A 72,089-nucleotide genomic window follows, 5' to 3' on the forward strand; every position below is an offset into this window, starting at 1 on the left:
TATATGAACTAAACTGTACATTAAGATCAGCCATCAGTATGAATGATGGATACAAATTCAAGCCAGACATCAATGGGTTTTCTGTGTTTGTTTTCACATCTTTCAAGCATCCAATAGCCAGACTGGGCTCCAAGTGCCAGCAGCACTGTCAAGGTGGATGCAGTCAGGGAACCTCACTGGGCTGCAACTGATGTCTTAGGGTGTGGGGAGTGGAAGGAGACAGGCTGTGGCCACACAAACTGGAGCTACTGTTGCAGGCAATGTTTGTCAAACTGTCTGTAGAAACTGAAAAAAGTCAGACTAAAAAAAAACTTTATAGGCAAAAAGACAAACCTTGAGGCCATAACAAACTATATGTGGGTGGAGGACAGAATGATGGCCACTGTAAAATTAGAAAATGAGACATCAGGAAGGCACTTTGAAGTACCTAAATCCATCATCCTTCTAAGCAGTGCTGAAGCACATGCTATAGGAATTGGGTGCTTAACAATAAGCGTATGCTTCAGTTTTGAGTTCTGAGGAGGAATAGATTTTTAAACACAGGTTTTAAAAAGAGGAATTAATGTTGTGGCAAACTTGCCTTTCTAATTACCAAGACAAACTGTTTAGCTCATCAACTGTAAAGCTGATTTACACCAAAAGTATCTAATTCATTTTGTTCCTCTTGAGATTAATTGTGATAAATCTCTTCCAAATGTGCTAAATAATATAATGAAATGAAACATATTCTTTGTGCCTAATCGGATGGTTTCTTGCATCCTAATGGAAAATTGGTGGAGTGTTATAGTAGGCAGAAATGACTCAAATACACTTTTTAAGAAGTAATAACAAACAGGTAAAGAAAGACCACAGGGACTCCACTAGGCCAGTTTCTCTTTGATTTCCTCATTTTAATTCACCTATTTTCTTCACACTATTCCCTTTGCTCTCTTCTCTAAAGAAGTAATGGAGATGTCTTTTGAAGATTCTGATGACTCTTGAAATTATATTTTTGTTGTAATTTATTTCATGTGTGTATTCTTCCAGAGGAAATAGCTATACTTTTAAAATGGGAGAGGAGACTTTTTAGAGATCTCTATGGCAAAAGAAAGGTGTGTGTATATCTTCACCAGAGAAGCAGAGAGAGTATGAGGAGAGGAAATTTTGACAGTGCTTTTTATTTGACATTTTTATTTGCCATATGTATAAAATATTCTTCTTTTCAGGGAAGGAAAGAGGATAGACTGTGATGATCAGCCTCATTAGTTAGTGACTTGGATAATGGAACAGGGAAGTAAGTGCACATCCCACCCAAGTGCATTACCATCTAGCTTCAGTTTTGATATCACAACTTTACACATGCACAAATTAAACAGGATTTCATTTCTCTTGGAAGTTCAGTGAAGTAAATATATTCAAATATGCCCTTTCTGAGATGTTCTGTAGACCTTACTACCTTTCTCATTTAGTCTGACTTTAGAGTTTCTCCAGGTGCTCTTAGTTTTTCTAATGTGCCCTGTTCTTCTTAGCATCTCCTTCTACCTATTATCCATTGAATGTTCAGTATTCACAGTACTCTGTTGCTGGCCTTGGAAACCAAACTCAGGTCTTCAGTTGTCTCTAGTGGGAACTACCTCTTATTCATGTCTGGTCTGCATGGCAGACTAGCAACAGACCTTTCCTCTTCTATCAAGAAGAGAGGATGTCTGTCTAAAAAAAAATAATACAGATATGTCACGCTTCCAAAGGTTGGAAATTGGCATTTAAAAATAAAGTGTCCATGTTTAACAGTGAAGGTAATAGCAGAACAAGTTGAATGGCATAGTAGTTAGCAGTCATAAATAGTTATATGATGCAGACATGAAGCCAACCAAAAATTCAAAAATCATTGTCTGGAACCCAGAACAGAAAGAACATTAGCATGAGATGGTGAAAGACAATCCAGAATTCAGGAGAATGAAGTCTTCCAGTGGAGCATAAGAAAAAGATAGTAAAACAAGAAAACAAGGTGCCAATACAGAATTACATATTATGATTTTTTCAGTCTTTCATTGCAGTTTTCAAAGCAGTATCATGAATGCTGATCACATGTGAACACCAAATCCATTTTATCTTCTTTGAAAGTTCTGAGGGTTTAAATCTAAGAACACAAACCCGTCCAATTTAAGAGCCAGAAAAAAAAAGGGGGGGGGAGGGGGGGGGGAAATGGCTGGAGGAAGAAACACAAAAGATTAAAGAGATTGATACTTCTTTTCATTCACTTTCTTCTATATGATAAATTGAATTTCTTTGAGTAACTTGGCACTTCTGCAGATCTTTATTTAATGTCAGGCAGGGGAGAGGCAGTAGGTGTGGGTAAGAGAGGTGAGTCATACCTTGCTCAAGAGCAAACCTGCTGTGCTGTTCATAATGCACTGAATTAAGCTCACAAATATGAAAAAGTTTCTTTCTCTCTTGTTCCTACACCTTTTCATTCTCTGGTCTGACAGACACCCAAATTCATCACAGTTCATTAGTATTCATTTGTACCATTGATAATTAACTTCAATGATAGTCTAATCCTGAAAAATGATAAGTTATTCCTCCTTTTTACATAAATACAGTAAAAGTTTATTGCATTTATGTATGGTTATCTGGTACGGAGGAAAGAACTCTTCTATGCAGTAAACTGGGAACTTTGCCACCTCTTCCAGAAGTGGTTCAGGCTGGCTGCAACATATGTTGTAACAGCCTCCAGATTTAAAGATGTAAAGGCTATCATCCAGCTTTTCTCTACTAGAACATCCTTTTCTGATAATTTGAATAAAAATCAGATTGTTGGGGGTTAAAGTCAGGGGAGCATGTAACAGTGCAATGCTCTGTTATTTTAAGCCTGGAAGTCTTTGATATCTGAAGACATTGCAATCTGTTATATGGAAAACAGGATTTCATAATCATAGAATCACAGAATGGTTTGGGTTGGAAGAAACCCAAAAACCCATGCAATTCCACCCTCCTGACATGGTGGGATGGGGGGGCACACCTCCCACCAGACCAGGTTGCACAAAGCCCCATCCAACCTGGCCTTGAACTCTTACAGTGATCAGATATCAAAAAATTCTTTGGGCAACCTATTCCAGTTCCTTGTCATCCTCACAGTAAAGAATCTCTTCAACTTTTGATATTTGAGGGGAAAAAAAAAATAAAACAAACAAAAAAAAAAAAAAAACCACCTGTAACAAACTTATAGGAGGGGTCTGATTTGTTTTCCCTGTTTAACTGTTTAACTGTAGTGATTTTAAAGCAGATTCAAATGTGATTTATATGTTTCAAAGAGAAGTTACTTAAGCAGAAGGGAAGAGAACATTAGTGGCAATAATGAAGAACCTTTCTCTTTTGAGAGAGAGCTGGTAGGCCCTTGTGAGTATGAGCCATCATTCATATCAGAAACAAAAGTTGCAGTCTGGGATGGGGGGGGGGGGGGATCACCAGACCTTAAGTTTCACTTTCTTCCATATTTATTTATTTTCTCTATGAGCCAGTTGTCCAAGCAGAACATGACAGTTAATTACACCACTCTGTTTCCCTCTGACAAACAAAGCACAAGTAATGCCAGCAGGGATTAAACTGTTTGCTTTTGGTTTACAAGGAATTAAAGAGTGTACGCAGTAAATTTTCCAGTAAAGGTCTTTCCTAAAGCTGTAGACTGGGGAAATAATATTAGCAGCTAACATAGTGGATGCAGAGCTCAGTTCAACAACCTTTAAATAAAAGGCCAACATGTTTTTCCCTCCAGATGGGCTTTACTCAAGGTGTGTCTACCTGGGCTTTGGCAGGCAGATATGAGCACACATGTGCTACCCATGCATCCTGCCAGTCAAACACATGCATGTCCACTCTGACAGTCCCAGGTGGATTCATTTTACAGGTCCTGTGCTGCACTAACCACAGCTTACGTATTTTCCAGGTCAGAGCCTCTTTATACCTGCCAGGCTCCAAGTGCAAGCAAGACTGTGCTCAAATTGCAGTGGGTCTGTGACTTCAGTTCTGAACTGAGGATGTTTCAGTGATGGACATGCTCCCCTGCAAGTCTGTCACTTGCTTGTCTTGATTGAATTCCCTGCTGTCCAAATACTCTTTTCTAGTTATTTGTAACAAGACCTGTTATGTTCAGAAGACCTAGGTCTCTGTGAGGAGGCTGAGTAGGCACTAATGGGGCAGATTATTGACCTGTCTGCAGCTGATTCAAATCTGTCAGACACCGTTGACCAAAGGAAGTGCTGTGGATCCATCTGATGATGTCTGACTGAGTATCTAATCTAAACTCTTATTAAATAAATCAGACTGATAGGAAGTTAGTTCCCTGTGTTGGCTGTCTTGCAAGCAACTGTGCTCCAGTCTATCAGTGCAATGCTCAGGCTGTCTTAGACATGGGAAACCACTGCCCAGACCTTGTGACAGTTTTAGGAAGCAGACCCCAGGTCTAACCAAGCCTCGATGCTGAGAGCCTCTCCATCCAAGCATAGCAGGTTCAGCTCAAGCACAAGACTGCTCTAAACACACTCCAGTGGCTTTTTCTCTTGCCCTCTTGCAGAAAGTGTATCAGCCCTCTGAGGGCACCCCAGCAGGAACAGCCCAAGAGAAGTGGGGAGCAGAGATTCTGGGTGGAACGTAGCCAGTTACAAAAAGCTTTAGCTTTTTGTGGAAAACAGAATTGGTGGCCAAAAAAAATTACATGTTGAATTAAAATCCAGAAAGGATCCACAAATGAAGAAATCTAACTTCAGACTTGTTGCTAACTGTTATCAAGAACTTGAAATCATTAAGAAGAAAACAAAACCAACAAACAAACAAACAAAAACATAGAGGGAAAAAAATCCAGAGCATGGTTTTTTAAGGTTCAGAGACTGGAAAAGCAGCACCAGATTGAAAGGAAAAGACACTGCAGGTGTAACATTTAATGGAGTGTTAATTATGCAGTGGCTGAAAATAAGTAGGCAGCACAGAGGTTGTTTTTAGGTGAGTGGTTGATTGCAAGTGTTAAGATCTACAATTAACATTAAAAATGATCTGAGCTCACTTCTCTGTGCTGCAGTTCGTATTAGGACCTGGATGGACTCCTCTGTGCAAAATGTTATTAGACACATAGGAGGATAGGAAACTATGGGCTGTATTTTCTAGTGATCTACCTACTAGTATCTCTAGTGTTTAAGTGAACCACCCGTTGATCTCAAATCCTCCTTTATATTCTACATGAACTGAACTTCACTTTAACAGCAAACTGAATAGCCTTCAAGGTGAAGGCTAAGAGATTTATAGCACTTTAATTATTAATATTGGTTCCCTCTCCTAATCAAGATCAATAGGTGGGAAAGTCTTGTTAGTGTTAGAGCAGAGCTTTGATTGTTATGTATATTATTCTACAGACTTTGAGACTCACACCAGAAGATAACAACAGAGTATATTTTACCTCAAATTGTGATACAGGCTTAGAGCTGAACAAACTGTATCACATTAAGCCTTTATGCTTGCAAAATATTAACAGACTTCATCTACAGAAATGTTCATTAATCCCAATTATTCAATAAATACATCTTGCAAATGCTGAAAATCCATGGATTGTTTAAAAGTTCCATTTTGTGACTCTTTTCCTGAATGGCTATTATAATTCTTTGTTTGTAGGTTATGGTTTGCTGCCTAAAATCATCTGTAAATCTGGCCATCTTTAAACTCCATAGGGCTTTGATATTTTTATTTTTTATTTTTTAATTTCCATCACATCCACATCTATAGTGGGATTTGCATAGATGTTCTTTACTGTGTGCCTGTGATACTGTGATGAAAAAAAAAAATCCTTGGTAGGAGTATTTTAACAGAGCAAAAATGCACAGAAATTACAGTTACAAAGACCGTATTAGTTGATACATTAGTTAAAACAATAAGTACCATCAAAGCAAATCCCTTAGTTGGATTTGAAGAGATATCTCTTTATACACTGTTTTTATCACATTTGTACCATGATTTTGTCTCTTACAGAATTTAACATTAATTCTGGAGTCAAATGAGAGAAGAAAGCAGCATAAGGTACAAGCAGTTTTTGTTTCTTGGACTGCCCTGTTAATTTGGAAATACAGCTATATCAAAATAATATACAAATGTGGCACAAACATGCATGAATAGCATGCTACAAAGTGTTTCATTTTGTTTTGTTTTTCTACATCTATCTTGTTTATATTCAGGCATGTCTGGTTTAGGTTCCTCTGTACCACTGTACCAAGTCTTTCTGTTATGTTTAGATAGATATATGCATACATATATATATATATATATATGTACACATACATAGAAGTTATTGTATAGTTATATAGTTATATAGTTATAGTTATATAGTTATATAGTTATATATATAGTTATATAGTTATTGTATACATTTACAATAAATAATTTTGTTATTAAGGGGATGATCCTTCCAGAAAAGTGCTAATCTTCATTTTTGAAGTTGTTCCTTTAAACAAGAAATATTAGTTTATTTGGTGTAAGGGGATTAAATTTTGAAGCCTTAAATTTGTGTTATTCATTAGTTGTGCTGTTACTGTTTAAAGATACTGAAGTATAATGCAGCCATCATTTGTATTCTACAAGATATTTGTATATATTTGTGTTTCCATCCAGAAGGAAATGCAAGATTACCTGTCTCAACCTCATAGCAAAACTACTTTAGGTATCTGCTTTTTGGATGGGGCTTTGGGCAGCCTCATCTACTGAGCGATGTCTCTGTCTCCATGACAGGGAGGTTGCACTAGATGAGCTCTAAAGGTCCCTTCCAAACCAAACTATTTTGTGATTCCATGATTCTTTGTATTATTGCTGTGAGAATATGTTTCTGTTTGCCCGATTTTCTGTTTTCCAATCTGCTAAGATATCAGCATGTTCAGGATGTTAATGCTGAATATCATTTGTGAAACATCATCCTGTAAGCACACACACACACAAAATAAATAAATAAAATAAAATAAAATAAAATAAAATAAAATAAAATAAAATAAAATAAAATAAAATAAAATAAAACTATCAACTGTTTGCACTTGGCTAGACCTGTCCCTTCCCCACAGATTAAGTGAAGCTGATAAAACAGAGTGGAAAAAACACAGCCTACTGAAAAGGTCAAAAACTTAATAACAGATTTCTATAATTCACAAGAGTCATGAGACATTAAGAGTTACTTCCTCATTCATGTAACAAAGATTGTGTCAAGAAAATAAAATGATACTATATTTATCTGTTCTCATGAGAGTGTTCATCAAAAGATGAGAAAGTGGCTTTCAAGAAGATCATTCATCTACTGCTATGAAGGCATTGTAGCTGCACAATCCACCACAGAAGTGGCAGGTTGCTGCACTTCTGAAAACAGAGCATCAAAACACATCAAAAACCCTAAAGGATTAAAAGGAATGTTGCATACTTCTTTAGCAGTCAGAGCTGTGTAAAGTATCAGAGAAACCCAGAATCTGTAATCCATCTCTGCCTTGGGAGGGGGTGTCACAAATTAGGATGAGAGGTAACAGGTACAAAAAAACAGACTTTCTTCAGGCCATGCAGGTGGCTTGGCATGGCAGATGGTGCTTTTGTCACTGATGCTGCTGCCATGCTACTGGTTTATATTAGAACTCCCAGTGAAGTGTTAAGCAGACCTCAAAATGAGGTAATAAAAACCTTTAAAGAGAAGGCAGTTTGAGAGGGTATGGAACCATGGTTTCTTGGCCATAACTACACTGCCTCAGGTAGAAAAGAAACTTCTAGCCTTTAAATCACTGACCTACACTCATCTGAACTTGCTGTGTAACTCCCACACCACACACTCTCTGAACTTTCCAGCACTTTTCAGGTACTTTCCATTTCTGGTGGTACCTTTCTGCCTCAGCCACTGGAGACAAATTAAAAATCTCAGTTGAGAGATGACAGTACATTTTTTCAGGTTCAGAGCCCAAAGCATGTTCTATTTGCCTGCCCAATCATAGAGGTGACTCTGTCAGGATTTGTGTATGGCCCAAGCAATAACAGAAATGCTTTCAAAAAAAATCTGTCCGCTATTAAACTTTCTTGGTATATAAAAGTTTTGGGAAACTGCATAACTAATTATCCCACTCCCCATAATCAAATCCTATGGAATATTGACTATTAGAGTATCAAAAAAATTCAACAGTGTGAAAAAGTACTCATTGCTTATTTGTTTAAACCCTTCTTTTAATTTCAACTCTGAGATCTTCTGTAATTTGGTTGTGACTCTGCCAGGCGGACCTGAACTTTCTGTAAGCCTGTAACCGCTTAGAACTGGCAGGCTGGTTTGCTTCCTTCAGCGATGCTCTTCACTGTTTCCTTCAGGGTGTGAATCTGATGTATAAAGAGGATCTAGACACTTCACAGCTCAGAGCAAACATTTTCACTAATAACCTTCCAATTAGTTTATTGACTTAATTCTAATGGCAGTAAGGTTCACATGATCAAATTAACTTTATTAACCCTTCTCTGTAAATATTGCTGGGCCCTTCTAGGCAAAGGAATCCTCTGTGTGTTTTTAATATGCATTCAAATAGTCTTTGCATGGACAGTTGTGTTATTTCGCTACTTTTTTTTCTGATATATAAGTTTGTGTCATTTTTTTCCAATGTACAATAACCTTTTTAATTGGTAATGCATAGTCCATAAAGCAAAAGTTATTTGATTTGTGAAAAAGAGAATCTATCATGGCTTTTTTAATTGCTCCTTTGTTATTTATGTCTTGGAACATTATCCATTTATCATTTGTGAGCTATTAATACTGAATTTGTATCCATTGAAATCCTGAGCTGAAAAAAAAAAACAAACAAACAAACAAAGGAAATTTGAAATAATTACTTTCTGTTGGAAAACGTCCAAAAACAAGGCAATAGTATGGCATATATGTGTATATATATATGTATAATTATGTATGTTCCTAAACTACTATGGTTAAAACATTTTTATTTAAGCTTTCAGGTTATGATTTGATCATAAAATTTGCTTTACAAACTTGAACTGAAACAAGATTTTCAACAAATTTTTTTTCCTCTTTTTTTTCTTTTCAAAAACAATCATTTTTATTTACAGGTTATTTCAACATTTCAGAATTGTTCCCCTTTTCCAAATGAAAGAAACACTTATTTTGATGTTTCTCATAAAATGGGATATATATATATTTATAACAAACAGTTTCAATGATCTGGAATAAAAATTAAACATTTACTCGAATGATTTTTAATTTAACTGCTTTGTCCAGAGGTCTTTTATTATTTCCACAGGTCAATAATCCACAAACTGCAATGCAAAAGGCTTCCCTCTAGGATTTTAAACCTGCATGCATTTCATCATAAAACTCTTCCAAGACTAAATATTTCTCTGTGTCTGCCATGGTAGTCAACTGTGTTGACAGGAAGTTTCTCAAAGAGGATAATGAAAGATTAATATTACAAGTGGGAGTCAAAATTGCAGCTTTAGAATATTCCTTGGCAGCCTATAAGATACAAAGACTAACAAGTAGCAACAAAAACATGTCTTCTTGTTGATGTGCTGGTACTAAGGCGTAGTTGCTGATAGTTTTCTTTCATATTAGTCTCTACATGATTTCAGTGATGGGTAGATATCCACTGCATGAGAGATCTATGTTCCATTTCGAATAACATTTCTAAAGAGAAGGTAATCATATATATACTATAAACTAGTGGTGACTCATAGCATACCACTGTTTGGCCCATATAATGGTAGAATATTTAACATCCAAAACACATGCATGTTTACCTCCATGAAAATGAGGAAGCAAAGAAGGTGTGATGAAATATAAGTAATAAACAAACGTAAAGAAATACACTAATAGCATTTCTAAATGCAAAACTGAAGGGCAATTGCTGCATAAGTTGATTTGTGGGGAGTTATTTTACTCTTCTTTTACTTTGTTCTGCTAAGATTGGATGAAAAAAAGAAAGAACGATCTGAAAGATAACAGTTGACAAAAGAAGCTGACAGATACAGAGATTTCAGCCATGTACCCATTTCAGACTCTTTTTTAAAAAACGTATTAAAAGACGTCAAACAAAACCTACACAGATAATTCAAAAAGCCTGAAAACTAACATAATTTGAAATTTCTCACTGGAAGGCCATTTCCATCTAAGACTTAATCCTACACTGTTAAAATTACTGCCCTCAAATTAAAATGAGGTATGCCCTACATTAAATATATTTTAGAATGTAACCTCAGTTACAGAGCGGATGTACCTAACACTGTGTAAATAGCTTTTTTTTCTTTTTTTTTTTTTTTTTAAGAACTAGAATTCAGTATGTTCTATCACATGAATAACAGGCAAAAATATTTAGCTGTGACAATTAACAATACCTTTTACCAAGCTATTCATCCTCAAAGCAAGTTAAGTAATTAGTCCTTATAAGCAGAGCTAGCTGAAGGACATGTAAATAAATTTTCTAAAAAGGCACAATCTCTTTCCATGAAATGCTTGCTGATATATCCTAATTCAGGGAAAGGATATGTTATTCACAAGTATAGTGGAAATTGTATTCATTCTTAATGAAGTCTGACTCACAAGATGGAATTATTTTTTTCTTGCAGGCAGCAAGTAGCAATCTCCACTGACTTAGTTGATCTTTGGAAAACATCCTTAATTGTTGGTTTAGTTTCCAAGTGTTTGAAGTGTAACTAGTATTTGACTAGTTCATTCATATTTGAAAACTGTTATTATTTAAACTTGAAAAATGAAGAAATAAAGAATGAAAGTATTGACAGCTTGCCCAAATTTTCACAGGAATATGATGTTTGGTCCTGCAACTATGATTGCTCCAGCCGTCAGCTCAGTTAACATAAAGTAATTTTTGTCATTATAAAATAATTTAGATTTTTTTTTTTTGCCATATTGATATTTCTTACTCTGGTGTTTCACTTTCTTTGAAATTATGAGAGTTATGTTAAATTAGGAAGTGTTTGGTTCTGAACCTCCATGAGTGTAAATCTGTTGCCTAATTGATTGTGACCACTTTACATCTTTTCCAAGATGATTTTCTTTGTCTACATGAGGTGATAACAGATGCTTAAAGGTTATTAATATGTTAGCAAACATGATTTAAATCCTTTTTGTTCCTGTAGTCTGTTTAAGAAGAGCAGTAGGATCAATAAAGACAGTTGTCTTTTAGTATTGTTACTTACCCGATACAGTTCTTCTTTCAGATCTGTGCCAGGAACTAAGGATGCATTTCACTTGCATTTCACAAACAAGAGAAATGTTTCCAACTTACTGTTTATTCATCCAAAAGAGGGCTTCAATAAAGAATGCTGGTAAGTAACAAAAGTTAAAAATTAGAAACAAAAATTATTTCTCAAAGAATACTTTGAGAGTAATAAAATATCTGGAAATACATTTAAAAATAATTTCCCTTGTATATATATTATATTATTATATATAGCATATATTATATGTTTATTATATTATATTATATTATATTATATTATATTATATTTATTATATTATACATATTATTCTACTTCCCCGTATATTATTCTACTTTGTCTAGTCATTTCCAACTCTTTGTTCACCCACCAAACCTAGGCCAATCTAGTGGTGTGCACAACATCCCCAGAAGGCAACTTTAGTCCTTGTGTTCCCACATTGTACTTCGCTTTTATGGGGTGGAAGGTGAGCAGATACCAACTGCTGTCCCAAAGCATGAGCTGGAAGCGGGGGTTGTTCACATTTGGAAAAGGTAATTTGCTGCAGCAGATACAGAAGTGTGGGGTGTTCAGGGCCTCTGTCTTGTCTCCAGGTGTTTCCTTTGCTAACTCTGTCCTTTGTAAGACTGGAGACAACTCCATCATTAATATTGTCTGTTCTAGGAAGCTTGCATTTTTGGTTTCTGTAAGTAGATCCTTTCTTCACCTTGAAGTTTTTTTTTCTCCTTCTGCTTCCTGAACCTAGCTATACAGCAGCAGCAAGCCTGAAGAACATATTGCTGCTGTTCTTGAAAGCTGCAGAGAGTAAGGAGCATGGGAAGACCCTCTGCAGATATTGGTTTGTCACATTTTATTAGATCTGGTTCCTGAAGAGAAAGCCATATTAAAAAAGTGTGGACTGGATTTTACTCTCAAACATAATAATGCTCCTAGTACAAAAGGCCAGTTGTAGATTGGTTTCATTTGTTTTATATCAAAAAACAGCTATGCTTGAATTCAGCTTCTGAGAAAAAAAATAATTTGGACAAAAGTGTGTATCTAGCATAGAAAAATGCAAGCACAACTAAAGTCACAGGGAATTGGCCTCTACTGTAGTTCTTCTTTCCAAGAACTTACTTCACAGTGTCTACTAAAATAAACAACAACAACAACAACAACAACAAAAAAAGGAAGAAAAAAAAGCAGGGATAGATGGGTGCTCCAGTGTACCTTTGCACTTCCTTACACCATTTTTAAGAGTAAAGGATTTTTTTTTAAATGTCTGCTCTTCAGCCAGATCTGTGCTAAGACAATTAATGCAAAGTCTCCCTGCCCCACCTCTACACCCCAAATTTACCCCTTTGAGCCCATGAATTCCAAACTGAAGGCAGGTTAAGTGTGGTCATAGGGGGGACCATATAATCCAAATTCATGCCAATTGTACAGTCTTTGGGAGGGTAATCACTCTCTTGATCAGTGTTTATATAGTTTAGTAGGCTCATAGGTGCTACTGTGGTACAAACTGGGAAAGAGAGGGACATGGGGATCACTGTGTTAGCTGTCACATACTTCTTATTTCTGAGGAGAACTGCAAGGAAAATGACAATTGCCCAAGCTTGCATTAGAGGATTAAGCCAGTGGTGGTTACTGATTTCTACTACTTGTGGATATGGCCAAGCCACTTGGTTCTACTCTAAAGGACATTGTAACTATTGGCAATTTTTTCATGTCAAAATTTCACGTCAAAATGTGATGTTATTCAAAAAAAAAAAAAAAGTGTTAAAAACTGACTGTTAAAAACTGAAAAACATTGTGAGATTTTTTTTTAATTATTTATTTTTTTAAAAAGGTCTGGAAATATTTTTGAAAGATTCGCAAACCCTTTTTCTCAGTTGTGGTCTCTGCTGACCAGCCACACAATAACATCTGGCTACAGACCACCCTCTGATCATTAATTCAGATATAAATTAGACCCATAGCCTATATTGTCAAGGTGTCCCTGTTCTCTAACAGAGCCAAAAGAGCAAATTTAGTGTGATCTCCCCTTTGGGAGGCTTAGCAGATTGCCCCATTGGATTCTTTTAAATGAGTTTTAGCTATGAGACTTCATTATTGTTTGAAAATAACTTGCAAGAGAAGCAGACTTCCTGAAGAAAAAATCATAGATATGCAATTATAATGCAAGTTAATCCTTTCCTTATCATAAAAAATAAAGTGTTTTTGTGAAACAATGTATCCATGTTCAGAAAGCTATTGTGTTTACTAGATGGAAAAATAAATAAATAAATAAAAATTCTCCTGGATAAAAAGCTGTATCTTTAACATAAGATACATAATCAATAACCTTGCAAGGCATTCAGGCTACATATTCACTAAGGAGCTGCTTTAATCAAAGGCATCCACATCTCTTTTCAGATAAATCCCGGTTGTCAACTACACTAAAACAGTATTTTCAGCTCTTGTTTTCATAATGTTAGTCCTACATGACAGTTCTGTGTCATCTGACAACCCTAATCCATCTCAAGGTTAGAATCTATTTTGTATTTCAAATCTCCCAAATCTCTGACCACTTAGTTTAAGTAGGATTAACATAAGCACCAGAAACCACAGAGAAGCAACGAAAGCCAAGATTACACTTTGATCTGCTCATGTAGACATTTGCTGAACTCCAGCAATACAATGAGCAGCAGAGCAGAGCAAAACAGAAAAGCACAAACCTCAGAGTAAGGCATTGTGATGAATGTATATTTGGTAGAAAATAACCAGATACATTGAGTGCTTCATCAAAATGTTTTAGTCAGAAAATTATGCAAAAATTGCCAAAACTGTTCTTATCAGCAAAGCATAAACAAATTTCACTTCAACACAATTGTTAGTCCACTGAAGAGACTAAATCTACTCTGGATTTTTTTTCTGATTATACTGGAATCCATAAAAAATCATTCTTGGTCCTATACATGCGCTACTATGAATCTGAGTGAGAAACATTTGTCTATTTGTAAGCAGAGATTACCTTTAGCAATTAATGTTATTATCAAACTCAATTGACAAAGTTGTGTAATCTGTGTCTACTGCATACCAACATCAGAGGCCCCAGTCCTGCATTTCTGTTGCAGGATTGTTTTAATATTAATTAACAAAATCATTTAATGGCAGTGCTAAAATTATTTTTTCTGTTTCCTGGACTTAGAATTTATTTGAAAGACAGCTTTGATCTGTGCTGATGTGGATACAATGCAAAAGGAAACTATTCCACCAATAACCCAACAAAGTAGACTAAAGTGACCTTTTACTATTTTTGGTGAGAGAAATGTAAAACTATTGGTCACATTTTAATAATCATTTGCTATTTGCACATTTTTTCTTTAGCAATCAGTTTTTCAAATGGAAGCTTACCATTGGAGAAGGAATGCTTATATTAATCTCATATTCAAAATTATGATGTGAGTGTTGCGAGTGTTGCATATATTCTGCATAATCTGAATATAAACTTTTGAAAATCATCTAACAGAGCACTATCTTGTTGCCTGATGCTAGAACACTGAGCATTTTTTTGTTCTGAAAAACTGTGATTTAGCATCCATTATTCTTTTTTTATTCTTTTACACCTTCATAATAATGTCATATTTCTTATTCCATGAACTAGCTAATGTTATTCACTTTTTTGTTTTGTTTTGTTTTGATTTCATTTCATTTCTGCTGCATTAATGTTGAGTGTTCTGGTTTCTGAGTTTCAAATAATATTAATGAGAGAAAACACATTTTTTAAAATAAATGCAGAACCATAAAAATAGAGCAGAAGCTTCTCCTCTCCTCTCCTCTCCTCTCCTCTCCTCTCCTCTCCTCTCCTCTCCTCTCCTCTCCTCTCCTCTCCTCTCCTCTCCTCTCCTCTCCTCTCCTCTCCTCTCCTCTCCTCTCCTCTCCTCTCCTCTCCTCTCCTCTCCTCTCCTCTCCTCTCCTCTCCTCTCCTCTCCTCTCCTCTCCTCTCCTCTCCTCTCCTCTCCTCTCCTCTCCTCTCCTCTCCTCTCCTCTCCTCTCCTCTCCTCTCCTCTCCTCTCCTCTCCTCTCCTCTCCTCTCCTCTCCTCTCCTCTCCTCCTTCCCCCTCTTCTCTTCTTCTTTTTCTCTTCTCCTGTTCTCTCCACCAGCTTTCTGGTTAGTCTTGGGATGGATAGTGGAGTAGAATACTGGCATTAATGATGGTGTGATATATTTAGATAGATAAAGGAACAAAAGAAAAAGGTATAGCAAGAAATAACAAAAACTGACTTCTTTAAGTTGGCATCAGAAGGGACGTGTCTACAGGCAGGTGTCATTCAGCTTTGTTGAGTTTAAATGTCTAAGCATGAGCCAGCTTCGTGTTTATCAATGTGTCCAGCTCATAAATACTCCTTTTAAGAGACAAGCTCTCCCTGTGACCCACAGAATTATGTTAGGTGTAGCTTCAGAAGACTGTGTAGACACTGAGGAAAGGAGCTCCTGGGAATTATTCAGCAAGTCTATTGGATTGCAGTGATTCATGGCCAAAGTGCTAGCTCCTGTTCTCAGCCAGCAGAGGTAGGCAGAAGATACTATCTGTAGTATTAGTGAACAGTGGGAGCATTTAAAGCACTTCTGAAGGGGCCTTAAGTCACTGGCAGTTCTTCAAAGCCAAGTAGGGAGTGGGGCTGTGAAGGCAGCTTAATCCCTTTGGCAGCCAGTTCCCATCTGTCTCTCTTCAGGTATGATGGACCACCTGCAATCAGGTCACCTGGCAAGGACTTATCTGGGGCACAACAAAGCATGAAGGATGCATCATCTCTGAGTGCTTCCAGAAACATCTATGTGATACACCATTGCCAATGGCCTGGCTACCACTGGCGCAGCTAATGGTATTTGGAGGTACAGACTCTCCCCTTAGGTTAGTCTTTTGAATCCTGAGCTAAGTTGCACATTATGGGACACCAATCTTGTCCTTTTCTGATATTTCAGTCTTCTGTATTGCTGCAGAGTCACAATTAATTCTGCTTTAGAGGCCAGTGTCATCCACCCTCTGCAACAGAACTGAATCTATCTGCTGCACCTTGGGACTCAGTACCCACACACTGGTCACCAGTCCTGTGGAGTTTTTGCACTAACTTCAATAAAGCGGTTCATTATTTTGATTGTTTTAATAACATTGGGAATGCTTATAAAGAGGACAAGGTAGGAAACTGTGAGGGATGATGGGATTCTGAAATACAATAAAATGGGATTATTTTTCTTAATAAAAAGGGCTTTTCTGGGTCTTGTGACTCCAAAGCAGTCAGCTAGCCTTTCACTACTGTATATCCACTTTTTCTGCATATCTACTTTTTTTTTCTTTTTTAGCTCATATGTAGTGAAATGCTCAACTACGTTTCCCTGTATCTTTTCCTCTCCAAAACCGAGTCCCATAATATGACGTCATAAGAAAATCACCTTTGCTCTGTAGCTCTTAGCAGATTTCTATAAGCAAAGGATAGATAACTCAAATCTATTCGAATTTAGGAACTACTGTGCATTACAACAAGCAACACTTTTTCCTAACATCATGTCAAAAACAAACCGTAATTATTTTTACTACAGATTATAGGTCTTTCAAAAAAAAATCAGAATACTCAAATTTGGGTCCGTCAATAATTCCCTTTCACCCTAACAGCTGTTTTTAAATTGACCTTTTGTCAGTCAGGATAATTCTGAATATTTTAAAGGTGAAGTAGCATCTGCTCAAGTCTGTTAGAGTTGTTTTACTTTGTGCATGATAGGAATTCAAATGTAGGTTTTTCACACCAGGAAGACATATCCTAGCCACCAGGTTATCGCCTTTCTCAGGCTATCCTACTAGAGAATTTCTCTCTGTATAACTAATTAAATACTAGAAGGAGAAAAACAGAGACGGATGGTAGTCTCATGATCTTTCATGTAATTAACATTTGGGGGAGGGGAGACAGGGGTGTTGTTATTCATTAAATTTTAATGAATAACATTCGAAATAATATAGGTCCAAATTCTGCTCTCATTTACTCTGGTGTAGAGCCAGACTAATAAGATAAAATAGCTTATGCCAGTATAACACTTAATGTCACTGTGAGAAGGATAAAGCTCATAGAATTGTTTGGAGTAAAAGAGATAATTGTCCAAAAATAGCCAGGAGGGAAATATTTTCTGTGCCTGTTTTCATTCTTTTTAGTGTATGCTGTTCATACATTAATCTGCGTGGGTTTTTTTTGCAAATCAATATGTCTGAATCTCCCAATAAAACTGCTTTTGCAGCTATTCTACTAATTTAGTAAGACAAAGTGCATTCTACAAATTCTCTTTTCTTCTACACAGAGAGGAAAGAAAATAGAGTAAATAACATCTGATTTGAATGGAAACCATTTACCTATGGATGATGTCCGAAACAGAGGCTTGAACAAAGACAAGTTCACATCACCAACCTGTAAGACCAGTAGACTTCTTAGCTAGTCAAAGATTTCTCAACACGGCAAAACAAATAGGAACCTGACTCAGGTTCTGTGAATCACCATTTGAAGAAAGCTGTAGAGGTCCACTGACTCTCCAAGAACCTTTTTTTCCTAGCTGGGACTTAGACTTCTTAATCTAAAAGTTAGGAAGTGTGAACATCCTATTTTCTGTCAGCTTTGTATATCCAGCCTTCAGGTTGTAATCAATTTTTCTTTCTTTCATTCTATTTTCACTGCTCTGCTGCAACTACAGAAGCACCAACCTGGAATGCATCCAATAGCCATTTCTTCTCATGGATAGCAAAAACTGACCCAGAGCCAACAGGATAATGGAGCAATAGCAACTTGAAAACAGAACCTTTTCTGTACAGGCTTTGATAAGCCTCTTTTTCTCTGCCTTTCAGGCCAGTGAGAATGTTGCTAGAACAATATCTACTGCTTGGACCAACCATCTCTGTCATAGTACCTCTTGTGTATGACTCCTTTTCCCATTTCATATAGGAAAAATCTCCCCATGCTCACTTTCAAAGCCTATCCTTGGTGTTCCTTTATTATTTTTCCACATTAATAATATATGAAGTTATTGATGCTCTGCACTTACATGCTTCCATTAATGCTGACCTTGACATCCACAAAATATTTTCTTCTTTGCTTAGAAGTTCTCCAGGTCAATCCAGTATCTTCAAATGGGGCATATACAGTCTTTATAAACTATTACTTTTCCTCCAAAGCTGTACCTATCCTTGAAACTCAGTTACCGTTAACTAAGGATCTGTTTAATTGTGACTTAGCATAATAGTTTTGCCATGACATTCAGCTATTGCCTTCCCATTGACATTTACCTTGTGTGTATGTAAGGGGCATACAGCAATTTTTTCTTACTTGTAAAAGAAATTTTTTAAAAGGACCTGGAACACAGGTTGATCAAATTTGGGGCATTTTTTCCTTCTCTATAGTCTTAAGGAAGCTATGGGTAATAAAGAAAATTAAGAAACAAGCTTTTTTGTTTGTTTTACACAACAGCTTTCTGCTGTTGTGGTGCCTAGGAGAATCTCTATCTGTATGCTCCAAAGGTTGTCCAAGAAAATAACCCTGTGGGACTGGACACAACTCAAAAGTACTCTGAAGACAGCAGCAAGTTTCTTCTTGATTTCTCTGAAGCAAATTTCCATATATAGAGAGAAAGTAGATTTTTTAATTTGTTCTCAAGTAGCTGGGCTGGAAATACAGAGAGGACAGACAAAACCAATTAAGTGTCCTGAGGAAGATTCATGGTGTCTAGGTTCTTTCTACCGATTATAACACTGGCAGTTCCAAAGAGGTGTCAATTTTCTGTGCCAAAGTACAGGACAAAAACTAGAAATCTCTTTTGAATTCATGAGAAGAAAAACTATTTATTTGTGATTCATTATGAAAATATACCTTAAATGGGTATAAAAGTAACCAGTATTGTGTTGCATATAAAATAGCCTTATGAACACCACTTACATTGAAATGCTTATAGTTCACGTTTTATATGTGGGATAAGCCCTGGGTTGGAACTGTGTTTATTAGTTAAGGGCTTGCTTTGATATATCAAGGTTTCTCCCATTCCTCCCGATCATCCTTTCCTTTGAAAGTTCAATACCCGACTGAAATGAGAATTTCCATCCACTGCATCAAACAAGCAATGATCTATTCTGAAAGGTTCTGTATTTAATGGCACCACATGTAATGGGAGCAGCGAGAGGAGGGGAAAGTTTTTTCTAATCTCCCTGGTCAGCTCATTCGGCGTAATAATATTAAACCTACTGAATTACAAATGGCAGAATAAACCTAACCTTGGTGATTCTCCAGTGAGTAGAATTCAAGTCCAGGTAATAAATGAATTGTATATTAAAGAGAGAATGAGAAGCCCAGAGGGAAGGGCAATGCTCCCAGTAAGGCCAAATACTTGCATCTCATCCATCACTATAGACCTTCACTATAACAACTTTGAACCATAGGAGGAGACAAGAAAATATAAATGTTAACACACTTTTTGTACATAGTGATAATTACAGGTGATTACCTTTGTCAATACTAGCTCCTGAATTCAGATGCTTTTGTGTCATTCTGACTTCTGCTGTGATTGCCATTAATTCATGCATTTTAGCAAGCCGTATGTAATAAGAGTTCCTGAAAAGTTAATACTTTTTTTTTTTCTTGTTTTCCTGGTAATTCTCAGAATGTAAAAGCAAACCCTTTAATAGCTTTAATTTACATGGTAAATCACTGGGCAGGCACTTAATAAACTGGGGTGTATTTGAAGCAAGTAAAGATCTATCTTGAATTTACAGTCATGACCTTCAGCTGTCTTTGAATCTTTTTACAAGTTTGACAAATGTACTGGGGAGACAAATCATGGCCATCTTGGCTACTCTACAACAATAGAATTCAGGTAAGCCTCCTTAAGAACATGACAAATGCTATCAGGGACAACCTTATGCTTTAGAATTTGTTTACAGTAGAGCTACAAAGCAAGTCTAAAATTCACCACCTTCTTTCTAAAGGGAAGGTGCTTTTTTGATCTTGTCTTTTGTACTATAACAATACATGGACACAGATATATTCTCTTTCTCTCTGTATCTGTAGACACAGTAGTGGTGAGGTCCCAGCTGGACCGCTGTGCATACTTTTGGTCCTTGTAGCTCACAGTAGAACTGAAGAAACTGGGGAGAATTGAGCAGACAGCAACCACAGCAGTGGGACACAGACAATATGATCAACATGGAGAGGTTAGTGATACTGGGTTTGATTAGCCTAGCAAAGGGAAAGCTGAGAGGCAACTCACAGAAATCTGTTACTGCTTAAAGGGTGGTTACAAGCCTGAGGGAGACAAATGGTGCTAAGTTGCATCAGACAGTGTAACAAGGGGCAACAGCCAAAGTGCAGCTTGCAATCTTCAGGCTGGACATTCAGAAAAACAAAACAAAACAAAACAACAAACTTCTCTTAGAAAACCACTGCCACACTGCAACAGGTTGTCCAGACAAACTGTGAAATCTCCATTCTTGGACATTTTCAAAACTAGGTGTGGACAAAACAATGCTTCAGTGTTGGCACTATTTCCACTTCAAGGAAGCTGGACTAGATGACCTCCAAATGTGTACCTGGATGATCTTCTACCTACAGGCAGAAGTTAAAAGAACAGACAAATCCATGAAAACATTAGACCTGCTGGTTAACGTATTTCAGGAAGACATTCAAATACGGTGTTGATGAGAACAGGGCAGAAAAGGAAATTACACCCTCTTTGTGACTGTCAAATCTAAATGTTACATAACACAGACAAAAAAAATATAAATAAATAAATAAATAAATACAAAATAAATACAACATTAAAATTTAAAATAAATAAATAAATAAATAAATAAAATAATAAAATAAAAATAGTAGGTGCAACCAACATCCCTCGAACTTCATACAACTTGATCATGGACAAGTGTTAGCATTTGTTTCTGAAAATTCTGTTGACTTGATAGCTCTGTGGGTTAAATTGTATGCAAACCTAATGTGAAACCCTTGTTTTACCTTTTGGTTAAACAATAAGAGAATACACATACATACCAAATGCCTGATCCAGGATAGCCGAGTCTGAAAAAGTACTATTTTATGCAGAATACTTGACAAAAACTTTGATCTAAAAATTCACTAATTTTTATGATAGTGGATGACATTTCTTTTATTATTATCCCTAAATCCATGAAGCATTGTTATATAAACAGCATTTCAGAAGATTAATAGGTGGGCACAACCCTGACTAGTATACCCAGCAATTAAAGGTTTTTACATCCTGACCTGGCAAGATCTCTCCCAAAGAAGTATGCTAAAATAAGAAAACAATTATCTCAAGCTTCTCTGAACAGTCAAGTTTTTGCTGATATCAAAGAACTTGTCTATGTTTGTTTAAACTCTCTCCTCAAGTTTTTGCCACTGACTTCATAATGATTTCACATGAGAAAAGTCATTAAATCTTCTGCATTGTGATTTCCAGTTTCAACTGTTAATGTTGTTATGGTTCTTCCCTAAGATCTGATGCTTTGGTATTGCATTAGCACCTACAGGCTTCAAGTAAAGCCAAGTCCTGCCTTGGTTCAATGATACCTATTGTTGGCCATCTCTTCTCCAGAGATGTCGTAATTACATAAGACAATTAGACTATAGGGGGGAAAACACAGGTTCAAGAGTATGAGATCTGATCATTGTCATAATGGGTCATAAAGCTAGCCATGATCTTATTCATTAGACTTCATCCATTGTGTAAAAACATCTATAAATAAATAAATAAAGTAAAATGAGTGATTATAAAAGTTAGAAGTTTAAAGCCACAGGGAGGCAAAAGAAAAAAAATAAAATAAAAAAATAAAGACACCAGTCAGGTCAACAATGTCTGTAAGAGTATTTACTCATTGAAGGGAAGTAGGTTGTTAACTGCTGTTTCAAATTCTACAGTGTTCTTAAAGCAAAGTAATGTTCTTTACTTCATTCTTCTAACTTGGTATGTTACTTTTTTGTTTGTTTAATGACACCAGACATATACTTAAGAAAACTGCACACTGAGGATCTGATTTATTGCCTAGGATTCTATTTGCATGAAAAAAAAAAAAAAAAAAAAAAAAAAAAACAAAAAAAAAAACCACAACACTAAAGCAGAATTTGACAGGTACTTACCAATTCAGCTCCTAGGGGGTGCATTTTCAGCCAATTGTGTGGGGAATTAGGCATGCAGCTACCTACAATTTATTTATTTAAATCTGTGAGCATTTAGTGGTTCTCCTCAGGAAATAAAATCACTGGCTGGATTACTTTGCAAACACAATTTTGTCATCTTGACCCACCCAAAGCTCTGCCATTTCATTCAATGATATCCTGATAACTTCAATTAACTTAATTTTTGTATCGTTTCTGCAATTTTGAAGCCACCGACAAAACTTATTCCATATTGCCAGTGGCTACCCCAACCAGCCCGAGTTTACTATCAAAAGAATGATACCTGTCTGTTCCTCTGTGTGTCATCTTGGAATTAGGTCCAGACGTTCACCTAGAACAAGGTTTTCAAAAAAAAATCTTGCACATTACTAAGAGAAATATACAAACTCAGAGGATTCTGAGTAATCATTCTACTGATCATGACACTTCATTTTTTGCATGTTATAATAAGGGATATAAATGTATTTCATTCAGAAATCAGCTACAAGGACTAGGTAATTGACTTAAAACGGCTATGGTGTCTGCCCACTAGTTGGCAGAAACAGAAACAATGTTGATAAGAAGAGGAATAATTATTTCATACTTGCAGTAACAGTTGTGCATTTGCATAAACATGAGTTCAATGCTATGAAAGTGCCTCTGGGTCAGAGTTTTAGGCGGATGATTCCTGCTTGTTGTCTATGTCACTTGAGATTTTAAATTGTTGTTCAGCAGCACAGGGAACAGCTGCTTGGCAGGTCAGGCTTTTAAAATAATCTTTGGACATTAGTTGGCAAAGAGACATGCTGATAGATAGAAGTGTTATATACAGAGAAGAAAAAGAAGTGGAAAATCCTAAGGATGCCAGCTGAGATGGAGAGTCTAACCTAATATATCCCAATGTATGAGAAAGGTAGCTTTCTTCATTAGAAAACAGTCTGAGCAATGAATAAAGCATATATTCATACAGAGTACACCAGTGTGAAAAACCATGGAACAAAGCTGCATGGATAATTTAGAAGGAATGTGTACAAGTAGATAGGGCATCAAAGTAAGTCAAGAGATATTGGTTCTAGGTTCAGACCCAGACCCCAGTCATGAATAACACTTTGGATAAATTAAATCTGGTTATGTCTTTGCTTCCTCTCTCATCTTGTCTGCCTTTTCTATCTAAACACTAAACTTTTTAAAGTGTGGACAGTCTCTTCCATGCTCACACAGTGCATGGAGAAATAACAGCCCCGTGCTCAGCCGAAACTTCTAGACTGCACCATAAGAGAACTGATTGGTGGTAATGAGATCAATGGAGTGCTGTAAACACTGGCTTTTAAAGATATACAAGCTGCGCTGGAGCTGTGAGATTTCTCACACACACATTGAATCTTTTACTGTTCTGCCAGTTTAAAACGCTGCCATATAGACTGGGCAAGAAAAGATTGGATAGCTAGCAGGTAGGGAGGATGACTTCTCCAGCATCAAAGCACATTAGGAAAATCTTACCAACCTGGAGCTCTAAAGCAATAACTAAGTAAATTTACTCCTTGCAGATGGAATATATTGATGATAGAAACCTTCTTTTTGAGATTTTTTTTTGGTACATTATTCAGCTCTATAATAATAGGAACAAATAATATTGGTAATAATTCTTGTTTTAATATTAGCATGTTGATCATATTATGTTTCTTTTTTTTTTTTTTTTTTTTTCAGTCCAGTGTAGATCAGAATGTCCATGATTTTTTCATCTGAAAGTAAACTTTTATTTTGGGGAAGGTGTAGTGGTTTTACTTGGGTGGGCAGCCTTCTGGTCTCCATGTTACCTGTACGAGTTGCAGTCACCAGTGAATTTCTTCTGAAGTGGTATTACCGGACCTTTTTTTTCTATTGAAAAAGGAGAAAGATACTTTTCTGATAGGATTTGAGAGCAAGAAATTATCCTTTATTATTTCTAATTTGGATAGCTTTTTTAAAAGACTATTTGTTCAGAAGTTTTTCTCAGTAATATAAAATTGTGAAAGTGAAAGGTACTTTTTTTATTTAATGTACTCAAGAATCTCCTGTCTTGCTAGAAAGAAGTATGATGTCACCTGTCTGGAGACAAACAGGCTTAACATATTAAAGTGTTTTTTACAGTAGCCTGCAGATATGTTGCACTACTCATTTTTGAGTCTTGTGTTTATTGTGGTGGAGCATTTATTCATTTGTGCATGAGCTAATGCATTTGCAAATGCTAGCAAAAGTATTTCACATTATCCATGTCCTTTTTTCTCTGTACTGCAGAGAAATACTGAGTACTGTATTCGTAGTACTACACAAACTTCTATGTGCCATGCACACATAGAGCCTTCCTTTTCGAACTGTGCTCAATTTTTTCCACTGCCTCCATCCTAAGGGATGGTTTTGAGCCAGGAGGTGGTATAACAGATTTCAATCTACGTGTCAAGGGATGGCAAGTACGTTTGTGTTATTAAACTAACAGCAAACCAAGTAGGGCAGCTAGCTGTTGACTTCACACCTCAGCTCTTCTCTATGTGAAGTGTCTAAACTGGGTCTTTCTCTCTTCCACTCTGTCTCCCTTCTATCTCTTATCTTCAACAACATTTCTGGGAACTAACTGGTTGATGGCTTTCTGTACCCTTTTCAAACTTTTCATTGGAACATATCATTTGATTTAAAACTTACAAGAAGAGAATTAATAAAATTCATAACACAGACTTCCTAAACTTTTTTTCCTTTCCTAAAATACAAAGGAAAGGATCAAAAACATATATATAGGGTGGTATGAAACGATGCAAGAAAATTAGTTTGGGACTGAAAGAGATATGTCAGATATATTAATGTAATCTGTTCTTAGAAGCCTCAAAGAAAATTTCATAGATGCCTTTAGTATACTTGTGTATTTACAGGTTTTTGATTTGTATTTTTCCCCCCTAATAAATTATCCTTGCTGTAAATTAAGCAGGTTTCTTATGTCCTTCCATACTATTTTCATCACACTGGAAACTACAGTATATTAAAACTCAGATACAGCAATTGCCTGCTCACACCTATGAACAAGTTACCCATTCCCAGTTGTATATAGGAACTCCATATATAATGGAGTTTTTGACTCATACCTATCTTTAACCTCATCTAGCAATATGGAGAAAGAGGAAAAGAATAACATACTCCAGTTTTGCTATTAATAAATAAATTCTTCACTTTTTGAAGTCTTGATTTTGCAGTGCAACCACGTTGTCACGAAACATTTGTTTAGAGGTATTTAGGTATTTTTCATTGGACCAAGAGATACAAACGTAAAAAGACCAGTTTTGAAGAAGACAAGCTCACGGAAGGAGTCTGTTTTGAATACTCTAACCTCTGCTAAGATTCAGAGATCAGAACGCATGATGTTTGTTTTGGTTTTACTTTCAGTCACACTGAATAGATTTTATTTTTTTTTAATTGCTTGATGACTCCATTGTTCACATAAGTAGTGTGTGTGAGGCAAACACTTAGGAATTTGCTTTGAAAATTCATACCAGATATAGACTTTCTGCTAACTTTTCTTCTGGTCTAACATTGCATTCATTTAACAGCTCTAAAGAAAAAAGGAAAACACCAGTAATGTCTTTTGCTGGATTAATGACAAATTGACTAATGTGCTCTACCCACTTTGTGCCATTCAAATTACTTTGAATAGCTTTAAATATGGTTTTAATAGCATTATTGAAATGCTGTTGAACAACCTGTATGCACCAGCAAATCTGTCCTTTCAAGTATAATAGATTGTATAGGCTCATTTCATGTTTCTTATATCCAAATGAGATTAACACATAGTTTTGTTTAACTGTAAAATGAACATAAGGTTCAGCTCTGTAGCTGTTATTGAGAAAAAGCTGTTTCCACATTTTCTGTTCAAGTTAGAACTGCAGAAGCCAGACCAGAAGAAAACATAAATCATAAATAAATTCACTTTTTGCACTTCAGAATTCTGCTGATCCACACTTGTTGACCCTTGCTTTACAAGAAAGCAATAAAATTACCCAGTATCACAGAAAGATGATGGGATGGACATTCTTCTGTGAGATGCTTTCTGTATGATCCATGATCTGTATCTGGGTGTAAATGCAAGTTACCATAAAGTAAACTAGGCAATGAATTTACACGCTTTATTTCAAAAGCTACAACACTGCCTAACTCATCCTGAAGTCTTCTTTAGCTCTGCAGAACTGATTGTGAGTAGTTTTATATATTAACCACATTCTTTCCACACTGATGTGTGCACAATTAGCAGCCTTTATGAATACACATTTTAATGTATATTAAAGAGTTCATAAAAATGCTTAGTCTGATGCATTCAGTGATTCAGTGTGTTGTTTGTTTTTTTTTTAATTCTCTCTTTCTCAAAAAAAAAAAAAAAAAAAAAAAAAAAGTACTTTTCTATGAGTAGGAAAAGTCTGACAAGCTGAAATGCTTCATATCCCAGTCTGTCATTTAAGTTATGCAGGAATTACTAGAAATGAATTTCTGGTACTTTAACAGAACTCAAGTATTTCATAAGCCATAACAACACAATGGATTTGGTGATCACTTCAGAATAATCATGACACTGCTTCTCTTTTTGTAGCTTTAAAAAAAAAAAAAAGACATTCAGATTTTTTTTCTCTATTTTAAACAGTTTGTGAAGACCAAATTCTCTCTACCCACAAGTGCTGCTTAACTGCATGTCAAACTGAGAAGTGTTTCTTCATTTCTCATTAGCTTCTTTGTCTAGCTCAGTTGAGTACGAAGGTAATTAAAAAAAATAGTAATAACAAACCATATACCTCGTTCTTTTTTAGGAAGAATGTTCAATTAGGAACGTATGAACTATTCCATTCTATTCTCTAGAGATATTATACATAAAGTGATTACATGTTTATGCTCCAGATTTGCTCACTGTTTCTTATAATATATATCTGCAGAAGAGACATGCCTGAAGTCTTAGACGAGATACAAATTATCAGAAAAAAAAAAAAAAAAAAAATTAGAATTTAGCTTTCAAGTCACCATCAATATTTTTAATTGATTTGTTTGAATTTTTTCCCATATATTACTAGAAAATCATGAAGTTATATGAAATTATATTCATGATTGTAATTCTAGTGTCAAGTTAAAGGGAAAATCTTTATAATTATAGTGAAAATGTGGTGGAACTCCAACAAGCTGAAGATTTTAAAAATTGGTTAATCAGTGATATGCAAGATGCTATTACCGACATTACCCTTCTAAGGGCTATATCCCAAATTCTAACATATGCTAATAATAGTTGTCTCTGTAAGACTTTGCAACTAAAATTAAAATTTCTTTAGTTATCAATTTTCTAAAACTACCCTGAAATGCAAGAAAACTTCTATATTTGTTCTTACTTTAAATCTTGATCCTGACTATGACAGGAGTAATTCAAATGTCCTTGGTCTTTGGAGATGCTGAACTCTGGACAGGAACCTTCATAGTTCTGGCTTATATTCATATGCCATAACAATTATGATTTGGTATCCTTTTTACAGATCACTTTTTACTGCTTCTTGATATCTATGTTGTTAGCTTTTCTTGATGAAGGATATGTGCTTCAGAAGAACTGTTCTGCAGTTTGGTGATTAATCTTTCTCAAAAAAGATAGGGTGTGGCCTTCAAACCTCTTGAATACTATTGAACAAGTGATGGTGATTCCCATCATTTGTCCAGGTTTCATGAAAGCAAACTTATCAATGGTTCACTTGAACAACCCCTGGGAAATCTCTCATTCTCAAGGCTCAGAATAGGCAGCTAAGCAATTCATGCATGGCTACCATAAAATAAGATTGAACAAGGATAGCGTTAGGGTTTTAGAACATTATTATATGAGCAGGACATCAATCATTATTCTTGAAACTATCTGTCATATCCCTCAAACTGGGATTTTGATAGCTTTGAATGTACCTGCTAGTACTGGCTCATCATCTTGGTAACCTGATATATTTTACCATATGATGCACTCTATCTTTTCTGACTAACTTTAGAGTTAAAATGCAGTATGACGACACTGAAAGACAGAACAATGGCTAAGCCCTGATCATGTATCTTGCTAAAACAAAGGATTCATACTGCTAAATTGGTAGCAGCTCTGCAGCTGAACACATGTAGCTGTACTAGGAGCATGGTCAGTTGAATAAGCTAAAATAGTACCATAAAGAGAACAAAATAAAACACTGCAATTTCAGTGATCTTCTGCTGGTCAGGATCATAGATTCTTCTGCTTTAACATTACCCTGCTACACTGAATTTTCACTGAATGCAAATACATCCCAGCCTTAGAGAAACATGAAATGAGTGAATGAGAGTTTTTAACAGTAGATGGCATCTCTGTTAATTCAGAACTACATTAATTCCACCACTCTGGGTGACACCGCACTGCTGTGCTCTCAGTCTCATGGCTGAAATACAGACCAGCCTTTGACCACGTATATATACAAAAGGTTTTCCAGCATCTTTTCCTCTTTATCTCTGTGTGTGTGTGTGAGAGAGAGAGAGAGAGAAAGAGAAAGAGAGAAAGTTTGAAAATCTTGGTAAAATTTGCATGTGAATAATGTTGTTAAAAAGGAATTACAAAACAGTCAGTATGGTTTCAAATTGTAAGGTAAAGAAATGTAGAACATAGGCCCAGAACGGCTCTCATAAATTGTTCAGTTATCTTCTCTCACTCAATATAGCTACCCTAGCTCTACCTAGAGTGAAATCTTTTTTTTTTTTTTTCTTTTTCTTTCTATGTGATACGTAATTGAGAAGCTTTACTTACAATTAAAAATTATTAAATTGTTGCCATACTGTATTCTGGCAATAGCTACTTACACAGTCATGGAGAACATAAATACTCCATAACAGAGAATGGACCTCAAGTGATTCAATTCAATACAGCCCTACTAATCTCAAGCAAGCTTGGCACTGGTTAAGGAACTGATCCATAATTTATCATTCAAAGTATGTAGGCCTTGGTAATCATCTAGATGGAAAGCACTATTTAATATAAAATCCTATGAATCTATTATCTATTATTTGCCAGACACTGAATGAAGTTCAAACCGAAAAAAATGTGTTTGACAAAAGAAAGTGAGATGAAAGTTTGTGGGGAGAGGAAAGCAGACTATTGGAAAGGCCAGAGGGAGGTAACAATGGGTTTTATTAAAATTACACTACGTTGTGAATGCTGGTCAAAACCAGTGTGGTGATTCGTTAAGTGCTGACAATTTTCTGATAATACCAAAGTTGTTTGCACTTTGGTAGAAATATTGGGAGTTGAACTGTTTTCCCACTGCCTTTAGGAAGACTATCTACCACAACACCAAAACTACAAGCTGGGAATAAGAAACCCCACCCTACTCCCATTTCATACAGAAAGGACTGTGTCCTCTGGTGGGTTTACCAGAAGCTATCACCATTGCTATTTCCACATTACAGGATGAAGGGACAGCAGGGACACCTCTTCTTGTGTACACATATTTCAGGAGACATCTAGAAGCTCAAGATGCAGCCAGCACAAACTTCTTGACACAGGGGAATTCACTCTGTGGCAGTGGCACCTGAGCAAATTAAGCACAACACCTGTGGGCTTCAAGCAGTCCTCAGGCTGCTATGGCTTGCATGGGAACACACTGATACACACACTAACATGCACACACAACCCAACAAGAACAAAAATCCACATCACCTTTAAGGTGATCACAAAAAATATGAGATACTGCATACTATTCACCTAAAGAAACTTTTGATTCTTCACTCGACTCAGCTAGGTCAATACCTTAGCACGAGCAGGGTTTTGCTCTATGCATGCTTTGTAGATGTTTGTTCTCCAGATCTAGAAGTGACATCCAAGGATCCAGTCTAGAATGTTTGATTATTTCAAAGAAATACTGTCCTTTGATCCAATGATTGTTGTATGACTGTGGGGTTAATTACTTAAGCATCCATGACTAGGTAAATGTTGTTTGTTTGACTTTTAAATTAGAAATTATAGTCACTGCAGGACCTGGCAGACCAGCAAAAGGCTCTGGAAAATAGTTGTATGTTACTGATTATATTAATTCAGTCCTTTTGCAAGAGCTATAATTAAATGTTCTTACAGCTGAGTACATTCTCATTTTCATTCTTTCATTTTAATCTACATTGTTTCTTTTAATGTACATTTTTTATGAGCTTAGTTTTGATATTGCTTGGACCAATTCATTCTTCTTACTGTCTCTGTAACTTAGGTGACATTCACTCTATTTCAAAAATCTCTCAACTGAAAGGAAAAATCCTTTTTTAGAAGCTGCACTGCATTTTTCTTTGCAGTAAGAATTGGAACGGAGGGTGCCAAACAATGTCTTTTATAAACCCTCCTGTCTCAGTGTTGATCCCATTTCACTGTTAATGTTCTAGATTTGGCAAAGTGACTGTTTCATGTGCTTCATTGCTATAGTAACACTAATGGAGAAGCCTTCCTAACATAGTAATTTAGACTCTGAAGGGGATGGATATACAGAAGATGACACTGTAAATAAATATGAGAAGATGAATATCTCCTTGGGGAGAAAAAAAAAAAAAAAAACACACACAAAAAAAAAAAACTTTTAGAATGTTTATGAATTCTAAAACATAATTCATTTTTCTTACATTGTATCATGAGAGTGGTCCAAAAGCCTCTGCGATTGTCCTGGGCCCTTTCATGACACAGGGAATCTTTGCTTTGAAATCCTAAGATCACAGGAAGGAGAGTGAAAGTTTTATTATCTTCTTCTTACACACAAGCAATTGAAGCAAAGGCAGATTTAGACTGAACATCAATCTCCTGAGTTGCTTTATCCACAAGACTATAATTTTACTGAATAGAAGTGTGAGAAAAAGATCATAGAAATATACGCAAACAGATGTAAAAGAAAAGCTTCTGTTCAATTTTTAACTTGTCAACATTTTTAAGAGTGCATATCTCTTGAAGAGTACTGTCACTACTATAGATAACTTGCCCTTCTGGTAATTGCTGGTAACTCGACAATTCATTAAACGCTACTCAGAGAAGCACAAAGCTGGAATACAGCTCTCTCCCACCAGTTATTTAAGGGTTCTTATGTGCAATTTATCTAGACTTGCTCATTTAGATGTTGTCTTATATCCCCCTCAGTTACAAATAGACTTCAAAATAGTTCATCATCCTTATGTGATAGAATCACAACTCTTCTTTTTGCTCAAACACAGACTTTTGCCCTTTTGGTACATTACTAGTACTACTGCAGTATCCAACTAATAAAAGCCAGCAGCTTTTTAGACTTGTCAACAATTTACTTCTCTAAATAATAATTCATTCAACTTGTCTGAGACTTCAGATGAAGTAAATCTCTTTTAAAAATTTTGTTTCCTTCTCCACTGCCTATAAAAACCGCTTAGTGGGCTAGACTGGTTCTGAAGGTTAAGGTTGATAGGTCACATCAACTTACTCTGTCTGCTGAGATCAGTGATTCTAATACTTGAAGCATCAGCATTTCTTGCATCTTGTTCTAAGGAACAACTTCTGATTTCTTCTCTCCCAATCCAAATTACTTGAACTGATGAATGACCACCTAAAGAAGCATTGTTTCAAACTTCATAGAGACAGAAATGTGATGAGTTTGAGGAGGTGTAGGAATATGGAAAACATGAAAAAAAAAAAAAGGCTGTGTACTACTTCCACTGCTTTTTGTTTGTTTGTCTGTTTTGCCTGCGTATATACTAATATGAAAATGACTTCTAGACACAGCTGGAAGGTGTTTTGAAATTTAAAAATCAGCACACTTAAAGACCTGTGAAACTTGGATAGCAAAATAAAGTATGTTCAAGATTTGTTGTTTTACAAAAGCCTTACTGCTCATAAACAATCTCATGGTATTTTTAATGTTTGACACCTCAATACTAGACATAATATTAATTATGTTAGGCAAACAGAGCAGCTTCCAAAGAGAAAGAAAATGAATTTCATGCTATTGGCATTACAATGGTGAGATGACGATATAACCAGTCAACAGAATAATTAGAGTGCAAAAACTGAGTTTTCCTATTCAACTTGTAAATTTTTTCCAATAAAAGAGCAACTTTGAAATGCATCTGAAAATGAATGAGGTCAGGAGAATAAGTTTATCTTATTCAGTTTCCATTTCTCAATATAATGTGCTTTGCTTTCAGCAGATAAGTAGAGCAGTATTTATCCTAAGTACAACTCAGGTTTATCATGAGAGCAGATTGTTTTTCCTCATATTCTTTCCAGCCAGTTTCATGGTGGTGAAGATGAATCAGCTCATAATGTTAGTGCCAAAGGATTTGCCTTGCATATATTTTATTGACAAATATTTTTTAAAGGACAGAACAATGGATGAAATCAATCCACACACGACAGTCCCTCATATTATGACAGAAAGATGGGCATGAAGCATTAATCCCTCCTTTTGACAGCCAAGGACTATGAAAAATGATTTTAGAAAGGAAAAAAAAATTGTCAATAGGACTAGAGAAAGGAGGAGGTAAAGTTCATCTCAAATGAAGAATAAAGCGGAAGAAAGACTGGATGTTATCACACTTCTGTGAGCTGGGTTTACAGCTGTTAAATTACTGCACTTAATTAAACAGTTTAAATTCAGAATCCATGGATTTACAGAAGTCATATATTTATATGGCACTGTGCCTGAGTTAGTATGCCCTGTCTTAATTAAATCCATTCACTGCAATGAAGTCACTTCCCATTGCTAAAGAGTGGTATGGAATTTGTTTCATGTTATAGATATTTGCTCTGTGAGATTTTCTTTTCTTTAGCACAAGCTCACTTTTTGTTCAATAGTTATTTCATGTTTACACAGCTGTCTAATGAGCTAATCACGTAATGCTTTTAAAATTTATCAGGTAGTGCTGGATTCTCCACTGCTTACTTTATTTTTTACAGTTAGTATAGCTCTCATCAATTTCTATGGAATTAGTGGTGGTTTCCACTACTGTAAGCAAGAAGGAAATCAAGAGCTGTTGCAGAGTAAGCCCTCTTGAGCAGAAATGATTTATTTACACACTGAAGGAATAAAACGTCCATTCAAGAAAGAGTAACTAAGCAGTACAGTAGTAATATTCCATGAGATCAAGTTTTGTTCTTCCCAAAGTTGTCTTGCTTACTAACAATGAAATGTGGAATTGATGTTGGTGGAGGACAGAAGCAATCTTCAACATGATGTAGGAAACAGTATTGCTCAGAAAAGAAAAACTTGAAAATTCACAAACCAGGTGCTTCTTTCTGGCTTTGCCTTTCTCCGTGATGTTATCAAACCTGGTATGTCCATCCATGAGTGTCTCCTACCAGAAAACATTCACTTTGAGAGCTAATCCTTTATATCATGTTGAGGACTGGGCTGATACATAGAAGATGGAGGTGAAAACATCCATTGTGGGTATCTAGGAGCCCTTCATGGAAATCTCTTGCACATGAGGAGCTGAAGTAGGTTCTACAGCTTTTCACGTATGCTGTATAACATGCAGTGTACACACCTGAGCATTATGAACCTATTCGTTATTAAGAAGAAATACAATCTTGGTCATTTGTTAGGACACTATGGATGGTGGATAGGAACTCTTCACTCTGTGAAAATGCCACAGCTTCAAATCTGTGTGAATGTCATCCTTGAAGAACAGCATATTTGCCCTGTGAAATAGAATGTTTCTGAAAGGCATACTGCGTATGAATCTAAGACTGTGCATTGTCCCATTTTTGATTCTTATCTCATTTCTTTGAAGAAAGATGCAGGTTAATTTAAAAACAAAATCTGTTATATAGCTACATATGTAAGTGCTATTGTTGAAGGACAAAATGGACAATAGAACACAAATTAGACAATAGAACACAAATGTCAAACTGTTGGTCAAGAGAAAGCTAGCTGTTTGGCTAGCTTTTGATTTTACTTATTGTGGTGGTTTTACTCAGCTGGGCAGCTGAGCTCCACCACAATTGTTCTCTACCTCTCCCTTCTCAAAGGAAAAAGGGGAGAAAATATGATCAAAAGGGCTCAAGAGCTGCGATAAGGACAGAGAGATTAGTCAACAATTATCATCATGGGCAATACAGACTCAGCATAGGGAGATTAATGAAGTTTATTACCTATTACTAACAAGCTACAGCAGTGAAAAACTAAAACTACAAACACCTCCCCCCCATTCACCCTCTTCTATATCCTCCCCTTGAGCAGCACAGGGGATCTGGGAACAGGTCTGCGGTCAGCCCATGATGCTTCATCTCTGCTGCTCCTTCACAGTCCCTCTCTTCCACTGCTCCAGCACAGGGTCCCTCTCACAGGATGCTGTCCTTCCCGAACTGATCCTACATGGGCTTCCCACAGGCAGCAGCTCTTCAAGAATTGCTTCAATACAGGTCCATACCACAGGATACATCTGTCAGGAGCAAACTGCTGTAGCACAGGTCCCCCCACAGACAGCAGCTCCCCCCAGACCCCTTTCTCCTGCATGGGCTCCTCTCCACAGGCTGCAGTTCCGACTAGTGCAGGGGCTCTCCACCGGCCGCAGACTCCTCCGGGCCACATCCAACTGCTCCATTGGGGGCTCCTCCACAGGCTGCAGCATGGAGATCTGCTCCATGTGGACCCCATGGGCTGCAGGGGGACAGCCTGCTCCACCAGGGGCCTCTGCACAGGCTGCGGGGGAACTTCTGCTCTGGCGCCTGGACCCCCTCCTCCTTCTTCACAGACTGTGGTGCCCTGCAGGGCTGGTTCTCACTACTCACTCTCAATACTCCTTTGTGCAGCAGTTGTTTTTTGTTTTTTTTTTTCCCTTTTCTTAAATCTGCTGTTACAGAGGCACAAACAATATCACTTATTGGCTCAGCTCTGGCCAGCAGTGGGTCTCTTTGGAGCTGGCTGAAACTGGCCATTATCTAACAGGGGGCAGCTTCTGGATTCTTCTCACAGAGGCCATCCCTGCAGTCCCCCACTACCAGAATCTTGCCTCATAAACCCAATGCACACGTTTTCTAGCAAGTTACACAACTAAAGACTTAAACAAGAAAGTAAGTTTTACTACACTTTGTTGTCACTATAAGCTTTGAGCCCACATTCTTTCCCTGAGAAGTGAGAGGTTTTAACCAAGGTAAGTCATCCAGATGAAATGCACATCCATTCGTTTCTCAAAATGTTAAAAACACAGACCAAACATTTGACAAGTAAGCTAAGAAGTTTTGAAATGTGACATAACAGTAATGACACTTTACCCACTAATAGAACTGAAACAAGTGAAGAACCTTTCCTGTCCTTATTGGGTTGCAAGTTTAGATGCATAGATTATGGTAAGTGTGGATTTTTATTATCTTTGGTTTGTTTTATTTGCTTTTAATTGATTTAAGGTTTCAATTAAGTAAAAACTCTGGATTTCAAGTCATTTGTGTTCTTCAAATTGATATACCTCAGATAAGATGTTCACAGGTCACAGTACTCCAAAAGTGGTCAAGCAATGTAGTTAGCAGTAGAAGACATCAATGGAAAAATAGCTGAAATCATGTGAGCAGATGACCTTACTGTGGAAGTTTGACAGTAAACCCAAGATGACAGCCTTTTGAAACTGCTTTTAAGACCAGATGATCAGAACAAAATACCACATCAGAAGGACATTGAAGAAGCGACCAGAGTAACAGAAGGCCAAACCAGCAGAACCCCCCAAAATAAACTCTCAAGGCTAAAGCATGTTTGATGACCTCAAAAACAAGAGAGAGATTAGGAATGTCAGAGTTGGAAAAAGTTTCTCTGAGATGTGTGCAGGTAAAGGCCATCTAATCCAACTACTGATTAAAACATTAACTGACAAAATAAACATGGCAGGATTACACATAGATGTCAGGTGCCTTCAAAGTGCAACTATCAGTAACCAATAAAACTTTCAAATAAACCTCTTCTACAGTTTAGAGTATAACAGCTCTTTATAGACTTGAAGAGGTTTTCCTTTAGTACACTGAAGTGCTTTAGATAGTCTCTGAAGTTCTTAAAGTTCTACTTTAAGAATTTTTAAAGTAATGTACAGAATGTCTATTATGCTTTGTATTGCCTTAACAAATGGAGCAAATTAGCTACTAATGAAAAAGTAATGCAACCCCACTGTCCCATGCAGAGTTTCTGAAGACGCTGACATTCCTTTCTTTCTCACCATTCATCCCCAACACTTACTCTTTAAAGGTCCAGTCCTTCAGAGGTGTAAAAACAGCAAAGTTCTACTGACCTCAGTAGAATTATGCAAATTTACAGCATGATATCTTCCCTTGTTTTACATGTATATTTCTCTAAGTGAAGCACCTAAGAATGCTAGAAATGCTTTGCAGTGAGCTCATTAATCATTAATCATCATTTATCTACACTGAACTGTCTTTTTCATCTATTATTCTTTAAATATTCTAAACCTTTCCTTATCTGCCCACACTTTTTCTTATTTACCTTTCTTCTCACATCAACTGTCTTCTTGTTATCCACACTTTAATTTTCCAGACCAAATATCTACATGAGTATTACAAGTGTTGCAGATGCTTAATACAAAAAAATCAAATTAATTTTCTTATTAGCGAAAAAAATGGATTTTTATGAGCTTAATTAGTCTGTTCTATTAATATGCTTCTGCTCCAGCAGCCAGGTTCCTTCTGTTAAACAAAGGTTATTGTTACTAAAAGGAAATGCTAATATGGTGAGAAATGTGATCTCTCTAGTCCAGTACTCCACATCCAAAGGTGACCAGTACCATTTACCTCATATAAAACCAAAAGAAAACACCTGCAAGGTAGACAAGTATATGTCCTGAAGCTGAGACCAGGTCTGGGGTCCCAAGCTCAAGAAGGATGTTGATCTGTTAGAGTGGGTCCAGACAAAGGCCACAAAATTGATGAGAGGGTAGAAGCACCTCTCCAACTAACCAATATTGTGATGTCTTCATGTAGTGAAGAATTGGAACTCCCCAGAAAGACAAAACAAACAAACAAACAAAAAAAAACAAACAACAACAACAACAAAAAAAAAGGTTAATTCATTAAGTAATTATCCAGTTGTCACAGGCAAAACTAACATGACTGGGGAAACTTCACCTAATTTAACTTACTACCAGTTGCCATAAACATTTAATCATTAGTTTGGATATCAAGGAGGAAAAAAAAAAAAAAAAGACCAACAATTACATGCCTTAGGAAGCATCTTTCCTGGCCCAACACATTTATTTAACACTAAGGAAATATTTTCAGCAGGCAGAGCAGACAATTCCTGCACATTAAACAGACAAAGCTAAAGGAAACCTCCTATCATCCCTGTGTTTTGTGATTGAGCCCATCCCACAAAGTGTCCAAGCATGGCCTGAGAATATCTACTACACTGAAGGGACATGGGTGAGTGGTATGGGTAGCACCAGAAATATACTTTGAATGATGTACGTGGTCAGACAAGAGTAGCTCTGAGATAGACACACAGCCAAAGACCATTGCCTGGCATCATCTTTGCATTTTTTCATAGAAAAAAAAACTTTTATTATCAAAGTGAGGTTTGCAATTTTAAATGTAGATGTCTAATTTCTATATCATTTCTACTTCAAAATTCATGGTTCTAAGTGCTGGTAGAACAAACTGAAATATTAAATTTTAGCTTGAAACTGCACTGAACCTTGCAAATAGATTTACCTTTTATCAGAGTAATGAAACTGTAGTTTTAGCACACACAAAAATGCTATAAAGTAATGTTATTTTAAAAGTTTTCATTTACATAATCAGTCTGAGAGTTAAATTCATCAGCACCTACTCATCAGCAAGGTCAAATAAAGAAAGACAATGCACCTTTTGTCCATTTAGTCTCAATTTCTCCTGTGTCTACCACTTACGTAGCACTAAAGGGCCGATCCGATGCCTATTAAATTCAATGACAAAACTTGAATTGATTTTGAATAGAGCAAAACCGGGTCCAGAAGTTCCTAGATATTTCTTCTGCCTAGGTGAACAACTAAAGTGCACTTCAAGTGAAGTGCTGTCAGCACACAAGGCAGTGTTCAAACACTGTTAAGCTTGTTAACGCATGTTACTCCTCTGACTGACAGCTACCAGCCATTCTCTGAGCAAGTTAGCAAATTTAAAATGACAGCATGAACACAGAGTGCTTGTGAGACCTGGGAAGCCATTTTGTCCTCTTCACTATAGCATCTCTTCTTAATTATTTGCCTAAATAAGAATCTCCCTCTGGTTATCCACAGAGAGAGGAACATATAACTGTTCCTCCCTACCCCAATGAAAACACTTGTGCATGCATTTTAGAGTACACAGGCATATCAAAAGGAAAGCACTGGAATATTCCAAGATTGTCTCCCTTCTTTTTGCATTTCTTTATAATGAAAGTAGTTAAAGGAACTACGCTTTCTTTTTTCTCTAAAAATCAAGTGTTATCACATTTTCCTATAATTATATGGCATTCCTTCCATTATACAAAATAATCTAGTCATAGAGAGCATACAGAGTAGGATAACCAAGTATGCATACATGTTTAAATTTGGTACTTACTACTTGAAACCTTACCACACTGCAGTACTTCAAGGAAGAGTTGCCAATATGAAGGACACTGACTAGAAGAGATCAGAGACTTCAACCAAAATTGTAGAAAACCTTAGAGTGTAGTACTGAGAGAAGTATGGAACATCTCGAAGAAATCTCCTACGATATTTCTGAACCCAGGAAATACTGATATCTCTATTGCCAGGTAATTTCATACTAGTCCTACAGTATCTACAGCATATCTCCAGGCACAATCATCTACTTGGACCGTATGAGAAGTCAACCCACACAACCCAAATGCCAGTAACAGGAATGACTTTGTGAAATCTCCCTTGTGGAAGAGGATCCTTCTCCATATCAGAGCAACTTGAGAAGTTCCATATAAACCACCTTTAGATATTTTAAGCACTTTCCAACCCAGCTTTTCTTGTGAAGAATTTAATGCAAATAGGGAAGACAGCTGAAGTAGTCATCATGTAGCAGCTCAAAAGCAGGATAAAGATAAGAAGGTAGGTCTGATGGCTCCTTGCTCAACAGGGAAAATGAAGTCCATTATTTGCCTTGTTAGTAAGCCTATGAACAATCACTGCAGCTGGCAAAATATAAGCTGAAGGAAAGAGTGCCTTTGCAATAATGATCGAGAGGACAAAGAGTACACTAAGACAAACTGGTTTGGAGCATTGCTGGCACTGTTAGTCTTGGCCAGAAGAAGGAAGAGAAGCATTTGAGAACTAGCCTCTGCATACCTTCCAGAGAAACCAGTACTCAAAAATCAAGGGTGAATCAATAGCAGGATGCATCTTTGTAAGAGAATACAGGGTCATATTTTTGATATTTTTGTTGTCAGGGAAATTCCTTGGATGGATAAGCCTGTGGAATGGAAGCATTACTAGGGGGGGGGGGGGGGGGGGGAAGTGTGAGCTGTGAAGGACAAGACAGAATCATAAATTAAACAGGAGATTCTAGAAATAAATGTGCCCTCAAAACTGCCACTATGACTAATTCAGTGTCATAAGTACATAATGCAAGGCCTGTATTTATTTGATCTCTGAGCCTAGCATCATAAACCAGCAGGAATTTTAGTTGTGGCATAAAAAAAACAGAGGGCACTCAATGAATTTTAAAAGCCAGTGTACAGTACAGGACTGATCTCTAACAGAGGCATTGGCAACATTCCCTAATCAACAACTGAAGTCAGCAGAATAAGAATTTGATGTCTCTCAGCAGATGTGCATAGCAACAGGTGGAGCAGAAAGGAAGAAGAGGCTTTTAAACAGTGCTTGAGAGTTGGCCAATCCGTGCTTCATTTCTGTTTCTAGCCTTAGCCCAGTGGGCATATCTCTCTGCTCAGTGCTGTTTCCCATGGCACTGCCTCCACATTAGTCCTTATTGTCTCCGATCTTCACAGGCTGTTCATGGTACTGTTGGTGCTTTTGTAGGGCACTTACTACTGCAGAGTACTGATCTTACCTGGGCCTTCCAGGAAACTTATAAAACAAAAAGTGTTTGCTTAGCTGTTTGTTTGTTGAACAGATCAATTACAAAGGCAACATACTTACTCCTTTCTTCCTGAGAGATTGTCATGGAAAGAAAAAAAAAAAAAAAAGGCAGAAAGAAAAATGGTGGGTTTTATTTGTTGGTTTTTGCTCATTTTTTGTGGGTTCCCTTTTTACCTTGAAATTTATAAAATAACTGACATAATCAAATACCATAGATACTTAGTTATTGAGCAAAACCAACAGTTAAAACACAGAGGTACAGAACACATTTCACAGTAAAACCTCCAGAGTTGTCTGTTGGTGGTTTTTAATCTCTCTTGCCATCACATGGTACAGAGCAAAACTCAACGAATGCAAAGTGAGATCCTTATCTAAACTGCTCAAGTCAGCAACATTTGTTAGAAATCGATGTAAATTTTCTGGTCAGTCCGGCTATCTGATGTACTAGCAATCCTAGGTTGTGTTTTTTTTTGTTGTTGTTGTTGTTTTTCTTCTTTTGGCTAAGCTTTGAAAGGGGGGAAAATAAAAAGAAGACAAGAGGGAGGTCAAGTCCTACTGATACTTTCTAACAGGCTCTTGTGGTTTCATTGCAGACTGAGTTTTTAAGTCAATTTCCATTGAACTGAGTAGTGCCACAGACACGTCCCTCACACGAGATTTTGATGACAATATCAGATTACACAGACCATGGAATTAACACATCTGTATATCTATGGGTTTGCTTTGTCCACTAGCAACTTATTTTTAGCAGACAGACAGATCAAGGTTTCTGCCAGCTTGTTTGGTTTCTCTGAAGCCCTTGTAAGTTATTTTTACCTGCAATTCCCCATGGAATGCCAACAAATTAGCGTAAGAATTATCCTACTAGTAGGTTGTAAGCAAGTTACTTGAAATTGCAATAACTTATTCTAGGGTGGAGTTTTGATTAGAATCACATTTTAGATGGATACACCCAACATCAAATGTTCACAGCTTCGCTATTCATTATTTTATCCCATTAAAGTGTAACTTCATCTGATCCTCTGAACAAAAGTTTGCAAAGCTGTCAGGTAATCAAAGCTTAAATCACAATTTAAGAATCTCAAACTTGTATAGCTAGTAAATATAGCATTAGTGAAAAGTGACAAAATTAATAGCCCTGGAGATAAAATCAACTTGTATTTATACTATAGCAGTATCTTAAAGCACAGCGCAGAACATGACAGATTGTAGTAGATGATCTCTGCCCCAGAGAACTTGTAGTTTAAATAGGAGTGACAGGCAGGTGGGAACAAGGATAGGGCAACACAGCAAATAGGATAGATGCAGCCTTCCTTCTCTCCCTGCCCACCCCCCCCCCCCACCCCCCACACACACACACTAACACCTAACTGGGCCTCATCAGACAACAAACAGTTCAGACACACTGTCCAGCTCCTCACCTAGCGTGATGATTTCTTCCCATGCCCTGTCCACAGATTCTCTGTTGAAGCTCTCAACAGGACACATCCACTGAAATAATTAGCTTCTATAGACCTCACGGTATGGAAAGTCTCAACTCTGAACTGTCCTTATGTCATCTGTGAATGCATTGCTGACTAACATATTGTGATTCTGAAGTGGCTGATGAAACAGCTGCTGTAACAGTAATCACCATTCATTTTTTAAAGTGTCTGTTAGCTCAAGATTTTATGTACTGGCATTGTCATATTAAAGCAGAACACATTTTTGCTGGCTTTGATTAATTATTAACTTCTAGGTTTTGTTTTATGATCTCCATGTGGCTTACCAATGGCAGTACCATACCTGCACTATTCAGAAGAATACAAATGGCTGATTGCAGAGTGTTGGCTGCAATACTCATGCATCCATATGACCTGCTCATGGCTTAAGGCCTCCAAAAAGGTTCTCATTTTATTCTCCCTGGCTTGTCTGATATCCTACCAAATAACTCATAGGAGTGAAGCTGTGAACCTCTAAAAGAAGTGGCACGTGCCATCTGCTCTGAGAGGGGAGTGGAGGGATTCCAGAAAGCTGCCTTCTTTGTGCTGGCATTTCTGTTGAACAATGCCATCTCTCCAGTCCTGAAAGCTTATGGCTACCTTGGCACCAAGCCTGAATGACCACTGTGACAGACAGATAATGTATACATGAGCAGTGAAGTGATATGAAAACAAAGGTTTCCCAGCTCACTTTCTCCTAGGGAAATGAAATCCCTGATCTCAATGCACCGACTGTGGCAATGACTTGGCAAGGACATTGGTTGCAACTGAGACCAACATTTAGCATATTTATCACAGGATCTTAGCATTAAAAAAAAAAAAAAAGCCAACAATTCTATAGAATACTGCTACCACAAAATACTCTCCACTAACATAAAACAATATGCTCTCCCCACTCCAACACCACCTCACAACCACACAAAATTTATTTTCATTGTTAAAAGCACTTAGGTGTGATGGCTTTTGAAAATGTTCAGCCACAGGCCCCTTCGGAAAGGCAACGCTGCATGCCTTTTCATTTAAGAATTTCAGCCAACATTTCAGCATGAACACTAATTAATTAAGCCTCTTACTGTCACTACACACAAACAAGATACATGGATTGCTTCCCCTTCCCTGGGAACACTACTGTCTAGAAGAAAATAACCATTAGTTAACTGCTCAACCCAGCACGTGTCCTCCTCCAGCAAAGCTGGGATTTGGGGCAACAGGGTCAGAGCAAGCATGACTAAAATCTTTGGAAATGATGATTGTCAATGCCTCCGCTCCTAGAAAAAATCACTTCCAGCTATGGGCATTTGCCAAGTGATTTTGCATTTACATTTCTACGGAGCCTGCTGCTAACAGAGGATCCACGGCTCCAATACCTGTCTTTGTGAGCACAATATGCTCCTGAAGCCTGCAAAGGTGTTTTTGACAGCTTGCACCCTGTGAATAGAATAACAGGTCTTAAAACCATGTTTTCTGACACTGGGGGAAGTAGGAATCACACACACTGTGCACATGGCAGCACAGTTCTGTCAGGCCCCATGTCCACTCACTCCTTCTTGGTGGGGAACTGAAAGGAGAGGTGGATCTCTAGGTGATTCTGTTTGGCAGGGGGGTTGGTCACCTTGCTGTTGCTGACCTTGTTGCCCCTCTCTGCTCCTGGCTCTTTTCTCAGCCCTTGCTGCCCCCCGAAAAACCTGCCCCCGTGCTGACTTAAGGAGGCATTACAGCACAGCACAACTCCTTTACTCATGTGCACCTGGGTTACCTTCCACAGGATAGCCATGTATCCAGTGCAAGCAGCTAGAGATCAGGACTGCCGAGCCATCAAGATGCTCATACATCCCAAGGTACAGAATCATCTGCATTTCCAAAGATATAGGCCATCATGAAGCAAAAAAATAGGATTGTACTCCTCTACAACCTGAACCTGATTTTCTGGTAGAGGTTTGCTGTAACATCTACGAACTGTTCATCAGTAGAACAGTCCAAAGACATTTGGCAAGCCCTGGCTTATTCAGCTGCATCTTTTTCTGGTTCCTAACATGCAGACATGTATTTCTTGGTGATCCCTTGTCTTTCTGCCATTTGGGTAAGACATCTCATCTACAGGTACAGGCATAAGTCAGAGAGATGAAAATTCCCATCATTTGCTGATTATCTGTTTAGGGTATAGAATACATCAGAGTTGAAACACTTTACATTAAAGCAGCCAGTAATCATTTACAGATTTAAGTTGTATTAAGCATTCATAGCATTAGGATGGCTCCCTTCTGAGATGAATTTCAGCTTAAGATCTTAATAATTTAAAAGGAATAATTTTGTGGAGGGTGCAATTGATGCTTCAATCAAGTGGCATTGATGCTTCAATTTCCTGGTAGATATAACAGAGTCAGAGGTTAGAAATATGTCACTCCTTTGGAGTTCCAGCCAAAACCTATCAGAATCCTCTGCGACAGTGAGCACTTTAAGGTATCCATGAATTAAACATTCAGTAGGCATTAATAGATCAGTGTCATCTTAATTTATCAGTAATTAGAAATTAAAATATGCAAAATAAATGGCATATAATACAAGTGTAATCGGTCATTCTGTGTATAAAAAAACATGTTCAAAATGTAGATGGAATACTCTTTTTTAAGCAGTTTTCCCATGACTAATCAGATATTCCAAAATTCATTACAACTTTGCATTATATATTCACATTATCCATGACATGGGCATCTTTAATATCGATAACATATAATTGTATTTGCTATAGAGTGATGGAACAAAATCAGTTGGCATATAGTGCTTGAACATGATTCCAGTACTGATATCTTCTCTTTGCAGAACACTTATCGTTATTAATAATGTATGGCATTAGATTTTCAAGCTTGCCTAGCAAATGTCACAGCCAATGCTCTGTTCAGTAAAATTTTCTCTGTGAATCAAGCACCAGCCACACAGAGACAAGAGTCTGACCTAAGGGGATTTGTGTGGTTAAAACAAACCCTCTCTACCATCTCACACTGTGAACTGTGTCAGATGACCGCACCCATGTTAATGGGAAATTTAACTTTGAGGAGACGTACATATTTTCTAACCTCTCACTGTCCTCAAAATACACACAAAAAAGTTTTTCTAGGCCTTCTTACTCCTATGTATAAACACCATACGTGCTTACACATTCTCTAGAGGTGGTGTCATCTCTAACAGGTGTTAACCTCCCTTCCTAGTTGCCAGTACCTTGTTTGAGGTTGAAATCATTCACCTCTTTCTCCCCCAGAACTTGTGAATATCTGTTTGCTTTATTTTGTTCAACTGGAAGCTTCTTTCCAAGTCTTGTGCATCATGGAAGAATCTTCTGCAACATTTCTCTGAAATCTTAAAATTTCATCACTGCTTTCCAAACTTCTCTGGAATTATTCCACTGAAACAGCAAAAGAAAAAGCATCTGTTCTTCTTTGTCACTTCTTCCAAACAGCAAATAAACTGCAAGCAGATTGCCTACCCACAAACACCATATTTCCAAGGTAGCATAAGGAGTGTTTTTAAGAACATCATCTCATTCTGCAGCAAAACCTCACATACAATCTGTTGCTTAGGACACATATGTAGATCTTACCAATATCTCTTACTCAGTTCTCAAATTGGGATCTGACTGAAGACCTCTCTAGGTTTTCTAAAGACTCTTAAAACCCTACTAATTATTTCAAAGAATAGTTTCCAGTGGTGCATTTGATGCTCCTTAATGAAAGTGCAGAGGCACCTATACAAACACACAATGAAGTAAAAATGCAACAGCTTTACCTCACTGTGCCAGTTGTATATCTCATGATTTCTTCTCATTCATCTTATGTCTTTTCTCCATGTCCACCATAGACATAATTACACATCCATACCCTGCAAAGCCAATAATTTAAGCAATAAAAAAATTACAATTAATGCATTTTCTTCCTCCATCTAATATCTTTTTGATTACACAAAGAATACCTAGCCCCACAACCACATCCCCACATCCATTCAAGATTAATTATTGTCAAGTATGTAAGCAGCCTTATGGTAATCAATCTAATTATTCATGTGTTTTTAACTACATCAGTGATTGCAAGCTGCTGGTCTTTGCATGTAAAATCTTTTCTCCACCTGTAAAAGTGGTAGAAATAAGTTTGAGTAACATATATACTAATTTTGTCTCAACTGTTTTAACTAACTTATCTGGTCAGGAAATAGGTTTGTTTGTATATCTACTTATGTCAGCAAGCCAATGGGACCTTGACCTTACAAGGGGTAAGTGTCATCATAATTAAAAAAAAATAAAAAAGGCTATAACAGGGGAAAAGATTCTCCAATATCACAGTACTGCTTTGCAATTTATTTAGTTTAGCAAACAAGTTTCAGTCCTCCTGTCCTCCTGCCCTACCCCAATTTTTCATTGATTGTTAGTGATAAATATCTTGTGTTCTAGATGGTCAGCAATGTCCTAATGAAGATTTGCTTTCTCTAGGCTTCAGTGAAATTATCTCAAGGTGTAGTCAATGAACTGAATTATAAATTGGAATTTGTCATGGGTTTGAAGTAACTTTTTAGAAATCCAAAGCACATTCCTAGTTTCAGAGAAATTAAAATGAATGTTTTATTGTTTTCTAAGCTATGATTTTTTTAGTATTATTTTTTACTCTTTTCTCCCATTTTCTGTTCTTCTGAAGAGAACCTCCATAAAGTAGCTCTGGAAGCTTCCTTCTTGAACCAAGTTAATTAATTATCAAAAACAGAATAAACAACAAAAAATGTGTAGGCTCTCTAAATCATTAGGCTACTGAATTCAGACCATTGAGAGGTTTAATGAGAACAAACAAATGGAAAACGCTATAGCAAATAAAAACACCAACTATTAAAAACAATGTGCAGTGAAAACTCGTGTGTTTTTTTTTCTTATAGATCTTTACATTAGTTTTGTCAGGCTACTATGAGAACTGCCAACTCCTATTACTCTTCAATGTTTTTTTTGTTTAGCTAGCATATAATGTGAAAATTTTAATTCAGTTACATAAATCAAGAGTAACATTATGTAGTATTCCAGATCAGATTAAATAAACGAGGTAAAGGAGATCCAGAGAAAGGTGATTAGAATTATCATGATAACTCATCTACAAAGAATTGAAAGCTTGTTCACTCTGAGGAGGTAAGGAGCAGAATGAGGCAGGCTACAAAAACCAAACACATGCACTTGTAAATGCACTGTGAGCTTCTATCTTTCAGTGTAAGAAGGAATGGTCTGTCATTTAAATTAAAGGGAGTAACTGTGAAAAATATTTTTTTGAAAGAAAATGGTTTATTATATTAAAAGTTCTACACCCTTACTGAATAGTTAAACACTGAAACTCAGCACTACAGGTTTTCACTGATAAGTATAGCCCTCTTTAGCTCTGTTTGAGGAGGGGGGGGGGGAGGGGGGGGAAGCATTTATTCTGATAAAAATATCCAGAGATAGGGAGAGAAGAAAAAAATAAATCCTCACCTCATGTTTCAGGGTTAAATCAATTCCAAGGCAGCAGTGATTAGGATGGCTGCAAACTATTCCACATCTGCCAAGTATAAAATTTCTCACACCATCCTTTACAACACACAGGGCTGCCCACTGTCAGCCAAGGGACTGATTCAAAGTTCCCAGCTATCTTTATGTTGCAGATATTCTTATCACACATTTGCTCCAAACTGCTGCCATCACAGAAAGTGTTTGATGAAAGAAAATCTTTTCTTTCTGTTGCTTAAAGAAAATAGAAGTCAAAGGAAGAAAAAACCCAGGTGAGTAGAGCATCTTCATTTACTCTTCATTACTGTTTTTTCTACACCAGTCTTCTGAGAGTTGTCAAAAAGAGAAGGAAAAAGAGTATTTTACCCTGAAAAAAAATATTCTGGGGAAGCCACTTACTAACTTCTGGCTATCACTTTACCGCTGTCTCTCTTGCAGTAAAGCTATCATGCACTGAAGTACCAAAAATAAAGGTTCTCCTAAGATATCGCTTACTGCCTTCACCTGAGGTTAATCATAAACCAGTACTCTCACAAACTGCAATCACATTCCAAGTGACCTTCGACATTCTTCCTGCAAACATTACCAAAGAGGTTCAGAAGTTTTGTGTCATTTTATCTGCAATGCTCACTTTTTCCTACTTCAAGATAATCTGGTAGACTTTCTGTGTCTCTTTCCTGGTGAGACAGTTATTTGTGTATCAGGATAACATCATTATTATTTGAAAAACAAACAAGTTCAATGAAATTTTTTTAAAATAGTAAGTAACGGAATTATTTTAGAACTTTTTATTTTAAGAAAAAACACCCAGCAAAAAATTCTCTGTGCTGAAATGATCTCATTCCTTGAGTTATTTAGCAAAGCACTATGTAATAGCAAGAGATGTTGTTGCAGTAGTTGACTTGTATGCATTCAGAACATTCACACACTACTTTAAACCTTCCTGCAAAAAAGGAAATATGTGATGTGATTTAGGATGCTGGCTTATAAGTTTAAACCAGCAACTATAGCATGCAAGCATGTACTCAGTACATAAGGGCTTCTGCTGGTAAAAATACCAAAAAAATATGAAAGAAAAGGAAAACTGTTATAAGAGATTCTCAGGAGAAGGCTTCAAGGATGGCTTTATGTACACTAGCCTGAATTAACAGCTGATTTGTGACCAGTGTATTAGAACGCCATATTCAAAGAGGTACAGAGACTGCATATTCACCTTGTATGTGCCTTGTATGTGTCTATGAAGGTGGAAGAACCGATTATAAGAATGCAGTAGTTTCTGCTATTTAATAGCAAATAACCTTCTGTACTGTGGATCTTATCTAGCCTAAAATTGAGGTCAGCTAAATTAGAAGAGAAGATGGTCATGCTCTCTCACCTTAATGGTTTTAATTCATACAAAATCTCCAGGAATGCAGGCAAAGAAAAGCCTGCAATCTAAATAAGAAAAAAAAAATAATAATAATAAAAAAAAAAAACTCAGAAGAGATAGTCTACAATCTCTGACTGAAAAGTAAAATAGCCCTTACTCCAAGACCCATAAGAAATAAAATTCATGCAAACCATCCAGAGCTTGAAAGAGTTGGCGTTGACTACAATTCAATATATAAGCAAATACCAGAATGGCTAGCATCTGCTGCTAATTGTTTAACACATCCTCCTTACCTGATACATGACCTCACACATTTTAGCAAATGGCAATCTCTAATTAATGTTCTGAAATTGTCTTCAGATGTACATTTTATATAGGCTACTTTGTGTAGAGAAAACAAGTTAAAGACAAACTTTATTTTATTTTTTTTCCTCCTTTGGTAAAGGATTTAACATTTGCTGGCCTATCTCAGGTTTCTATTTATACAACTAACATAAACTACCAAAATGTTAAATAACAATACAGTTCAGAGAGGTATAAACTGAGGCTTTCTGGAGCACTTTCAAAATCATAAATAAAAACAAGCAATTTAGCACTGAAATTTGCTATGAATTCTCCAATTAATCAGCATTTGATGCAACCATACCACAGCTATTTTTGTGTATTCCTCTTAGATCAGTCTACAGTGTACTTAAAAAAGATAAACACATGCTTAATGGAAAACTTTTGCCATTTCTTTGCAGAAACCAGAAGAGTGACAGCAGTAATAATTAATATCTCTATGCTTCACAAACAGTGAAATCAGATGCATAGTTTATCAAGAGTCTGTATATGTAATTTTTCCATTAACAATTCTGCAGACAGAGCATTGATAATTGTGCTTGTGGTGAATCCCAATGAGGCATATTTGCCTGACATTGTTGAAGAAGGGGGGAAATGAATATATGCATTTTAAATTTTTATGATTACATTTTTACTGAAGTGTGGGGGCCCGAGGTTTCATGACTGTTTTAATGCAATTGGTTCCACTTAGGAGAGATGACATGTTGAAATGTGATGTGCTGAATGTTTCTCAGGTAATTGGAATTCAGTCAACAACAACACTGGGCATTGTCACAGCTTTTAAATAAAAAGGCTTATCTTCCTCTTTTATATTATGGGATATGAGGCATCATATTATACAACATCATGATCCTAGATGACAACCTCTCAAACAGAAATTAAAAAAGTTTACTTCACTCAGCATATTCCTCCTGAATTTGGATCAGACAGGCACATTAAAGTGCATGCAATTTCATGTGCAGCGAGCACTACCCAATTCTCTTGCCCACATAAATGGCTGCATACACTCCTGACACAACTCTGATGGCTTCTACATCATTTATGCCTCAGAGTTGAATTTGAGCCATTGTTGGTGCTGTTATCCACACTCACTCTCTGTGTAACCTTCCCTGGAGCTTGTGGAGAGAGAAGCAGCAAGGAAAAAGGGACACTAGAAAAACTTAAAGCTTAACTTCTACAGAGTTCTACAGAAACAGCTCAGAGGGTTGTCATGGGATACATAGCCTGGCATTTAATGTTTTTTCTGCTGAATTAATTTCTCTCATATTAAAACAAGGAAACAAGTAGGGGTGAGTTAGCTGCTGAGAAGAGGAAAGACTCATCTGTTATTGAAATCTGAATTAATGTCTCAAACAAAATTCAAATCAAACTAAAATGGACACTGAAACCTTAAGGCAAGTTTTAGCATTCTCCCCTGTTTAGTTTTCACACAGTTCAGAAGATGTACTTATTTTTCTTCCAGAAGTTGTAGGCCTGAGTTTTCCTACCTACTCTTTTTAGATAAGGAACGGCTGTATTTCTGGATAGTTGTTTGCATCCCAAAACTGAGAGTCTAAGGGTGGGATCCCATAGTTCTGAGAATCAGGTAAACTACATACTGCTGGTATACAGCAAGACATATTTCCCTGAATATATTTCCTTATCTGAACTATTCAAGGGGTAAGGTATAATTTAAGGTTTAGACATCAGATGGAGACTTGGCATCCACTACTGTTCCTCAGCTCACACACCCATGTTTCTCTTGAAATGGCAAAACAGAGGGAAAAAAGACTTTTTGTTATGTCAAAGAAGACCAAAAGTTGAGACATACCTTTCAGCTTAATGTTTTTTTTTTTTTTACACTAGACTTCTTCTGGAAGTTTTTTTCTATCTATTGGACATACCAAACACAGCTATAAACATTGTTTTACAAGTGCAGTAAAATACCAGTAAGGCTTCACATCTCTGCATGGTAGGTCTACATTAATTTTTACATTGCAGTGTAATTTTTATGTTACTTAATTATATGTAAAGTCTAACTTAGAGTCTCATAACCGTACTCTGTCCTTTACCTATCAACAAGTGGATACCAACTGAAAGTGATTTGACAGCTTGGGTATCAAGACTGGATTTGGGGCAAAATATGTCTAAACCCTTCCACTAAAGACAGAAGCTTCCGTAGCAACTTCTAGACTTGAAAGGACCACAATAATCAAATAGTGCTTAAGGACTCTGTTTCACATATCTCTTGAGCACTAGTTATCTCTGCAGCTATAGAAGGCTACATCTTTTTTGTGGGAGAATATCATACAGAGTGCAAGGTTTCTATCAGCCATCAGAACTAAAGTGCAGACAGTGCAGGTACTTTGGTCTAATGTCTAGGTCCTGAGCACCAGGTGCTGTAGGAAATGATTTCCTTTGTAAAGCACATTAAAAATGACAATAATAATAATAATATGTTCCTAAGTTGATTACTTCTTTGTATTTGAAAGTGAAACAAGCAGAGGGATATTTCTAGCTGAAGCCAGTATCTTACAGGCACAATTTGTATCTTGATAAGGCACCCAGGAAAATGACAAAGGGCATGAAAAGCTACTGGCTATGTTTTTTATGATACTTTTTAGCAGGCAGATGCAAAGCAGCACCAATTCTCACCCACCCACATCTCATCTCTCTCTCTCTCCCTCCCCACAACTTATTTTTAATGCTTCAGAAGTTATTAGTGGGTTATCTCAGCTTTCTCTTTCCACCTTCACTCCTCTATAGCATGATGAAAAGATTTGGAAAGTGAGACATGGCAAGGACTAGTACAGTATTCTGAGGTTTGTTTTTTTTTTTTTTTTTCCTTTCATGGAGCATATACCATTAATCTTTGATGTTATGAGATTAATCTGTGCATGAAACAGAGAACCTACTGACTAATATTCCCTAGAACAGATGTTCTAAATGCAAAGTACCAAAGAGAAACACTGTGAAAAATAAAAGCAATCTGGTCCCCTTGAAGGATTAACATACAATTGATGGTGTTCCTGAATGGCTTATCCAACCAATCCACATGCAATGAATGTTAGGACATATTAGAATCACATTCTAAATATAATCAACCACAAGATTGCTAAGCAGAAGTTTGAACCTCAGTCTCCTACTTGTGACTATTTCCATAGATTTTAGTGACACAATGTCCTGAGTCTATGGAGTTATAGTATCCAGTCTAGTGCCTGGTGCCTCTGGTTTGACCACTGGAATAGGCTTCAGAAAGCTCTGACTTTTAGCTTTGTCATAGACCTATTAAAAGGTTCCAGCCAAGTTAAGCAAGGTCTCTACCCCTTAGTTTCCCTACACACGAGAAGGATGTGATAATTCTTTCTCCACTTGTGTGGAAGACTGGTTGAGGTTCATTGTTTGATGTTGTTGTTGTTGTTATTCTGTGTTTGTTTCTTTTGTTTGTTTTTTTATTTTGTTTTCTAGAAATGAATATAGATTGTGATGTGCCTAATATCATCGCAGTGCCTGGTTGGAATTCTTTGATGTCACTCTACTCAAAATAAGAACAACAAAACAAGCATAAAGATTTCTCCTTTTGAAGCGAGTGTGCCCTGGGATGCATTATGTATCAATGTTTCAACTTGGTTACCTGGTGTGTGCTTGCCTAAGCTAGATAGTGTCAGAAGACCATTCATTTCCAGAGCCAGACCTCCACACACCTATGTTGCATTGCAAGCAACATCAACCCAGCATGAGCTCACACTGCTTCTGAAACTTCTCAATCCTTTATGCAGGCAACAATGAGGACATTGTGGGAAGAACTCACTCGTGTCTGCCCAAAAGTAATCATGTGATGCTGTCACAGAGTAGATGGGACATGTTAGACATTCTGCCCAACCACAGGCCATAATAGCACATTCCCAGAAAATGTTACATAATCTTGAGTCTAACAAGAGGCAGAGCAAAATGTTTCCCTGAATTGTGCTGAGTAGACCTCTCCATAGCTAGTCTGGAGAGAGGCCCAAACACTAGTGTATGCAGAGCTGATGTGAGATCAGGTCTGAGACTCTACAGGGGTCAGGTCTGAGACTCTGCAGGGGCCAGAAGAGCCAAAATCACAAATGCATTACTTTATAGTTTGCACAGCCACAGTGTAGGCTGTTAATGAATGCATACTCCTTTGGAAAACAGTAGAAATATTTATTACTTGTACTGCAGCAGCACCTTTAAAATGGTCAGAAAATCTTGAACTCCATGGAAGCTGTAATATCTGACTAGAAATCAGTTCAAGTGTATTTAAAACCATAACAGAAAATGGATTTTTTAAAAGAGAACAGACCACTGTGGGGGTAAAGCAATACAAGAAAGTACAGCTCAGTATTGTCTATGTGATTCTCTTTCCCTGTTCCTTCCAGAGGATTACAGTGCCAATTTGTAAACCGCTATAAGCCACTATGAAACTAAAGTGCCTTAACAAGAGAAAATTAGTTAAGGAAAAATGTAGCTTTCAAGCACAGGAGCAGGTAAACTACTTTCAAATCAAAAGTTCAATTTAATCTGAAAGGAAAACAAATCCATCAATGTCTATTCAATTTGCACTAAAGCCTAGAGGGACACTCAACTCAGTTTCAACTGTATATATATATATGCTCTTTAAGACTTAAGCTCTCTTTTTTCTCAACGGAAGCTTTACACTGGGCTGTCTAATTTAATTTTCCTTTCACACATCTGTGCATGTCCAAAAACTTGTTAAAGTTTTCTAATAGACCTTTAGTTGCTCTGTATTTTGGGGGATTTTCTTGTATTCATTTATTTTTGGTCTTAAAATCCAGGGTAGTTTTTCACTCGGCTTGACACTTGACATTTTAGTAATAGTGATGATCCCACACAGATTGTTCAAATGGAAGATGGCCAACTTTACCTTAGCAGTCCATTCTTTGCAGTGGGAGACCACAGAAATGTATTCCCAAAACCTAGGTTAAGCATTGTCTTTACCATACGAGCTGAAAAATGTCTTGAAAAATGAAAAATAGCCTGAGAGAAGTCATAGGAAAAGAGAAATGTGAGAAACCAATGCTAGGCTTTTCTGTTATTATTCAACATGCTTCTCTAACATCAGTGGTCTGATAAGAAAATTAAAAGCTAAAGCAAGGTATAATTGGCATGTTCAGGAAAAAAAAATGATTTAAGATTGGCTGGGTGTAAAGAATGAGATTTTATTGTTGAGGCTCTTTTTCTTTCATCATCAGTTCTTTTGAAATATGTGAATTACAACTTTTTATTAACTATAAACTAGGTTTTACTTAATTTTATTTTATTTGCTTATATTGTGAGATTTCTAAATGCGCAGAATTTCTTGTCAAGATAAGTTCATGCAATAGTTTCTTCTCCATTTAGTATCAGTTCTTCACATGTTAATTTCTTACTGTGTGCTGCTGTCATCTGAAGTCCCTAAGTAAAATAAGCAACCCGTAGAGACATGGATGACTATCTGAAGAATAAACAAGAACTGGACCTACCTTTTCTCTCGGAGAAGCACCTTAACTGCAACGTTCCTGTCATTTCATCAAACAAAATAACAACAACAACAAACACAGCAGATATGTTTATTCTGTTCTTTTATCTTTCTATCCTTCTATTTTCTCTTTTAATATTAAATAATCAGCCAAATGCTGAGAGTTTTTAAAAGAAGAAAGAGTAAGATTAATAACTCAAAGGTAGGTTTACATTGAAAGATCTTATTCTATCAAACACTCAATTAAAGTGTCATAAGCCAAATAAAATTCCAAGCATCTGAAAGAGGAAAAAAAATCACATGCCTAATATTTTAAAGTAAAGGCACTTGAAGTTCAAGGAGGAATGGTTTTGCCTTTTCCACTCAGATCAACACTTTTACGTACTTCTGTATGCAGAGAAAGGAGCGGCATTCTTAGTGCTTCAAAAATCATTGGAAAGTCACCTTTTTCAATTTGTATCCTTAAGATAGATATATGATGAATTTTCTGTCATTTTCTATTTCATGGCATATTTTCAGTCAGTGAATTTATCTCAACTTCTCATATACACAGTCTAAGCTTACTGTAGGTGTGCATAGTGTCTGTAAGTCACCTATATAGCTGTGAAGCTCCAAGTCAAGCTTGAGAAATATTTTCAGTACAGTGGGTGTTTCATTACATGTTAAGGAAATCTATTCCATGTGTCTTTTCATGATATTTTGTCTCCTGTATGCCCAAGAACACTCTCAGCAAGTAGAAAAATAAGCAAAAGCTCATTTTGACCTTTGGATTGCTTGTTTGCTCATGGCTAGCCACAGTCAGAGACCATATTCCTCTTTCATGAAGATCATTACAATTCTGCAGTAGCTCTCCCAAAGTCAATAATACCACAGCAGTCTTATAACAGTGTAAGGAAGGAAGAACTGAGCTCAAAGACTTTTCTTGTACATACATGTGTAGCTTGGGTGCACTCTTAGCTAACATTTAAACAACTAAGAGGCTTGACAATTAACATGCAAACAGTGTGGGTGAATTAATTTGAGTCTTTTGTCTTCTTGACCTCTTGACTGAAGCAACCTAAATGAGAGCTTGTATTTAATCATAGAGGAACTCCCTGAAGAGACAGTGTATCCTCTGATACTCTTCATGCCAGCACACCAATTAGATGTCTCTTTCACAGAAGAACAAGCAGAATGCTTCATTCATACTGTTAGGATTTTACAGATTTTTCCCATGGGCAAAAATTCTTTAGAAACACTCCTGTCCTTCATGTGTTAAATTGAAGCTTAACAACTTCCAGAACATGGATTGATCTTGTCATATCTTATCTGACCTGTCTCAGTAGTGTCTCTCACAAATTTTCAAAACTGTACACCAAGCTGCCCAGGTCTTGGCATAAGAATCTTCGCAGAAGTAGAAAGGTAGAAAAAAAAATAAAAATGAAGGAATAACTAGCATAATTTCACATTTTTTTCCGAAACACTCCTGATGTTACGCTTTCAATTAATTTGTATGGAGAAATATAGGAAAATGGCAAAAAGATGTAAAAATGTTTTGCCATTTAAAATAACTTTTAATGGTGAAATATTTTTAACTATGATGAATTTCACTCTAAAATCATATGGGTAGAAATGCCGTATGGCAAGGCTGAAACTGTTCATTGCCCCCAAGTGGTGCAGCATCTCACTGAATATCTGCTCGGAGAAAAGTTATTCTAGATTGTCCCAAAATGCAAATTTATTTTGTTTCTACTAAGCAAATGACTAAAAACTTCATTTGTTTCTCTGTATGTATTTGTTTCTCTGTTCCATACCATGTTCACTCCAGGCTAGATTACACTGATTCAATGTGTCTGATTTTAAAGGGCTCAGGCACCTACTGGCAGAGTTCAGTTCTTTGTCTTCTTCAGGGCTTAGGCTGCCACAAATCATATTTAAGTGGTTCCCTAAACTCCTAAATTTACTTACAATACAATTTTAAGAGATACTCATTTTTGGAGCAATCAGTTAGTCACACATATAGCTATTCTATAAGCTATTTAAGCTAATTCTATAAGCTAATTTTGATCCATGGTATGCAGAGAAAAATGCAGTCCTGATGAAGGTTTGAAAGCTTAGAACACTCAGAAAAATGAACCTTGCCAAAGGACCTGACAATGACTCAGATCTGACCAACTGAGTCTGAAGTCTGATACTGAGAAAGCCTTTACAAAGTAAATGATTTTTTCAATATCCAAAAATGGAGGAAATCATAAAAATTTCATTAAACTGAGTCAGGACATTGCTGTTAGCACTGTTTGCATGGAACATATATGCATAGTACAGTGTCTAATAGCTTAAAAGATGCCTTAAAATGTGTGTGCTATTGGATGGACACAGATAAAGCAGGCATCCAAGTTGCCTGGTGTTTTTCCATCAAAACATGCAAATGCTATCAAGCATATCTGTTGTGGGTATTTCCCAGTGGGTTAATTAATGATGTTTGAATCCTAATATAAAACAAGCATCTGAGCAGTGCTCATATGGTTGGCAGTGAAAATCAGGCTGGTTGAAAACTTTTTATTTTATCTTTTTTGCCTTTTTTTTTCTTCAGTTTAACAAAAAGTATTTTACAATATGAGAAGCAAGATTTAGATATGCCACCAAGGTGCCTCATGGAAATAGCAGATCTGGCACTTCACACTTCTACCTCTGTGGGGCAGAATCCTAGCTACATTTCTTTTTCTATCTTACATTGAAAACTCAGATCCTGTAAAACACTATGAATATTGTCTCCAGCAGAACTAATTGTATATCCAGACTCCTTACTTTCTAAATCATGTACCTTTATAGTCTTAGTCTTCATATTTTTGTCCATGCTACTAATCATGCACTGCTTTCCAGTCAAGGTGTTTTTATGTGTATATAATATAGGTAAACGTTTATGTATATCATGTCATCTGATTGACAGAGAAGAGGATTTAAAGTCTATTTGAAGTGAAATTTCACAAATTCTTCTACCAGGATAGACCGAATTTTATAAAAATTTAGAATAACCCCCTGCCTATGCTGTCGTTCATACATGCAGCTAAAATAAAATAAAATAAAAATAATAAAATAAAATAAAATAAAATAAAATAAAATAAAATAAAATAAAATAAAATAAAATAAAATAAAATAAAATAAAATAAAATAAAATAAAATAAAATAAAATAAAATAAAATAAAATAAAAATAAATAAAATAAATAGTATAAGGAATAATTGGTAAAATTCTCTCTGTCTCTCCGTCATTAAAGAAAAGTGTAAGAAGTAATTTGTTAAATAAAGCATTTCTGCTAAATAACATAGTTTAAGAGGAAATCCATAATGAGTTAGGGATTTTCTTTAGGTTAATCCTATGTTTGTGGCAATGTACAGAAAACATGGTCAAAATGTGCAAAGAAAACAGGAATGCTAGAAACATCAGTAGTTACTCAACTGTCCATAATTTGTCTTTTTGCACTTTGCATTGTGCTTAATCAGAGACAGAATTATGTTCAGACATTTCTGCAATTTCTGACTCGAACTGAACTTGTTTAGATTAACTCATTGTCTTTTCCTGCCATTCTCCTTGCTGAATCTTAGATAATGGACTGAGTCTCATGCAAATCCTCTGAAATTTACAGAGAACCTACATCAGATTTAATATTGTTCTAAGAATGAAGGCATGCTTCTTCCAACATCTTTAATCAATAACATTTTTCATCAATACTCAGTATAGAGGAAGCACATGAAATAAAGGGTGGGGTGAAGGGTTAAGATGTTAATTATCAGTCCTTTTTCCTCAGATTTATACATAAGTCCTAAATATAAGTCAATACCTGTCACATGAATAACTCAAGAAAAAAGTCAGTTAAAATTTCAGGAGTTGATCATTCCCACTTGATTTTTCTGTCTTTCTTTTAAAGGCTGAAGAGGGTAAATGCGTTCTTTTGAGAAAGATGGTGAAGGCATGGGGATTTGGGTTTTATTTGTTTTTTACATTGTTCATTTAGTCGGTATTTATAAATGTCATCGCTGTCTATTGGCATTTTCTTCCCTCAGGCTGCTGCAAATGAATTGCAATTGTTTTAGATGCCATTCAGTTTAATGAGAGACTTTAGAAAAAAAAAAATTATCCCACACACAATTACACATAAGCATTTCTCTTTTGGATACAAAATTAAATACCTCCTTCTCTTGGTGCACAGGGATATTCATCATGAAAATAATCCAGTCGACCATTTGCTATCAGCTATAACCAGACAGCTCTGTTGGTGTGAGTGGCCCAAGAGTAACCTCTGCTGCCATTGGACAGAGCTGCCCAAAGAATTAGTTTTGCATCTGAACATGGTGAAAAATGATGGATGGATCCAACTAATAAACGGCAAATTACCTAGTGAAGAAAAACACAACAAAAAGCCCTGACTGTTGTCTAAACACCTTTTTCACTCTTGCCTCCTGGAAAAGATTTATACTTCCAGCCCTGATTTTTGAATACTCTACAAACAAGGCCAGTCTTATGAAGTTTGTCCCCCTTCAGCCTCCCCTCAATATAACAATCTACTCCATGCAATTTCTCTCCTAAATATATCCTTGTTCCTCAAACACCATCAAAGACAGCCTAATTCTTCTACTCCACTAGCACAGCGCTAGCATAGCTTTCCCAAATCTCATTTCCCATCCATAGCTGAGACTACACATGTTCATTATCTGAAAATTTCCCTAAACTTCTGGCCATCTTTGGCCAGAACCAAGCAAATCCAGCTACCAAGCAAATCAGGGCTTTCTGCTGCTATTCTTCTAACCTTGTGCATTTATTTATGCCAAATCCTTATTTGTCCAACCCATCTCTCACTCACAGAGGCAATGGCAGTCTTCTATAGCCAGGAAGCCCAGTCTCCCTGAGAACCACACCTGGGGTGACTGTTCATCCAGCTGTCTCATAGCAATTCACTGTTAAACTAAGGAGAAGAGAGATGTGGACACAGTGATAGTCGCTCAAACTGGTAAGTCACTGTCAGTCTCTATTTCAAAAGATTAACATAAAATGATTATGGGAGATAATCAGAGAGGACAGCAAGAGATGGATGAGGGTAACAAGGAAAGGAATGAGAAAAGATGGAAGAAAGGAAGCAACAGAATTTAAAATGGGGGGAAATGTTGCAATAGGTACAATATGATCATCATCAAGATATGCAGCTACACACCAACCACTAAACAGAATGTAGTCTATGGGACCAGGTAAGATCTACTAGAAGGTAAAACTTCCAGAATATGTACAGTGGACAACAGTATTTCAACATTGTTTTGTTCCACATGTTCCCTTCTATTGCACTGCTCTACTTGTTAATGTAGACCTTAATGACTATACCAATGCCATAGCATTAAGAAAAAAAAAGAAAGAAAAAAAAAAAAAGAGAGAATCCCATTATGCAGGTTCTTTGATTAAGCCATACAGCATTCAGTAAAAATCCTGCTATTAATACATGATGTTATAATCTGTGGACAGGATGTAATCATATTCAAATTTATACAGAATACCATATTGCCTTTGAGTAAGAAAAGTTAATTTATACTCCACCAGCCTTTTGGTTATGCATGTGTGTACATCCAATTGCTCCAGGCTCCGAGTAAATGATATGGTCTAGACTTCAGGTAGTTCATTAGATCAATACTCTATCTCATTACATGGATGGAATTTGCAGTGTCCTCCAAAACCCAATTTCATTTCTTTCACCTCTCAAATTAAACACTACCTTAAAGGTTTAGTTGATAGATGACTCTGTTTTACGTGATGATGGTCTTCAAGGCATATGTGGCAGTATATCTTATCCTATTAGTAAAGATCATTAGCTACAGCATAATTGCCTCTCTATGACACATAATAGTTTCATCTATTTTTATCGTTCCTGTCCTGTAATTCAATTTCATGATTATGGTTTAACAAATCAAGGGGTACGGCAAACAATATATTTTAGCCATCATTTATAGTAAAGTCAAGTTCCTGACAAGATACATAGGATGGTGTTACAGATATGTTTCCATTTGGCTGGTTTTGGTTAACAGAAAAGAATGACTTGTCCATTCTCTCACATTTCTTAACATAGAAAAATACTGAATCAGAAAAAAAAAATAAATAAAAAAAAAATTGCTAGATTACACCCTCAATGCATTTCGTAGCCTCCTGTTTCTTTAGGAGAACAGCTGTAACTTGCTAGGGGCTTTCCAAACACTGAGGATAGACTTTGTTCCCAGGAGATGTCAGGATTATGAGACACTGGCACTATGTAAGAGATGCCTAGTTAAGGTTTGTCCAGAAGACAGCTACTCCATAAAACTTTACTAAATAGTCTCTAGCTATTTTGAAGCTTATAGAAGAATACTCAAAATCCACCCCAACAGTATGCCATAGAGAGGCATAGAGAGAGGAGGTAAAATTAAGAGTTGTGCTGCTGCTCTTGGGTCAGTATGTATCAGGAAAAATATTTACATAGTGAAAAACAGCTTTCTACATTAGTTTCAGAATGTATATATGGAATACTCACTGCACATTCACATATGCACACATATCCAGTGAGACCAAGATCTACTTGCTTTCGTAAATTACCAGAGATTTCACCTGCAATCGTATTTTCCCTGTGATTCTGAGAATCAAATTTGGGTCATTTCTCCCAAGCCATCAACTTTTCTCATTCCTTGACAAGCAGATCATTAAAACATTTCCGTCTCTCTTACTTTCTCGGTTACGTAGAATAATTACTCTTGGTTCCAAAAACAGTAATGGATGCTTTATCTCCTCTCCAGTGACCATTCACCAGAAAATATCACATGTAATTAAGAGCTCTGGAGAAGGAAAGAGAGAGAGAGAGAGAGAGAGCAATGATTCCCTGTATGTAGATAATTTTAAATGAATTCTGTATGAATAGGAATTAATATGACTTAATACTAACTACCAGAGAGACATTAATGCTAGTATATCTAAGTAAACCCTGTCAGGAACAGTGACCAGCAAGTACTAGTTATCTACACTGCTACCCAAAACTAAGCTATGTTTTATTTGGGAGTGAAGTGGCAATAAATTGGTCATTACAATACATGGACCAGTCAGATGGGCAGCTTTGTTAAAACAGAATGAAAGTTCTCAAAAGTAGTTGAAGAATGACTATGGAATATTGCTGAGCTCCCACTTGAATCTGTGTTAACAGGTGTTGCCATTTCCCTTCTGGCAGAATTCATCTTTTTCTCCTATATCTGTGTTTTAGGAAGGTCCAGCTTAGAGGAATGGTGATTTGGTGATGATAAAGCTTAGAAGTCTAATCAAAATCTTGAAAAGTTTTGTTTGTTTATTTTGTCTGACTATTGGAAAAGTATTTATTAGGGGCCTTTACAGCAAGGCAAATAGGATTGCTAGAATTACTAAAAATTTTTACCTCCCAGTACTGTACATGCTGCTTTGCAAACATATGTGACAAAGAATGATTAGTTCTACCAAAACTGTCATAAAATTTAAGCATGGTTCCTACACTTATTACTTTCCTGCTGCCTTATCTCCTTACCCTGCTGGGGAACTTTGTCTTAGTGATAGAAATCACTTCATTGTGTAGACAATAAGGAGACAGTAAATGCCAAAGTTTCTGGTGGCCTGATCTCTGGGCAATATATTTCCTAGGCAGCCTCAGAGCTTTATGTTCCATAGTTATGAGGAGCAGGGTATTTTGTAAACCTGGGAATCACAGGGCTTTCATCATTTTTAATTTTAAAAAAACCTTCCAGATATTTTGTGTCAGAGTCCTGCCCCAAGAGGGAGTCTAGGGCAGCTCCCTCAACAGATAACTGTAGGGAAAACTCTATTTATGACCAGAACATTATTGTCTTCCACAGATAATCGAAAATTATGAGGGCTTTTTCTCTTAAAAGAATTTAAATTTTTATTTTTAATTTTAAATATCTATTACCTCCATAAGGCAGAAATGTCTTTTCTGCCTGAGACTGTACTACGTTAATCTCCCCTCAGGCTCTCAGCTGGATTTCCACATTTCTATCCAAGATTCCCAGACAGTACTAAATATTTTCTGTTATATAATTATTCTGTACATGTGCAATAAGTGTTTTTCCTTTGGGGTTACATTAGATTCCTGTGCTTGAGTAGCTCCAGGTGCTACAGTATGAACAGTTATGCTCATTCTAATAAATGGTAATAGAAAATAGATCCTTAAGTCCAAGAAATTTCAGATTCTAGCCAGTTCTCCCCATTTGAGGATGGATAACTTCTACCTTGTTAAAAATGGACTATAGCTAACTATATTGTTAAAAGTAGACTAAATGGAAGTTGCACTTTGAGATGGGGTGAAATGAAAACTTGGAAACATTTTCACTTGAGAAGAGAGAATGACATACATTTTTGCAAAATAAAATCAATTGGACAATGCTGCTTCACATTAACAAATGATCAGTTATGCTGTCAGATAATTAAAAGTTATTATTTCTATTCAGTAAATGTAAGGTAGCTTTAATGATGTTCTTGAAAAGCATTCTAATGGATAGGTTTCCACATTCAAATATTGAGTCTATTGAAATTGAATATTGAATTGATTGATCCAAATCAATCAGATATCTAATATAATTTGACTATGCCTGGAATAGGATGTTAGTTTCCAGCTGTAGAAACTAGAAAATACCTTGACACTTTATGATTCAGAGATAGTAACACCTCTGTCTGTTTTATCTGACTGAAAGACACATTGAGTAGTGGAACTTGTAAGAGTATGTGTTGTTGTTTCTGCAAGTATTTTTTGATCTGATGTAAGGCTTTAGTGCAAATCTGTAGCTTAGGTGAGGGTGTTTCTTTGAAGGTGGACTCCTAATAATCTTCTATGGCTCTGAGTTTTTAAGAGCATGTAGGCTGAGAAGCCACTGGAGCCTGTGTATAAATGCTTATTGATGGGGATAAGAGCTTTCATTTCAGTCTTCCTCTGTCTTCATAATTCAGGAGCAGTATCAACTAGGGCTGATGCTGAAGAAGGAAAAGATATTATGGAAAATAAAATACTAGGTAAAGGAGAAAATATCTTTTACAGGAGGAAAATAAAGGATATATATATATATAGGATTAAAAACAAACTAAACAATAATAATAAATGAATCGGTGGAAACCAAGATTGATGTTTACGAAGTAGGAAACTATATCCAGACTCTGTCATGCTTCCGGGTGGTCTAAGGCCATTCACTTCCTCTATAATGAAAGTTCATATAAGATGTGGTAGTTCACATAATGCTGCTGCTGGAAATTCATCCTTACTACTCTTCTTGTTTATCACTATTCTCCCCATCTTCATCTCCCAGTGTTCTAAAACAGATACCAGATATGAAGGAAACAGGGTGTTTTCTCATTACCTTAGGGTGTTAGTAACTATCACCAGCTCAAAGGCCAAATGCTAATAGGAGTACAGGTAATTGAAATGTTGGAGTTCAGTGTGGGAGAAGAGGTGTAAGTACAAGAGCAGCATCTCTGGGCCAACCTGAAGCATTGGTATGTTCTGTGGCTCCTGAGGCACTGATTGTAACTTCCCATATGTGAGGAATTTCTTCCTTGGGAGAAGAGATTGAACATGTTACCAAATTGTTTCTACATGAATAACCTACCCTGATTCCTATCTTTGAGGAGACACCAGGTTGGACAATAAACTGCCTTCATGCAGAAAAATCAAGGGATAACATTGATATTGCTCTGGGGAGTACTTACTCCCACTAGAACTAAATGAGAAAACATTTTGCCCACAACCCTCTGTGTAGCAACCCACTTAAACAAATGATTGTCCACTGAGAGTAGCATAGATTTGTTGCTCTGACTGCAGAGAGCTTAATGTTTTAGCAGCTTTCAGTAGTCTTAATATTGTGTGGCTACAATCTGCCTTTGAAGTAACTGTCTCCTGTAGTATTTGCTGTGTCTTGTATGCCTCAAGCTCAGAGATCCCATTTCAGTGAGCTTAAACTGTGGTAGAGAGTCAAGCTTTGTGTGGCAGTACTTGATTGAGAAATATTTCATCTAATTCATCTGTTTTAAGGATGGCAAAAAAAAATAATCAAACCTTCCCACTCACTCTTTATGAATCATCCTGGATAAAACAATGGTAAATTTGTTATCAAAAATACAATATCTTTTACTCTGAATTCCAAACAACCAATACCAAAAGTCAGATCTGGACCTGTAGGGAAGATATAAATTGATCAGACTTTTTGAGAAGCTATAAATTATGGGAAAGCAAGACAAGCATCTTTAAAGAATTGACAACAAATGTAAGAAAAAGATAACTGAACGCAAAAATTACAAAACACAAGTATGTTATTCCTAGGAGAGTAAGGGTAATGAGAATTTTGCTAGCTTTGAATAAGGGGGGTGAAGTTTCAGGGGGTGGGCAGTGGAAGAAAAAGACCTTAACAAATTAGAAATATAGACAAAGAAGGAAGATACTTGACAGTGTAAAGTCCTTCATGTGGTATACTAGAAAAATAATCATGAGACAAAATGAGTCACAAACATTAGTGAATATTTATCTAGTATATTTATTAATTAACAATTAATACTACTATGCAACTTTATTAAGACATTCTCAACAACATGTCACCATCCCCATCTTAAATAAAAATGGGGTATAAATTCAATTTAAAACTTCTGAACGGAGGATTGAAAAAAAAACATCTGGCTATGAAATCCATACAAGTGTTTGCAATAGATTCTATTTTAATGTCCTGTTATTGTCACCTTTTATCCCTTCACAAGCATGCAGAACCAAGGAAGGATAATGCACTATGCATAAAAATGAACTTCACAGGGTGTGAAAAGGTTCCAGATAGAGTCAGGAAGTGAAAGAGTTATAGAGGTGCTTTGTGTGAGTAACATGATGACCCACGTTGGCTGGAAGCCCCGGTTCTCAGAGTCTCAGAGTGAGCTGGGAGATAGTAGAAAAGGAGTGCTTTTCTACTAAAAGAGTGCTTTTCAACTAAAAGGAGAGAGGAGAAGCTTTGGGAATATAAGAGAGGACTGTTATATGAGCATTTTAAATAAGCTGGAAAAAAAGGATAATTTTGTACACATCTCTGTCCAGACATTTGTTTTGTCTAGTACTCACTTTGAGAAAAATAGAATTATATCTCTTCCATTCTGTTGGGTTAGAAACTGGCTGGATAGCCAGGCCCAAAGAGTCATGGTGAATGGAGTCAAATCCAGTTGGAGGCCAGTCACTAGTGGCATTCCCCAGGGCTCAGTGCTGGGGCCGGTCCTCTTTAATATCTTCATCGATGATCTGGATGAGGGCATTGAGTGCACCCTCAGTAAGTTCACAGATGACACCAAGTTAGGTGTGTGTGTCAATCTGCTCGAGGGTAGGAAGGCTCTGCAGCAGGATCTGGATAGGCTGCACCAATGGGCTGAGGTCAACTGTATGAAGTTCAACAAGGCCAATTGCCGGGTCCTGCACCTGGGTTGCAATAACCCCAAGCAGAGCTACAGGCTGGGAGATGAGTGGTTGGAGAGCTGCCAGGCAGAGAAGAACCTGGGAGTGATGGTTGATAGTCAGATGAATATGAGCCAGCAGTGTGCTCAGGTGGCCAAGAAGGCCAACGGCATCCTGGCTTGTATAAGAAGCAGTGTGGCCAACAGGGCTAGGGAAGTGATTGCCCCCCTGTACTCAGCTCTGGTGAGGCCACACCTCGAGTACTGTGTTCAGTTTTGGGCCCCTTGCTACAAGAAGGACATCGAGGTGCTTGAGCGGGTCCAAAGAAGGGCGACGAAGCTGGTGAGGGGTCTGGAGAACAAGTCCTACGAGGAGCGGCTGAGGGAGCTGGGCTTGTTGAGCCTGCAGAAAAGGAGGCTCACGGGTGACCTTATTGCTCTTTACAGGTACCTTAAAGGAGGCTGTAGCGAGGTGGGGGTTGGTCTGTTCTCCCACGTGCCTGGTGACAGGATGAGGGGGAATGGGCTAAAGTTGTGCCAGGGAAGTTTTAGGTTGGATGTTAGGAAGAACTTCTTTACTGAAAGAGTTGTTAGACATTGGAACGGTCTGCCCAGGGATTTGGTGGAGTCACCATCCCTGAAGGTCTTTAAAAGACGTTTAGATGTAGAGCTTAGTGATATGGTTTAGTGGAGGACTTGTTAGTGTTAGGTGAGAGGTTGGACTTGATGATTTTGAGGTCCCTTCCAACCTAGAAATTCTGTGATTCTGTGAAAGCGTGAAGGGATAACAATACCTTTTGTGGGTTAGCTTTCCAGTTTCATTTTATTTTCAAGATAGAAAATAACTCATCATCACACTCATCTGGCTACTCCTCTGCCAGACTGGCCAGACTGGCCTGCTGCGGCCCTTTTATAGCCGCCAGGGCTGGCCGCATCATGGGCTCCCCCTGTGACATGGCCACTGCCAACATTCTGTCCCCTGTGACATGGCCATGCCATCACCAGGACCAGTGCCCACTGAGCAGAAGTAGCGGTTAAATAAAATAAAGTAAAATAAAGTAAAATAAAGTAAAATAAAAGTATAACAACAAACAGCCACTTGTAATTCTGGGGAGGGAAATTCAGCAGCTGTGAGATCAGTTTGAAGATCAGCAGCTCAGCAAAGGTTAAAAGATCATCAAATCCTGCAGGTACTGCCTACCCACTGCCACATTTTAAAGATTTGTGTGGTACTTGCTGCTGAGATTTGTGGGCTTGAAGGCTCAATTGCAGCAGAAAAATGTTTGCTGTCTGGAGATGATACTTCACACTTTGGGTATGAAAGATGTCCAGTGCCCAACCCTGTGTCCGCAAGTGCCTGACAGTGCTGAGTATGTCTCAGCCAGAGCTGTAGACTTGCATCTTTCTTTCTCTTACATTAACCAAAGATTTTGCCAGTGGCTGTCCTGTGCTGCAGACTCGAGTGGGACTCAAGAACAAAACCTGTAAATTATCTTCCATCTGCTTGATTCATTGCAGACTGTTGCATCCTCTATAGAGGATGGTAAGAAGATGGCAAGAGGCTGCAGGCACAAAGCGAAGCCCGGGGGGGTTTCCTCCGAACATCAGGAAATGTTTTGGTGCTGTGCACGGGCTGCCCAGAGAGATGGCTCAGTCTCTGTCCTTGGACATCTTCAAAAGATGGCTGGGCATGGTCATGGGCAACCAGCTCTGGTGGTCCTGTTTGAGCAGGGGTTGGCCTCCAGCCTCAGCCAGTCTGTAATTCTGCAATTTTGGGAAATATCCTAGAGACTCAAAATGCAGAAAAGATGCAGTAAATCCCTAGTGAGAACGTATGCATGCTGCCTTCAGAGAAATGTAGTTGAATCACTAATATGTTGACCTAAGTAAAAAATGTAATTACTTTTTGTTTCCCCAATGTAAAATTCTGTCGTGTTACAAGTAGTGGGGTTTTGTATATCTACGTTTCTCAGAGTTTTAAGTATATATTGCAGCATTTCTTTTTATGTACTGTGTCTTCAGAGTAAATCCCAAACTCTTATTTTTCCTCTGACTTCTACTGCTGGGTTTTGTGTTGTTTTTTTCTTAGAGGCGAGGGGGGCTATAGCGCTTATTTGTAAAGTAATAAGCGATGTAACTTGTTTTGGTCTCTTACAGCATTTGTTACTCTGTTAAATGGAGAGCAGGCTCAAAATGCGATTCAGAAATTTCACCAGTATTCTCTTCAGGGAAAAGAAATATCCGTGCAACTCCAATCAACAGATGCTTTGCTGTGCATCACTAATTTGCCCATTTCGTTTACGTTAGAAGAGTTTGAAGAACTTGTACATGCTTATGGCAATGTCAAGAGGTGTTTTTTGGTGTATAATGAAGTTACTGGCCATTCCAAGGGCTTTTAAAGGGGAAAAAAATAAAAAGCATTGTATAAGTAATCGTACTAGGACATCTGATTTATGACAAAGAATTCTGTGCTGCTGTTAGGTTCAGGATAGCTAGGAATATTGTGTGCTTTTTGGCTCTTACAAAAGTGATAATTGTGTAGTGAGGAGGAAAGCATTGTTTATACTTGTTTCTGGACAACTGAGACTCCAAATTTGGGTGTAGGATAAGAAAATATGGTTAGCACGGTTTTCAGGCTGTGGTTTCAGACAAGTTTCTTGCACTGAGCAGTATTGTTGCTGCCAACTTGCTTCTTTTGCCTTTGGACCTTTCTAACTGGGCTCCTTATTTTTCTATCCAGTTCGTGAGTATCCACTGTGAGATAAGTCAGGAGAGGCAAACTGGAAATGGAGAAAACTTCCTGCTCTGTCTTCAAGAGATGTAGGAAGAATTGATTTTACCCTGTTTGGGTGCGTTAAGTTGGCCAACCTCCTTATGGCAAAACTTGAGTGCTCAGGGAGGTTGTAGTCTGTGGACACTGGGCTGTGCTTGGCATGGCTATGCGGTGCAAGCAGAGCTTTCCTGGGGTGTTTCTGCCTTGCACTAAGTTACTTGCAGGCAGGACTGTGATATTTATTCACTGTGGCAGACACTTAGGGTGGCATTTGAAGAGTTGAGGGTAAAGCCTGAGACAAATGGCTCAGAGGCTGGTGCCAGCACAGAAATTCTGTGGTCCTGTGATTCTGTGAACTAGATGATCTTTAGGGTCCCTTCCAAGCCATTCTATGATTTCAGTAGCTTTAAGCTTGGACTGAACAGTAACTATCATAATAGATTTGGAAGATATCTACAGAAAGTGTGTTGTCTGTATCTGCTTTCAAAGTCAGAGAAACTGCATCTAAGTTACTCCTGACAGACATTCCTTTACCTCCTCCTTAAAAAATCCCAGTGCTGAGGACTCTGCACTTTTCTTATGCAAATACTCTGTACTACTCCTCCACTTCTTCTTCCTTCTCATCAAAAAAGGTTCTCCTGAAGTCTAACCTCTATGTCTGAACAGAAGCTGAATTTGAGTTAAGTGCAGTTTCCTCAGCCCACTTTCAATCTCACTTAAATCCAACAAATGTAAATCAACTGGTGTCTCCTCATAGTTCTCCTTCTCCTTCATAATATTATCAGATTCATTTGCTTGTTTCAGTACCTGAGGAGCAAGACAGCAGCAGGGGAGCCAGTGAAAATGTCAGAAGCCCATCTCTGTATGTATGAACCTGTAACAGAAATCATGTTGAGATAAGGCAGGCTTTAGGCTGAGACATGAGTGATCCAGTCTTGCATACAGTGCTGATTTTTTCAAGCACTCTCCCAGGTATGTGCAACATGCATGTACTTTAATGTTGCCATTACAGTGTCAGAATAATACAGGGAGTGGGAAGTTGATGCATCACCAGGTGGTAGCTTAACTAAATAATAAGCATTGCCCTATTTAATTTGCATTGTGGCAGCACTGAAGAACCCCTCTAGAACATTTTTCAGGATAAAATCATAAGGCATTTTATAAATAGTAGCTAAATATGTATCACAGACTGGAGGTGATTTTTTTCCTCTTTCAGCTAGAGAAACCTACAGCGTACAGTTGTCTTTCATCTTTTTAAGCAAGTAGTCTATAGGAGAGACAGTGACAAAGTACAAAACAAGTGACTACTCATCTCGCACCCATCCTTCCTTCTTGAAACAAAGGAGCTAGTGATTTTTCTTCAGTGTAGAAGAGACAAGTACTGTTTCTGCCCTACTAGGGTAACTGTACAAAGTGTTATATTGATCGTATCTCCTCAGTGTGAGAAATGGAAAACAATTTGTAATTTTCTGCCTAATAATTCTGAGTATGATGAATCAGGAAGCAAGTCCTAACTAACTTTACTACATGTCCTTATTTCTCACCTGAGAATAGCATAGAAATAGTCAGCACTATACCCTGCAATAAATGTATCAGTTTGGATACATTATCCAAGTCCTTATCTTATCTGTTCATATGTTTTGCTTCTGTAAACTGGAGTTGCTCATTGTTTTAAATAACTCTATTTGAGAACAAACATACACCATGATTCTAAGCCAGAGCAGATGGATCTAGTTTAAGGGCATTTCTTCATTCCCTCAGTATAAAATCAACTATTATCCTTACTGCTGTCAAATGCTGCCTTCTCTCAATCTGAAGAATTCGAAGTCACACACATTCCAAGAGTTTTCATTTGTCCCTTCATCTTAGTTTCATCCATATAGGATTGAATTTTGTAAATGAAAAAGAAATATGAATCTATGGATTTTTCACACAGTTTCAGAAGACACTAGAAACCAACATGTTTTGTTTGGTTTCAGTCTCTTCACAGAGAGAATATACACTGGAAACAGGTGAAAACCTGAATGATGGATTAAGAGGCCAAGTGGTTTTGCAATAACATGGTACCTGAAAATGTTGACTTTCAAGTCAAATCCCAGGTCCCCTGTAATCTCTCTACTTGACCCCAGACAACTCATTTGATCTGTCTGTAGGTTTGACTTTTCCATTAAAAAATGAATAGTATTCCCTTTATCTGTGTTGTCATTTTAAGTAATAAAGTCTTTGAGTCAAGCAAGTTTTATTTCATTTGCACAGATCTTTGCTCAAAAAAAAAAAAAAAAAACAAAAAAAAACAACAAAACAAAACAAAAAAAAACCATCATTTCATCCTCTTTCACACCTGTTACTGAAATTTTATACAGAACTGACATATAACTGATAAATGTTTCGATTACTCTTATTGTAGAACTGGGAAACAGCCATATTACCTCATCACCATATCTGAAATACAACAGCAGAAAAGTTCAGCGGAAGACTGTATGCTACATTTAAATGATACCTTGAATTTCATCTTAAGTGCTTACATTTATAATGCCACAAATGATAAAGATTAGACATGAAAAGGAAAGAAGGCTGGCAGTACTGTATTCTCTCTAAAAGCTCATGAAAATATGGCAAGAAGTATCAGGAAAGGAAATATGGAATGGAAATGAGAATAAGAGCAGAACTATCTTCCTAAAATGACCTCATTAAAAAAGTCAGTTACATGTTTGCTAAACTCCTGCTGAGATGACATTAAACAAAAGATCCTCTACAACTGGAAGATATTAAAGGATACAACATAGTAATTCCACATGCCCTTTTCAACATCAGCTGAAACAAATATAATATATTCCTTTGTAAATACTACACTTCATGCTGTTCATTTCAATGACTGTTTCATACTTGCCCATCTTTCACCTTGCTAATGTGATTATAATGGTACAAGGTATTCCACATAGTTGCCAAGGTGCAATTTAACTGTCTACATGTTTCCTAGTTAGAGTGTACCTCGTACGTGACCTAAGTATTGTATAGTTATTAATAGTTATCCTGTGGAAAGTGTCACTGATTTATTTGCTAAGTTCACATTGTTCTTGTCCTCATAGTAAAAGAAAGGAAAAAATAATTCCATTGAGAATACCATCTAAACAAATAACAAAAAATAAAAATTAGTATGGATCCTGAGTGCAAAGAAATTAACAGAAAATCATGATGATTAAGTGTTGTGATCATATTTCACATAAGCTCTGAAAAAAATACCAAAGGTAGGGACTAGAATTCATACATTTTGGAAAACATATTGAGATATTATTTGCT

General features: G+C 36.9%; 1 long non-coding RNA gene across 4 annotated transcripts; it reads right to left on the reverse strand.

Annotated features, from left to right (window-relative positions):
* Positions 1-15,278: 15,278 nt before the first annotated feature.
* LOC137858947 (uncharacterized) lies at positions 15,279-48,959 on the reverse strand. Of its 4 annotated transcripts, XR_011098088.1 has the most exons (8): positions 48,921-48,959; positions 48,770-48,828; positions 47,380-47,628; positions 45,669-45,761; positions 31,012-45,288; positions 22,667-22,714; positions 22,345-22,406; positions 15,279-20,799 (listed from the first exon to the last, which is right to left on the reverse strand). It is a non-coding gene; the product is annotated as an uncharacterized lncRNA (long non-coding RNA). The 4 variants fall into 4 exon arrangements; XR_011098090.1 differs by lacking the exons at positions 48,770-48,828; positions 48,921-48,959 and adding an exon at positions 47,761-47,872; XR_011098089.1 differs by lacking the exons at positions 48,770-48,828; positions 48,921-48,959 and adding an exon at positions 47,794-47,853.
* Positions 48,960-72,089: the final 23,130 nt, after the last annotated feature.

The sequence above is a fragment of the Anas acuta genome, chromosome 6 (assembly GCF_963932015.1).
Source record: "Anas acuta chromosome 6, bAnaAcu1.1, whole genome shotgun sequence".
Classification (NCBI taxonomy): Eukaryota; Metazoa; Chordata; class Aves; order Anseriformes; family Anatidae; genus Anas; species Anas acuta.